Source organism: Protopterus annectens, chromosome 3.part0 (genome assembly GCF_019279795.1).
Source record: "Protopterus annectens isolate FY-2018-M chromosome 3.part0, PAN1.0, whole genome shotgun sequence".
NCBI classification, from domain to species: domain Eukaryota; kingdom Metazoa; phylum Chordata; order Ceratodontiformes; family Protopteridae; genus Protopterus; species Protopterus annectens.
The window spans coordinates 647016919-647089007 of record NC_056731.1 but is presented as its reverse complement, the minus strand read 5'-3'; positions in this window follow the sequence as shown (position 1 = coordinate 647089007).

Here is a 72089-nt window from a genome sequence, read left to right as displayed (position 1 = left end):
GGGTATGGGCAATGGTGGTTCTGGCTTCAGGGGTGAGGAAGGATTTTATCCTATAAAGTGAGCCAAGTTTTCTGTTAACAGCTTTAATAGCAGTGTTAATATGTACGTCAAAGTTGAGATTTTGATCTATTGTTACGCCTAAGAGCTTGGTGGTGAGGTCAGGTGTAATTATAGTACCATTGCTAGATTTGACAGTTAGATCAATAGGGGGTGACTTCAGTGTGGGAGTAAATACCAGTAATGTAGTTTTTTTAGTGTTTAGTAGGAGGCAACATTGCAAAAATCATTTTTCAACTGAGTTAAATACTGTCTGGGTGATGGCTTGGAGCTCGGCAGATGAGGTGGCAGAATGCACTTGTGTGGAATCATCTGCATATTGTATGCAGGTAGATTGTGGAATATTTAGTTTTAGATCATTGATGAAAATAGAGAAGATGAGAGGTCCCAGGATGGTGCCTTGTGGGACCCCGAGAGTAAAAGGAAGAAGAGTGGAAAGGTTATTGTCCCAGAGGACAGCTTGCTGTCTGTTTTCTAAGTAGGACTTGATCCACTGTAATGCCTGTGTGTTGAGTGAGAATTGTTTTAGTATATCTAGTAGTAATTGATGGTTCACCACATCAAAGGCTTTTGATAGGTCTGTGAAGAGTGCAGTGGAGAGCCTGTTGTTGTTGCGATGCTTATTGATGCAGTCAGAGAAGGATAGTAGGGCAGTAGTTGTACTATGGAAAGGCCTAAAACCATGTTGACAGTCTGATAGAAGGTTATATTGGAGAAGGTGATCTAGTAGCTGGTGGTGGATACATTTTTCCATTATTTTGGCTAGAGGGGAGAGCAGGGCTATTGATATAGTTACATATTTCAGTTGAGTTACCACCCTTATGAAGAGGAATTATATGTGAGATTTTCCAGAGAGATGGGATAGAACCTTCGGTAATAATTCTATTGATTAGTATGGAAATAGGATAGGAAAGAACTTTAGCTGCAGTTTGTAGGTATTTAGCTGGTAAGAAATCAGCGGACAGGGTACATGGTTTAAGTTTAGTAAATATAGTAAATATAGTAAAGATGAAAGATGTAGGGACTGGATTTGGTTGAAAGGTAGGGGGGTTGCTAGTCATGGAGAATGGGAGGGTTGGGGTGACAGGAGGTAGGGAATTTGTGAGAGATTGTACAGTTTCTGTAAAGGAGGTATTGAAGGTGTCAGCAATCTCCTTAGGTGTGCTTAAGGAAAGTCCTGAAGGAGTTGGAGTCTTGTAGTGTCCTGGGTGTAAAAGCCTTTTAATAGCTGTCCAAAGTATTTGTGGGATTTGTTGATGCCTGTCTTGGAGTTTAAAGTAGTAGTTTTTTTTTTATCAAGGAGTATAGATTTCTTTGTGATGTTTCTATGGTGTTTGTAGTTCTGGTGATTGGTTGGGCTTTTAGTACATCTCCATTTAGACCAGCTCTTATTTCTTACTAGGATTTTTTGTCTTATCTCTTTAGAGAGCCAAGGTGCTGCTTTGCTTCTGGTTCTAATGGATCGACTAGGGGCATGGTATTCCAGTATTTGTAAGAATTTGGAGTTAAAATAGGATACTTCAAACTGAAAACATATGTATGTATTTAACTTTAATAAAGCTCAATGTCTAATTAATCATGTCATTTTTCAATTAATTATTTAAGTGTGTTTGTGAGGGAGTTTTTGACTGTTAACAATTGTTATTCTAGTGATACAGTGACGTTGCTCTGTGCGTTATTGGAAATTGTTCTTGAGAACAATATTTTCACTTTTGAAAATGAAATTTACCTTCAGAAGATTGGCGTAGCTATGGGCTCAGCTTTTGCCAACAGCTACGCCAATCTAGTTTTGGCATGATGGGAACACACATCTATATTAACAACAACCAATGAATATTATGATAAAATCCTCTGGTATGTTCGTTTTGTGGATGACATTTTTCTGTTATGGAAAGGAGATATACAAGAATTAGTTAATTTTGTTGCTTATATGCACAGTACTACTGATTTTTTGAAGTTTACACTTAGTTATTGTTATAATGAAATTGAATTTCTAGATGTACTTCTTAAAAAGTCTGCCTTGAATGCAGTTTCCAGTAGTAGTTTTAAGAAACCTATAAGAAAAAAACACCCTCCTACACAAAAGAAGTATGCATCCCAGACATATTCCAAGAAATGTGCTCAAGGGACAAATCTTCAGAGTACTTAATTTGTACAACAATGATATGGATGCTAAAAGAGCCCTTGCAGAAGCTAAACTAGAATTTATAGAACGGGGGTATTCAGAATTAGATATAGATAAGGCAATCAATGAAGCATGGTCATTGAGATCAAGTAGATGTAAACCTTTTTTTGACACCACAACAGGTGGATTACATTCTGTCACACCTTCATCTAACACCATGAACACCTTTAGAGTTGTTCTTCAATATTAAAGTGATATTGATAGTTATTGTGAAATTATCAAGAAATATTGGAATATTCTACATAATATTCCAGGCTTCATGATAAAATTGGTTCTACCCACTCTTTTTCATTTAGAAATAACAAGTACTTGAAGCAACATTTCTAATCTAATTCTACTGTCAAAAGAATTTCTATGAGGACAGGAACTTTTCCATGTAGGAAATGCTCAGCATGCAGCCATATATACAGGAATGCTATTTATAGACATCCCTTTTTGCAATTTTAATATTTCGTTACATCATTATGCAGACTGTAGAACTGCAGATATTGTTTACTTCTGATTTTGTGAGAAATGTCATGTGTATTATGTGGGAAAAACAAACAGGTGTTTTAAGGATAGAATCCTAGAACACATTAGAGACATTAAAAATAAAAAAGAAACAAATACTCTAGCTACCATGTAGCACAGACAGATTCTACACATATATTTAAAATTGTAATATTACAGATCATTGATGATAATATTAGAGGAGGTGACCTGGAGAATCGGACAGAGGCTGCAGAACAGAGATGGATTCTCTTGCTTAATGCAGAGAAACCTCCAGGACTGAATAGTATGTTTTCATTAAAACCCTTCTTAAAAGCACGTCCCTTAAAACATAAATAACTATTTTTTATAATAATTTTTATGATAATATTGACACATTTTTTAGTGTTTTACTACATCTTATGGATGTTTTAAGATGTTTTAGATATATACATATGTATTTTTATATGTTATAGCATTTTATCAGTTCATAATAGTTTGGGGAATGTATTTCTTTAAATAGATAATTGCATCAGCTGACATCATAATGTTGTTATATAAGATGTTTTTAGTTTGTATTAAATTGTCTGATGAAGTGACCTGTGAGTCGTGAAAGTGCTAACCTTACTACTTTTTTCTGTGATTATTAAAGTTTCTGACCGTATACGTTGTTGTGCAGTTTATTTTCATTTAACTAGTCCAACTTTATTCACTAAAACCACCACAATTAGTGCTTTCATCTGTAATAAACAGACGTCATCACATGAAATACACCTGAATACTCTACCATATTTAAAACACATCCCATCAACATGTGACTTCCAAAGTATCACATGTAAAGAGCCCACAGACTGTTGTAAGCATTATATAATGCATCACATAATACTAACAGAACCGCTTAAAAACATGCTTAGAAAAGATGAAAAAGGTTGGACTAGTTGCCGTTTCTGGGTCCTGCCAGTTTTTATTGTGGATTTTACAGTTTGTAGTTGGTGTTTGTGAATTTCACAAATTAACAAACAAAAATGAATTTCACAAATTAACAAACAAAACTCTGCAAATTCTCCTCTCACAAAAGCTAAGTACAAAAAATTTTCTGAACTTTATAAATTTCACAAATAACAATAACACTAGCCTCATAATCAACTTAAAGTACTTGTATGTGCTTTAGAGACATTTCTCTAGTTTTTCTGGGATAACAAAGTAGTGAAATTCAGCAACTTTATCAGCTGAAATGTCCAGCATGGTTCAACTCTTCTCAAACACTGCAGTACACCAAAAATAAAGCCAACAGAAAGCAACACACACCTATTCCAAATTTGGAGTGACAGCTAGTCCATAGAAAATAAACTCTTCTAACACAGCAGATTCCTCTGTTCTCTCAAGAGCAAAGTGTAAAATTATTGTAAATGTAAAAAAAAATACCATGGCAATCAACACTGGTCTCAGAATCAATTTAAAGTGCTCTAAAATGGTTTGAAAGGCAATTCCATTTCATTGGATGGATCATATGGTAATCACGTCCAGGAAATATGTCAGCTTGGATGTGCAGCATCATTTCTCTCTGTTCAAACAAGCCCAAAGCTGTACAGTGGAGCATAAAACAAAATTAAGAAAAAATAACAAACAGCCATTTATAACTTGAAGCCCAAAGCAAATAAAACTCCTTCTTTTCCCGGTTAGGGGTTGCCACAGCAGATCACCTGTCCGCTCATGATTGGCAGTAGAGTTTTATGGTGTCAAGTTGCCAGCCCAGCGCCCAACCTTCCACAGAAGGCACACACACGCACGCACACCTAGGGTCAATTTAGCGTATCCAATCCACCTACAGCATGTCTTTGGGAGGAAACTGGAGCACCTGGAGGAAACCCACACGACCACAGGGAGGACATGCAGACTGCACGCAGAAGGGACCCCAGCCAAGGATCAAACTGGAGAACCTCTTGCTGTGAGGCGGCAATGCTAACCATTGCACTACTGCGGCTGCTCCAGCAAATAAACACTCCAAACACTGCATATTCCCCATTTCTCATGAAAGCAAGTACAAAGGCTGCTAAATGTCACAGCAAGCGACAGAAATCTCAAAGTGAGAGAAAGGCACTCTCAAATGCTTTAAAAAGGCAGGCATCCAAAGGATCACAGAGTAGTAAAACCTAGCAAATTTGTCAGCTGAGATGTGCAGCTTGGTACAGCTCTGCTTAAACAAGTACAAAGTTGTGCAACATGGCAAAAATAACACCAACAGAAGGCAACTGCTCTGGCTATTCACTTTACTCAAACTGTGTTGCTAAGCAACGGAACTCAGTCTTACCCCCCCCCCCCACCAAACAAGACATTACCACACATTTCAAACACAACCTAAAACAACATCTAACTTCCTTGTGGCTAAGCTCTTTCTTTATCAGTCACCCAGACTCTTTTACCTTTCTTGTTCCTGTCTTTCTTTCATTCCCATTACTTCTCCTCTAACTAACCTATATCCGTGATCCTCTCTCACTAGTACCGCCTCCTTACCAACTTCATCATCTTATCTATCTACTGTTATCTCAGCCTTTTCACTACCAGAACGTTTTGTATTTCTGCTTATATCCTTCCTCCTTTGTTCTGCTCTAGTGACATCCTTCCTCATTAATGTCAATATACATACACTGAACCTATGTGCATTATCATTGCTCATGTATTTCCAGCTGTTACATGTTAACAAGTGTTTGACTTATGTATAATAATATAACTTTTAAAGTATATGATCAATGTTTTTACTGTTTGTCTCAATACTACTGGCAAAGTAATGCTTAACATGTTTGAGTTTTATTTTATTTATTTATTATTTTATTTTATTTACATTTGTTAACCGGGTAGTGTCCGACTGGGCTATTAGCCCGTTTTCAGTGTAGACCCGGGAAAAAAGCTCCAGTACAGTGAATAATAGAATAACAGTTACTAGTTATGTACATAAATAAAAAATGCCTTTATACAAAGTCACATGAACAGTACAAGTAATGGAATGAAAGAAAAAGAGTACACTTAAACAAATTAAATAATAACAATATGTATAGTTAGTGTGCAAAAACATACAAAGACCGTTCAGGCACTGTCAATATGTGATCTGGATTGTTTGTCAGAGTGAGGTGATAAACCCCTTGTATATAAAAAGCTATTTAAAGGTTATACTAAAAAGGTGTTAGTGAAGTAGAAAAAAGAGGAAGAATTAGCCAGGAGTTATACAGTTGCAGAGCCAGTGACTATTGAGATGCTCCCTTAAGGCTTTTTTAAAAGAGGACAGGTTTGGTTTAGTTTGGATGTGTTGAGGAAGAGAGTTCCAATCCTTAGCTATTTTGTAGGAGTAGAGGGAATCACCATAATAGTTGTGAGACTTGGTAAATTTTAACATAAGTTTGTTGGATAATCTAAGGGAGCTACAGGTAGAGTTGGTTTGTATCAGGTTTGAGAGAGCTGGGCAGTTACTGGAGTTGTGAATGACTTTGTGAGTAAATTGTTGCTCATTGTAAATATCTATTTTATGTCAATCTTTTCTCCCTGGGCCTTCTCTGAGAATGGGACTTGTACCCAGTCAAACTTTCCCGGTAGAACAGAAATGAATCTGCACTACTGTAACTGTTTAGATGCATATATTTTAACAATGGAAACTGGAACACCAGAGGTTAACTTCAGAAAAATAGCTGAAATTATACTTTATAGCCACTTAATAAAAGGATGTTATATTTCAGTTTCAGTGCAGTAACAGACACATTGTCTAGAACTAGAGGTTCACTGTATTGTCTTGGAAGTGTTTTCATTATTTTATGACTTCCAGAATCTGCCTTAGATCTAAGAAAAGCCCTGTCTATTTATTTTCTCAGGTAGATGCTAAATGCTACCAGCTGCATCAATGGGGGTTTTACCTGGGATAGAGTCAGATGACAAAAAGCGATGTCATCCTGCAAGCTATCCCAGCAGTAATATTTGAGATATTAATTTAAGAACTCTCTGAGAGAGACTGAGTATTCTGTATTTTTCTTTGACCTGACAACATCAGCTGGAAGATCTACTCACTGCATTTATGTAGTCAGGAATATAGCAAAGCTTAATTTAGATGTTTTTCTTTATTTATTTGAGACTGTCTTGCAATGTTGTTTTAAATATTTCTTGTGATTTTGAACTCTGATGTTACTGTGATTATATACCGAGTATTTTCTTATTCTTTTATTATTTATTATTAAATATATTTAAACCTTTCATTGTGGCTGATATTTGTGAGACATATTTAAGTTCTGAGAGTACTTGCATATTTATTTGGTGAAACTGTGGGTCACTCCTAATAGTCTTGCTCTTGGTCAAACTGCCATTTGTATGGATATTAACATTACACAGTAAGTAAGATTGAACACTCTTTATTAAGGGCCTTAACATAGCTGAAAAAGAGTTGGCTGACAGTAGTAATAACTACCTTACAGTCTGGGCAGAAGAGGCATAGTTAGTAATCCTGTGCCAGCCTTTGCCAGGTGAGTGTGTGTGTATAAATCAAACCTCAAAGTGTATATGCGTGTCAGCTACTTGGGCAGTGACACAATGCACTGTTTGGACAGACAGGGTGCTGGAGGTCTTGGCTTGGCCACACAACTGAGATCTTAACCCTATAACTGTGCCAGTGAGGCGTCTAATTGTGGATCTGGAGAAAGAGGGAGAAACCAGACCTAGAATGACTGTGGTCTCTGTCCTCTTAAGGGAAATTGCACTTGATGCAGGGAGCTGCATCTGGAAATACTGTGTGTTTAACCTGTCATCCTCCCAATGTACGTCCCCCACTGGTGCTAGTGGTGAGGATTGTGGCTCCTTGATTACTGGGACAGTGGTGGGGCATCACAGTCCTTACTATTTGTCTCATTAAAACCTGCAAAGCAATGCTTAAAATGGTTGATTTTATTGTTGTTTATTGTAAATACGTATTTTATGTGGATCTTTTATCCCCGGGCCTTCAGTGAGAATGCGACTTGTGCTCAGTCAAACTTCCCTGTACACAAAAGACAATAAATAAATAAATAGATAGCTAGCAAAACATAATACCAACAAAAGACAATCAAAGGCACCACAGGACCAAGAATCAGCCGGAATTTTTTTAAAATCCAACTTTAATTTAAGCACAAAAGCACATCAACACACATATTAAAACCAGCATTTTCGTTTGAATCACTTTATCAAATGTGGGTCAGAGAACAATTAATGCCTTTTATAATCCTCTAGGAGGTTAATTATCCAATAAAAAAACATCCAATTTAAAACATCATTAATCCTCATGAATATGCATGTTAAAACCTTGCATGCAGAAAAAACACTACTAACCATAAAACTTTGTATAAAATGTTCATAAATATTAAAAAACATGATATACATTTTACAAACTTAAAAAATACATCACATGAATTTATAAAACCGTAAAATGCTTAAATATCTTGGATAACTTAAATAAATAAAACCATTTGTATTAAAATAAAAGTAAAATGTTTTTTATCACACTCTAGTGGTTAAAGTTAAAATTGCATTAAAATGCAAAAGAAAAGGAAAAGCACCAAATACACATGAGCAGCTAGTACCTTGTTACATAATCCTATAATTTAGCTGCCATTAGTTTCAACAGGGGTACAAGAGAGATATTCTCATTTAAACCTTGAAGTGTTATTTGCCACCTGAGCTCTTTATATTCTATTTTCTCTTCCCATTGTCCCCCTCTAACATCTTTTTTGACCCCTTCCAACACAAAGAAGGAATAATTAACAATGACACATGTTAAAGAATGTTTAAAAAGGGCATTTGCTTCCTTCCTGTTTTGCATATCATATAGATGTTCATATATCCTTCTTTTTAGCTTATGTTCAGTTTTGCCCACGTAAAAAGAATGACATACCTCACAAAGAGCTAAATAAATAAGGCCATTTGAGTCACAGTTAAAATATCCTTTACTGCTTAAAACCACATTTCTACTGTTTAAAATGACTTCTTCCTTATTCATTATAAACTTGCATTGTGAACATCGCCCACATTTGTAGGTACCAACTTTCTTCCTTCCATTTGCCTCTTTTTTGTCATTTTCTAAGGCATTTTTCACACTTTGTGAGTTTTTATATACAAATTTCAGCTCTGTTTTGGTTATTTGTTCCAAATCAGTGAGATTTTTGAATTTCTCCCACTCATCACTGAAAATTCTCCTTACTAATCCACTGCTAGCATTGCATTCTAGCACCATTGCTTTACTAAATTGGTTCTGTTGTGAGGAGTCAGTACTATGGTTCTCAACTAAGGGCTGACCAAGGATAGGTTTTTATTTGTCATTTCTACCTTCCTGTACTTGTTTTATAATTTCTTCAAGGAACTCTTTGGATAGCCCCTTGCTGAAAACAATCCCTTGAGAAACTTGCACTCATTCACAAAATCCGTGGTGTCAGAGGTCATACGACTTGCCCTTACATACTGCCCTTTTACTATATTTCTCTTATAATGAGAAGGATGAGCACTGTTATAGTGCAAATATGAGTTAGTAAAGGTGTTTTTTTCTATGCACCTTTGAATTGAACCTGTTACTTTCTTCATATATTTCTGTATCTAACTATTGTAGTTTTTCGTCAGAAACGTTGAAGGTGAATTTGAGAAATGGGGTGGTGGTATGTATAAAATCAACAAATTCCTGAATTCTATTCTTATTGTCCACCCAAAAAATGCAGATGTCATCCAGGAACCTTTTGTAGAGGCTCCAACAATCTTTATACATGGAGTCCAGAACATATTTTTCTTCCCATTTAGCTAAAATTAAATTAGCGTAGGTGGGTGCGCATGCAGCTCCCATCGCCACCCCTCTAACCTGTTGGTACAATTCTCCTTTGAAATAAATGAAATTGTATTTTAAAACTAATTCCATCAGGTTAAGGCACACCTACCTATCTGTCTGTGACATTTCTGTTTCCTCAAATACAATTTCCTCTAACATCTGCATTCCTTCAGAGTGGGGAATGCATGTGATGAGGTCAATGACGTCAATTGTAATGAATGTTAAATCTTTGTTGAACAAACTGTTATGTATATTCTGAAGTAGATCCCAGGAATCTTTTAAAATATTTTTCTTTTTTAACCAAATATTTTTGAATCTACCAATTTGGCTAAAGGTAGCGTTTTGGACCCCTCAGCTGAGACAATCGGTCTCAGTGGAGGGTCAGTTTCATTTGTATGAGTTTTGGGTATCCCAAAGATTGTGGGGATCTTAGGTTTCTCAACTTTAAGATAGTTGTAGGTACTGACGTCTATTAACCCTTCCATTAAAAGGTCAGAAAGAACTCCATCTATTCTACTGTAAGAAATATTTACTTGATTTCTTGATACACTTTCATACTTGTCTGTGTTCATAAGTATTTTGTTCATCTTTCCTTCATATATTACAGTGTCCATTAGTCCATTAATTGTTCTCTGACCCACATCTGATGAAGTGATTCAAACAAAAACGCTGGTTTTAATGTGTGCATTTATGTGCTTTTGTGCTTAAATTAAAGTTGGATTTTAAAAGAATTCCGGCTGATTCTTGGTCCTGTGGTGCCTTGGATTGTCTTACTAGTTTCTTTTGATACCTGGTGGCTGTTTTACCACCAACAAAAGGCAACAAGCAAAAATAAAAAAGCATGAAATATAGTTTAAAAATGTCTTTTACTCTGGGATTCTTTAAACCCCATGCAGGAATAGTGCTATTCCTGCATGGAGCGAATTGTGCCAGTGTAGCACAGCAGCGTGCCTTGCATATTCATGAAGGAACGCTGCTGTATAACCTAAGACCCCACATCCTCCACATCCTCTAGGTAAGTCATGCTAAGTAAGTCATGCTAATGCAAAGCCTATTAGACATCAACTTCCCAAGTTTGTAAGAGCAATATTTAAAATCTGTCCTCTTTGCCCACCCATCATGTTAGGCTTCGTCCACATTGTATGCTGTCAGAGGTAGAGAGGAATGACTGCTAGCTATGTGCACATCCCTAAACTAATAAAAATTAAACAAATAAATTTTTTTTACACCCCAACTAAACTTTAAGCGTAGTTCAGCAGGTGTGCACTTCACGCAGCTGTGTATAGCATAGGTTAAACATCCAAAGGAACTAAATAGAAATATACAGCCAAAATAGTTAAAGTGAAATAATGTAGTGGTTAGAGCTTTTGCTTAGCATGTACTCATTCACAGTTCAAGCCCCAATGCAGTCCATTCATTTTTATATGTGAAAACAGCACTACACTTATCTTTTTTTCATAAATAGGTAGTGAATAATGCGTCTATATCATAAAACTGAACGTCCACAACTGTGAACACCTAATGAGGGACACATAAACGCTGAACTATGAAAAAAGCGAAGGACGTAACTATCGAAAACCGGAATGCCAAACGCAGTTTAAACAGCAACAGGTAAGTAAAACCTACAGAAACTTCATTAATCACACCCTTGCACCCCCCACCCCCCCTACTTATATATATCAACTCCGAGATCACACTACAGTGGAGAAAAGGATATATTTCCTCTTCCCCACAATGAGCCTGCTGGCCACGGAAATATGTTCAGCATTCCAGTTTTCGATATTTACGTCCTTTGCATTTTTTGTACTTTGGCGTTTATGTGTCGCTCATTAGGTGTTTGTAGTTGTAGACAGTCAGTCATCTAATATAGACCCATGAATAATTATATTTGTTAACCAGGGTAGTGTAGCAGGTCCAAATGTGAAGTGTCAGTGTAGTACAGATGTGAAACCCCCATACAGGATAGCCACAAAAGAATATAATGTAATGAAAGCACATAGGGGGATGTTATGGAAGGAAAACATACATAACATAAGATGTCATTAAAAAGGAATCAACCCCACAATCCTGATACTCCATAAAATGAAAGCTGAATAACGCTAAATTATGCTCAGCTATGCTTAGCTGGAGTAAGACTTGCTTAAATTTGTATGCTTAGCAGTAATTAAGGTAGCTAAGCGGATTTGCATACTGGTAAGCAGTGCTTAGCATCTATGCCTTTAAGCAATGCTTATCTCTGCTAAGTGGGTTTGTTAATCACCTGGCTTAGCTCAGCATATTCAAAATTGGCCAATCACAGCAAAGGGTGGGAATCCAGCCCTATTTAAACCCTGCAGGCGGGAATACAACCATAACTATTTGTAGCTGATCACTGCAGACACTATGGCTGGTGTTGGTGAAGGTGTGCACTTTCAGGTGCAGCATTGGGGCATTCAGGAGTCCTGGGTCATGGTTGGACTCCTTGTAAAACACAAGGGAGACTGCTGTAAGACCAGTACCAGGGCTCCCAATACAAAGTGGAGGCCTGGGACCATCTTGCACGTGACCTCACCAGTGCTACTGGTATCCCTTGGACTGTTGAGCAGGTCCGGCAACATTATGCTGACCTGAAGCATAGAAAGAGGGACCTCTTGGACCAGTGGATCCAAGATGATCAGGCACAGAATGTCCCAGCAGTGTTTAAGTATCAGTATCAATTATTGTGTAACAAAGTCAAGCCTAAGTATGAGATGGATAGGTATGCGTAAATGTTTCTCTATCTCCTGTACAGCTGTAGATGAGAGGGCTGCGAATGTGGATGCCCATGCCAGCAGGCTGCTAAGGCTGCATTGCAAGGCTGGTGAGTACAAATGTAGCTTGCAGTAGTCAGGGAAAATAAATAGAAAGGCTGCAAGTAGTTAGAAATGTGTATTGTCTGTACTGAATAAATGAGACATTAGCAGAGTAGTACTGACATACAGGATATATATCAATAAAATGTCAGTACCTGTCAATAAAACTCAAAACCCCAGACTGCTGTGTTTACTTTGCTATGTGGTAGTATGAATCTGAATGTGTACCGGTTCTGCACAGAAACTATGGCTCTGACAGCATTAATTAATTGAGGATCATCTGACAAAGATTGTGGAGTTGTGAAGATCTGATCCCTGAATAGTAATGTTGTGTTAACCATTGTTTTCCATACTGTAATATGTGAAGGTATGAATACACAGTATAAGAACTATCTGCTATGCACAAATGTCAGAATTACAAAGCAGACTGTCCAAACAAGTGAGTATTATGCAAAAAACAGTCATGAAAAAAACAACAGTTCATCAGTAGCTCATTGTGATGAAACACAGACTTGTTGTAACTTTTTGTACAAACAGGCATGGTTTGAATCCCGGGACTGGTAGTAAACTGTATGCATAACCTCACCTAAGAATATGTGAATATGTGTAGAAACAGTCAGGTATTGTTAACAGAAATTTCTTCCACAGGTCTGCCAGCCGTAATTATACACTGTGTACAACACCCACTGTCCAACCCCAAGGCTGCAAATGACAGCAAGATAAATACATACACCAAGTAGTCTCCTCCAAGAAATGTCCCTCAAGTGTCACACTGTCACAGCTAGTGGTTACTGCTGCCAACACACAGGATGACCGATAGAAATCAAGGTGGAGTATGGCAGTAGCACACACACAGTAGGAGTGCACATATGTAACCTTGACTATATGAATATGGGTGGAAGCAGGTAGCTTTAACAGTAATTTCCTCCATGGCTCTGCCAGGTAAGAAAAGGTATAAATGAGCTGTAAGAAGGCTGTAATTATATACTGTGTACAAACATACCACTGCCCAACCCAAGGCCATTGGTTGATGTAAAGTGAGGTAATACCTGGAGAGTAATGATTAGAGCAAATGATCATTAAAGTTGTGAGCAATTGAAGCCTATACAGTTGTTAATTGACATCTCTCTCTCCCACCCTATCTGTACCAATAATCTAAACACATAAATCAACGGGCAAGTTTTTCACAAAACCTACTGTTGGGACGTGTCCTATTGTTCTACAAATATTTAAACATTTGATTATTAATGTTCCCTGTTCAAATACTATCATTGGAGGCTGTTCCTATCAATGTAACCTGCATGCCATTATAATGTCCACTGTGGTTCCATATATTCATGTGTTCTGTTTGCTATGCAACTGTTTCAAATCTGTTGTTTTGGGTTAAAGGGAACACCCATGCATACTGTTATAACTAATCCTGGAATGTGTTGTTCATGACTAACCAACATATGTTGTAAAACCTCAACACCATAAGATGTCTGGGAAGGCTGATCCCAGTGGCTCCACCTGTCCCTCCTCAACTGGCAATGGCACCGGGTCCCAGCATGTCTGGGATCCAACCCGAGACCTCCTTGTCCACTTGTCCTGCACCACCTTTGGGTGGAACCACCTCAGGGGATGGGGCCCATCCCCCCCGGGAGCAGGCACGGACAGGATACCATCACCCATCATCAGGTCCAGGGATTGGTGCTTAGCGAGCTTCGAGAGGAGTTTGGAGATCAGCTACGCCAGCTTGAGGGCTGGATGGTGCATCTTGAGGGTCAGCCTGCCCCTCCTGCTCAGCCCCCAGCATAGCCACCTTTGGGGCTGTGAAGGTGCAGTGGTAACTGCCCATGGGTGGGGACCTCAGTCCCACTATATCCATTTGGGGGCTCATGGTCATCCGATTCCCAACCACCCTCCCCGTCCAAAGTGTTTACCCCCCCATGTGTCATATACCGCCCCTGTCTGCTGTCTTGTCTGTCTTCCTACCCAACCTACCTCCCCAAATATACCTACTATCCTTCTCCAACATCCCACTCTCACCCTATAAAAAAAAAGGCAGTCTGTTCCCACAAAAAAAGTCACCCCATACATAGCTGTCCACTGAACACATGTAATCTGGTCTAACTGGCTTAACAACACATTACTGTTGTCCTCACCCCTCTCTCAGGGGTTTGAGTGTCCAAATTCACCTCCGAATTCTATACAAATGCACAGCTATTGCTGTATGAGAAATGGACAGCTATGGACCTTCTCTACACCTGTCCTGCACATCCCTAGCTATCTTTCATATTGTTTTTCCCTCTGCATGCGCCCATTTTCACTACTTTTCTATCACCCCTATTTTCTTTTCTTTTAAAGAAATTAGCATGGGGGTAAGTGGGAGTAAGCTGCAATAAGCAGCAGTAAGTGGCAATAAGCGAGTTTACGCAATGCTAAGCGATGCCTACACAGATTAACAAGTTTCCTATTTAACCGTGTGTTGGCATCGCTTACCATCGCCCAAACCCACACAAACCCGCTTACAACTGCTTAAAAAACGTTAATCACCATGTCTCCATCAGTCACTGTCCTGCCCAGCAACAAAATAGTCAACCCTGCCAAGTCTTGAACCCAGGACCCTGTATACCATAGTCAGAGCATTTTACCACTACACCATCTAAGCTGTAATAATGAATGCTGTTTTTTTCAAATATATCATTCAGTGCCGGTATAGAATAGTAGGGAACAAACTCTGTGGAATTAGTCATGTTTAGTATATATAAATATACACATATAGATGTGCATGATGATAGATAAAGATTAAAATGTATATACATCAGATATCTGGAGGTATACATATAAAACAAATATGTATAGAATATATATATATATATATATATATATATCAGTATAGATATATTTAAAATAAATATATATATATATATATATATATATATATATATATCTATGAGATACATACTAATGCTTGAACAGCATTTTTACCGAAAGTGAAACCACCGATCATAAATTTACGAAAGTGCTTTTCACTGAAAAAGCACTTTTGTGAAACTATAAGATATAGGGAAAATCAGGGGGAAATGGCTGTTGCTGAGATTGTAGTACAGTGAGGATGAGGGAATATTCCCTTTTCCCCACTGTAGTGTGATCTCAGAGTGAGAATATAAAAGTAGGGGTGTGTGGGGCACAGCCCCCCTCATGGGGGGTGCAGGGGGGCTTGCCCCCCTGTGTAAACATTAGATGTTATGTGATCCTATCTCGCCTACATTCTGTACTGATGGGCTCGGAGCCGATCCCTCGGCTCCGACTTGGCACGCTTATGCTATAGAGCGAGGCCTCTTATTGGCTGAGCTATCTTTATCCCAGGATGCACCACCACTAATCCCCCAGATCTCGTTTGCCGCTTACAAGCTTAGACATGGTCTCAACTTGGCTGGGCTAAGTACTATTTATTTAGGCTTTTTCCTGTCAGAAATTTGCTTGCTTTAAACCCAAAAGCTGTTTTAACAGCTATTGTTGTCATACGAGTGTGTATTGATCAGTTTTGTTGAGAAATTCGTGTTTTTTTCGTCAGGGAAGGTTTCCCGTTTTAGTTAGAGGGGCCTTCCCCTGTTGCTTTCCTATTACTGTTTCTTTTGTGGGTCAAGTGCCCGTTTAAGTTAGAGGGTCTTGACTCTCTCTCTTTCTGTGTGGTTTGGTCACTGTATTGTGTAAAAAAAAAAAAAAAAAACAAACAAACTTTTATATTGTTGTTCTTTAACTATTTAGTTTGTTGTATTTCTCTTTATACAGGTACTTTTTTTCGAAAGTAGTATGTCCAAAGCGCATAGACCCTCCGGGTTTAAAAAGTGCACGAGGTGTGGTTATAAAATGTCCATAACAGACGACCACTCCTCGTGCGTCTATTGCTTAGGCGCCAAGCACCTACAAGAATCTTGTAGCGTGTGTCACGCCTTTTCATCAAGAGTCCTCCAGGAGAGGAAAAACAAATGAATCCTCAAGGGGTTAATTAAGCCATCCTTCGAGGAAGCTTTATCTTCCTCTCCTTCGCCTTCTAAAAAGAAGAAAGCGTTGGCTCCGACCAGTCAGTCGGAACCGACTGCTAAAAAATCTAAGCAGACTTCTCCATCGGCTCCACGGACTTCGGAGCCGAGGCGAACGTCTGCCTTGATGCCTCCAGCCTCGACCCCTCTGGTTTGGAGCCGAGGACTGGGGCATCGAGGCGGGTCACCTTCATCGGCTCCACTGATATTGGAGCCGATAAGGGTTGCCGGCTCAGACTCTTCCCCCTCGGAGCCGAAGTCCTTATCGACACCAAGGGAAATTGCCTTGAGATCTCCCTCGGAGCCGATAGTGGTAGAGTCCATTCGGAGCCCGTCCCCGAGTCCTTTGGAGCCGATGGAGAAATCGGTTCGGGCCCAATCGGTATCCTCCAGATCATCCAAGATGTCTGATTCGGACATCAACAGGGTGCTCCTAAGACTCTTCCAGTCTCCGGTGTTCCAAAAGCTAGTTTCGGCTCCAGCCCATTCGGCTTCGGAGCCGATGGTCCACTTCCCTACTATGGTTCCTCCTCCAACAGCCTTGGCACCGTTGGAGCCAGTGCTGGTGGAACCGGTGGAGGTTTTAGGGTTGGGCCCGAACCTTGCTCCAACTCCGGCTCTTGGGTCGGAGTTCAGTACACGGACTTCTTCCGTCGGCCATGGGGGGAGGCTTCGGGATTGATGTTTTCGGTCCCAAGTCTCCCTCTTGGTGCATCGGCGGCGGGAGTGCCGTCCACTGTCGTGGCCACGGAGGTGGGACCCTCCCAGTACTCTGGTGGTCCTGCCTTCAGGGCTATGAGGAGTGCGTTAGCCAAATCTTCCTTGGCTACCTCCACGGTCTCCCCAGCTCCTTCCCTGCATACCGAGTCTGGGTCTTTGGCAGTCCCCCTGTCCTTAGACAGCAGAGCCCCGGGGCCTGAGGTTACCCCCACTGGGGTTTCTCCCCCTCCTGGAGGTCCTTCTGAAGCCTCTTCGGAAGAACCCCCCAGGAAGAGATCGTGCAAGAGGAAGCACGTTGACTCCCCTGATGAGTCTCTTACATCAGACACTGATCTTGATGATGCAGAGGGGTCCGCTAAGTCGTCCTCGGATGATGTCTCCTTTGCAGACATCCTGGAAGCCCTAAAACAACGAGGTGGCTGGCAGTCCAAACCTCCTTCTGCTGATGAGTCGGTGTTCCTGAAGGCCTTCGGGGCTCAGCCCTCCGCCTCCTGGGTGTCTCCGCCCTTCGATGAGCTCTTGGATTTGATCTGTCGAAGGGCGTGGGAACACCCAGACTCTGTGGAACCAGTGCCTTCTCGTCCTAATAAGTTCCTCTCGGCACCCCCTGAAAAAGAGTTTCTAACTAAAGGTGTGGCTGTAGATGCTTTGGTGGTGGCATCTGCTACCCAGCAAGCTGTAGCAGAGGCTTCGACGTCCGTCCATCCTCCTAATAAGGAGTCTAGGAGCATGGATCGGTATGGAAAGCGCACCCTGAGTTCAGCGGCCTTTACATTAAGGTCCTTGAACTACCTTACGCACTTTACTAGATTTCAGAGGGATCTGATTAAAGAACTATCCGATACCCTCTTGGGTAACCTGCCTGAGGAGCTGGCCCAGACGGTTGGCTCTCAGCTGGCTACAATGCCGTCCATCTCAAACTCGTCCATGAGGCTCATTTCTTATGTGGCCGAAGGGGCGAGTAGAGCGGCGGGTACAGGCATTGCTCTACGGAGACAAGCCTGGCTCCGCCTGTGTCATTTCGCGGAGGCCTTTAAGTCTTCCTTTGCCGACACCCCCTTTGATGGGTCCTCCCTGTTTGGACCTAAGGTAAAGGACACACTGACCCGCTGCGAACAGGAGGGTAAGACTCTGACTGCCGTAGGGGCACGATTTTCCACTCCCTTTCGGCCTTATCCCAAGGCTAAAAGAGGAGGGAAAATGTGGTTCTGTAGATCTCAGAAGCCTTACCCCTCTCAGCAGGATGATCCCCCTTCCAGAGGCAGAGGAGGGGGAAATTCTTCAGGAAGATGCCGTCCCAGAGGCGGCAGAGGCCCTCGCAACACTGGAGACCGCGAGTCCTTTCGTGGCTCCTCAGCTTTTCACAGTTCCTGAGGGATTGCCCTACTGTGCAGCTCCGGAGCCAGTCGGGGGTCATTTTTCGAAGCACCTGAAAGCCTGGGAAGGTATCACTCAGGACCGATGGGTGCTTCGAATTATCGCCGGAGGTTACACCATCCCTTTCTCTCACTCCCCACCTCAGTCCATAAAAATCCCGGACCCGCCACCCAGTCAACGGGATACTGCAGCCTCAGAAGTTTCAAAGCTGCTGCAAAAAGGAGTCATCCAACCGGTCCCCGCAGACCAGATCGGATTAGGGACTTACTCAAGATTCTTTTTGGTGCCAAAAAAGACCGGGGACTTGAGGCCCATTTTGGACCTCAGCATCCTAAACCGTTCAGTCAGAAAGTCCAAGTTCCGAATGGTCACCCTACAAACCATTCTCCCATTGCTGGAGAAGGGTGTTTGGATGTGCTCCATAGATCTCAAGGACGCTTATTACCATATCATGGTACATCAAGCATCCAGGAGACATCTGCACTTCAGCCTAGGAGGCAGTCATTTTCAGTTCCGTGCGCTGCCCTTTGGTCTCACCACAGCCCCCAGGGTGTTCACCAAGTGTTTGGCAGTTGTGACTGCTCACCTGAGAAGTCTAGGATTTCAGGTGTTTCCGTATCTAGACGACTGGCTCCTAACTGCCACTTCCAGGCATCTACTACTGCAGAGCCTTCAAGCCACTATATCACTGGGCAGTTCCCTTGGAATCACCTTCAATTGGCCAAAGTCTGTGTTGCTGCCATCTCAACGAATAAGATTCATAGGGGTAGAGATAGACTCAAACCGAATGCGGGTCTATCTACCTACAGACAGAATACAAACCATACAGACTTAAGTTCGAGCCTTACTTCCCAGGTCAAAGCTCCAGCCAGGATGGTCCTGCAGCTATTGGGATCCATGTCCGCCACGGTTCTTCTAGTCCCCTTGGCAAGGTTGCACATGAGAATTCTCCAGTGGCTTCTTTCAGCTCAGTGGTCCTTTCAGGAACTCCCTCTCAGTCACCTCATATGGATCATGGAATCTTGCAAACGGGACCTTCGCTGGTGGCTAGTGCCCTCCAATTTGGATCAGGGACGACCCTTTGTTCTACCTCCTCCCGCGGCCACTTTGACCACGGACGCCTCCCAGATGGGGTGGGGGAGCATTCCCTGGGCAGGTCAGTCCAAGGCAAATGGCACCCGGAAGAGACCCTACTTCATATCAACATCTTAGAAATGAGGGCAGTACTTCTGTCCCTTCAAGCCCTTCATGATTATCTCCCTCAGGGCGTAATTGCCGTTCACTCAGACAACATGTCAGTTGTCTGGTACCTGAACAAACAGGGAGGGACCAGATCCTATCCTCTTTGCAGAGAAGCCATGAGAGTTTGGGAATGGGCAGTCTCGACCAAACGCTTTCTAGTGGCTACTCACATACCGGGCAAGTCCAATGTGATAGCCGACAGATTGAGCAGAACCATCCTCTCTCCTCACGAATGGTCTCTGAATATGACAGTTGCAAGTCAGATTTTCAGCAAATGGGGAGTTCCATGTTGCGACCTCTTCGCGACTCCTCTGAATGCGAAGTGCAAAGAATTCTTCTCTCTAACCCCGGCTCCGGGGAAGAGCCCCATGGAAGCACTAGTCCGTCCTTGGCCCACAGGCTTGCTTTATGCCTTCCCTCCAGTTCCTCTCCTTCCCAGGGTGATTCAAAAGGCATCTCTCTTGGGGAGCAAAATGATCTTAATTGCTCCTTACTGGCCTCGTCAAGTATGGTTTCCCTACCTTCGGAAATATGCTCTGGAAGGTCCATGGTTCCTGGATCAGATCCCAGATCTTTTGTTTCATCAGTCGGGACTATTCCACCATTCCCTGCACACCTTAAAATTGACTGCTTGGCTCCTCCTCTTCCGACTATAGTCAGGAGTCATACATTGGATCCAGAGGTTGTACACATATTATCTTCGGCCCATACGTCTGCTACAAAGAAACTGTATTCTAGCAAATGGAAAAGATTTGCTATTTGGGCTCAACTCCGGGGCCTGGACCCCATCTCTATTCCCGTGGCAGAAGTACTAAAATTTTTAACTTCTCTTTTCAATCAAGGCTCTTCAGTCTCTACCATCAAGGTCCAATTGGCAGCGATTTCCAATTTTCACGAATCCATAAACGCACCTTTAATGAGCAACAGATTGTGTAAGACCTTCTTGAAAGGTGCTGCTCTATTAAGACCTCCGATTTCTCATCCTGCACCTCCATGGGATCTCGATATAGTGTTACGCGCCCTGACTTCCTTCCCCTTTGAACCGGTGGCTACATGTGATCTAAAGTTTCTATCATGGAAGACAGCTTTTCTGGTGGCAATTACTTCTGCCAGAAGAGTTTCAGAGCTTCAAGCTTTGTCAGTAAAACCCCGTACTTGGTTTTCCACAAAGACAGAGTATCTCTCAGGCCAAATCCTTCCTTTGTCCCTAAAGTTTGTTCCAGTTTCTGCTTACAACAATCGTTAGAACTTCCAGTCTTTTTTCCAAAATATTCTAACAAAGCGGAATTCATATTCCACACACTAGATGTTCACAGGCAGTTGCGTTTTTATTTAGACAGGACCAAACAAACAAAGAAAACAGATCAGTTGTTTGTATCCTTTGCAGACAATAAATTGGGCAAACCTGTCACAAAGGTCACTATTGCCAAATGGATCAGGGACTGTATTACTCAAGCTTATTCCTTTTCCAACAAAGAGCTTACCACCTCTGTCAAAGCTCATTCTACAAGGGCTATGGCTACTTCGATAGCATTTCATTCCAAGCTTGCCATTAGTGACATTTGTGCTGCAGCTACATGGTCTTCCCGCACACTTTCATTTCCCACTACAAATTGGATGTGGCATCTAGAGGACGAGCTTCATTTGGTTCCACAGTGCTCAGGAGTGTTTTCCAATGAGCCACCCAGGATTTAGGTGCTAGGTCGCTGTCCCATCAGTACAGAATGTAGGCGAGATAGGATCACATAACATCTTTTAGTTATGTACTTACCATAACTTTAGATGTTTGGGATCCATCTCGCCTACATTCCTAATAACCCACCCTCCTTCCCCCTTCCTTGGAGATCAGAGGATATCAGAAGGTCCGAATCCTGTTGTTTCATCTTGAAACATCTAACAATGTTATATAAACAAGTTGTGCATGTGTGCATGAATGCGGACAAACAAGATCTGGGGGATTAGTGGTGGTGCATCCTGGGATAAAGATAGCTCAGCCAATAAGAGGCCTCGCTCTATAGCATAAGCGTGCCGAGTCGGAGCCGAGGGATCGGCTCCGAGCCCATCAGTACAGAATGTAGGCGAGATGGATCCCAAACATCTAAAGTTATGGTAAGTACATAACTAAAAGTTATGTGTTGTTTGCTTATTTTTTTATTTATTTTTTTTTGGGTGTTAATTTTGGGGACTTTAGCGAAAGCGCTTTTTCGGTTAAAAGCGCTTTTGCTAAAGTGTGTTCGGTGAATTTGGATTCGGAGTATTGAACTTTCATTCAATAGTCCTAGATCCATATATATTGGTGAATTTGGATTCGGAGTATTGAACTTTCATTCAATAGATCTAAATCCATATATATATATATATATATATATATATATATATATATATATATATATATATATATATATAATATGGTTTCACTTCATAATCACGAATTGCTGAAATATCGAATTTCAGCAATTCGTGTCCATGAAGCCGAAACTTCAAAATAACGAAAGTGCATAAGCGCGAATAGGACTATGTCAAATTTGCGCTTATGCATTGATGCTATCTTACGGAAGTGTTTGGCTGGGATGGTGTCTGCAGCTTAAGGTGAGTCAGTGTGCGTGAGTGTTTTTGTAACTTGTACGAGTGGGTTAGGATAGGAGGTGGAGGTATGAGTGTGTGTGTTGGCTGTGTGATTTTTTTTTTTTACTCTTTGTGGGATCTTGGAGTTAGTATATATAAGTAGGGGGTGTGGCGGGTGCAGGGAGGCTTGCCTCCCTGCATTTGTTTAGTGTAAGTGTGTGTCTGTGTGGTGTTTTGTTGTATTTAATTGTTTTGTGGTGTGGGTGTTATGGTTTGTGTGTTGTGTGCTGTATGCTGTGTGTTCGATGTTGTGGTTTCGTGATTGTGAAGTGTCGGTGTTCTGATGGTTTCGGCTTTATACTGTTGAAATGCTGAAATTCGATATTTCAGCATTTTGGCAATATGAAGTGAAGCCATAGATATATATTTATATTTATATATATATATATATATATATATATATATATATATATATATATATATATATATATATATATATATATATATATATATATATATATATATATATATATATATATATATATATACACACACACACACACACACACACACATATATATATATATATATATATATATATATATATATATGCCCATAACATGTAGTGGAGTCATACCCAGCACCATACCTCTACACCTCTTAGTGCAATAATTCTGGACAAAGGGTGTCAAAATGGGGGACAATGGTCCAAGAACAAGGGCATAATGTATGTACTGCAGTTATAAATGGAGAATGTTGCTACAGTAACAGGGTTCATGTCAGCATACATGCTCAGAAGGATGTGCGTGCTGAAACTGAAATGTATGTCATCATTTACAGACAGAAATCCTCACATCATCACAGTGATTTTCCACAGAAATGAAAATAATGATTCTGTTGAACAGAACATACACATGAGCAATAATCCTTGACAGTCGAGAGGTATGCTCAGCACCCCTTAGTGCAACAAATCTGGACCAAGCCTGACCAAGGGGAGGTGTAAAACCATGAAACTGGGAACATATCCCAAATACTGGAGTAGATAAGGTGACACAGTTGATGCAGTAACACACTCCTTTCTGTTATACCATATATTGACTGGAATAGCCAAAGTCCAAAACCAAATTACTCCCCACTACTCACTGACATAAATCTTCACATCATCCCACTGATGTGTCAGACATGCACAACATGTATGGGGACCAGGCAACAGTACATCTGAAAAATATCAGAGTACCTCCTTACTGACAACCTCCTTTCCAAGACTCAGCATGGTTTCTGACCAAACCATAGCACCACCACTGCCTTACTCTCCTTTACTAACACTATCCTTCAGCATAAAAACAATGGCAATCCCTCCTCTGCTACTTTCTTAGACCTGTCTAAAGCATTTGACATGGTCCCACACAAACAACTCATGTCTGTCCTCAATAACCTATCCTTCTCTCAATCAGTCACCAACTGGTTTCAGAGTTACTTGTCTGACCGCCAACAATTCGTTGTATGTCAGAATGACATATCTCCCCAACTACCTGTCTCTATAGGGGTTCCCCAAGGATCCATCCTTGGACCCCTACTCATCTCTGTTTTCACCAATAATCTAGCCTCTGCCACCAAACATGGCACACTCATACAATGCGCAGATGACTCAACCATTATCTGCTCAGCCCAGTCCCTACCCAAACTGCAAAATGTCACACAGGAAGCCTTTTCCTCTGTTGAAACTTGGGTATCCGATGCCCAATTAATACTCAACCCAAACAAAACTAAATTACTCATCTTCCAACTCACCAAACATACCCAAAACAACTCTCACTTTAACATCACAGCAAAAGGCAACACCACTATACATCCAACAGAACACACCAAATTGCTAGGAGTGGAAATAGACAATAAACTATAATTTGACATTCACATATCCATGACCATAAAAAAGTCCACAAAAAACTAGGAGCATTATACAGAAATAAACAACTTCTCACCAAAGCAGCAAAGATTTCAGTAGCAAATTCGCACCTTATCTCCACCCTACTTTATGCCTCTCCAATATATACCAACCTAAGGCAATGCAATCTAAACAAGTTAGAGACCTGCTACAACAAAATCACCAAATTTGCCACAGGGGCATCCTACCGTAATCACCACTGTCCCTCACTTGCTGAATTGGGCTGGCTTGAACTCCCTCACCTCCTTCAATGGCATCAACTCTCACTCACTCACAAACTAGTAAACCATCCACTAAATGTCCCATCCCTCCAGAATCTACTCCAACCCTATCGCACCACCAGACCACTAAGATCCAGCAACGAAAATCACTTGAAGATCACTAAAGCCAATAGCTCTGCTGGTGAAGCACTATTCTCTTGCGCCATAGCCAAATTATGGAACTCCCTCCCACCCACAATTACCCCCGTACTGTCATGCAACCACTTCAAAACTTTACTAAAAGCACACCTAAAAACATGCTGGCTATGCCCTTGCAACTCCCACTCGAATATCACCCACCCCATCCAACCACTACCTTTCTTTTCACCCCACTAACTACCTTGACTATAGCAAGCTCGGATGCTCATAAGCCTACTACTTATTATATATTATACAGCAGGAACTTCATATTGTAACAATTGTTAATGTCTGTTATGTACTTCGCAGATAAAGATTCTAGTTGTCTACTGATGTACTATGTTCTTCATCTGTAACTATGTTTGTAAGTAATTGCTATTTTAATCAAATTGTTAATCTCTATGTAAATCCAATGTAACTACTGTCTGTGTATTTTAACTGTGGTGCTTTTCTCCCCGGGCCTCTGTTGAAAATGGACCTACGTCCAGTCAGACACTCCCAGTCAACAAATGTAAATAAATAAATAAATAAATAAATAAATAAATATCGGGACATAACATCATAGTAGGGAAACTACATTGAGCTGGTAGGCATGTCATCAAGTGCTGTCTAAACTACAGGCAGACTGACACAACACAAACCCAATTTTGCTATGGGGAAATACACATGTAATTGCAAATATATCAGGGACTACAGGGATGTAACAGCACTGACCAACAGACACCTTTGTGAAAGTGCATACCCAGAACCAATCTCATCACATTCAAAGTGACATACTGTTAAGCCACAAGAACAGTAGAGTATATGGACTGTGTGAACAAAATCATCAGCATAACTAAAAGTTAACAGTGTCACTGGTTACCCGCGACGCACTTGTAAGCTATTTTGTTAAATAATGCTTCTGTATAAATCAAACAAGTGGTGAGTCGAGTGAGGAATATCTTCATAAAACAAGTAAACAGCTTCAATAGATCCCAAAACACACGAGATAACACGAACCAGACGAGATAATAAACGGACAGTTTATTATGGAAAAAATGAGGATAAGCGCTTTCACTAGGTGTAGCTTCTTCAGATCCAAGACAGTTTTACAGAAATCCACATGCTTTAAATACTTAAAAGCTAAACAACTGATTGAAAACAATTAATCAATAATTAAATAATTATTCAGTTAGCTATTCTAAAGCTATAGTAGGACTGAGCAGCAAATGCAAAAAATCACAATGCAAACTCTATAGTGTTAATGTCGGATTCGTTTTTTCCATAATAAACTGTCCGTTTATTATCTCGTCTGGTTCGTGTTATCTCGTGTGTTTTGGGATCTATTGAAGCTGTTTACTTGTTTTATGAAGATATTCCTCACTTGACTCACCACTTGTTTGATTTATACAAAATCATCAGCATGTTTGCCACTCACACACTACCCCTATATATACTGGCTCAAATCGCAGTGTAGTCTGACGCCTGACTGTAGTATGGGACATGTCTCAGTCTGCCCTACAAACATCTGCTGATAGAGCACCAGAAACTGGAACAGCATGCAAAGTCAGATAGAAAAGGACCCTCAACACTTACATCTACCCCCCTCCCTACACAGGCCAAATAACACATTCACAATGCACTGCTACACAATCCTGACAGTCTGTCAGCAATTGCCAGAAATACACAGTCCTCTCAACTGTATAGAGTCTCACAGAGTATCCAGGCTTCGTTCTCATATATAAGGCCTTCTACATGTAACATGTCTGGCAGTCTGATACATCACTGGGATGATATCTTGAATGAAGTCACTATATAATGATATACTACACCTATACACCTCTTACAGCATGACATCTGGACAAAGCCTGACATACTTGGGGGCAGAGGCCCAAACACAGGGCCATTCTTGACATATTGCTCTCATAAACTGGGAAAGTTGATGGTGTAACAGGGTTGTTGTAACATATCTGTTCTGAGGGATATGAAGTCAGAAGCACACATGGATGTTACCATTTACTGACTGCAATCCTCAGAGTATACTACTGAATTTCCAAGGCCCAAAAATGTGTGAGTAACACACCAAATATGAGTCCAAACTCTGGCCAGTCTGCGGATAGCCCTACAGTTGAGAGTTATGTCAACCACATAACACTATCAGACTTAAATTCATGCAGAGCAGCAATATCAACACAAACCCTGTCAAACTAGCATTACTTCAACTGTGTAACAACAATACTTACATTCTGTCCCTATGTCTGGAACATTCTCCCTCAGTTTGTTGGGCTGTCTTCACAGTGTTTCTTGTAAGAGGTATTCCCAACTACACTCTGTGATGCTGTTCGTCACACACCTCCATGAAGTACTCCTCCCAGAAAAGGAAAAGGGGCAACACCCACATGAAGTACTCAGTTATTGGAGTGTGTTTCCATGCTGTTGGGTATGGGAATGATACCACAGCTGTTCCACATGCAATTAGCAAGTGGAGGACTCCAACTGGTGCACAGGCCAACAGCTGCTCATGAGTATTACCTACTAAAGGCAAGATGCTGCCTATACAAAACAGATGTATATCCTTTGTCTGTCTGTGAGAGAGAGAGAGAGAGAGAGAGAGAGAGACACACACACACACACACACACACACACACACACACACACACACACACACACACACACACACACACACACACACACACACACCTGATGGAGTATGCCAACTGAACTGAAAACAAAAAAAACAGCTATGTCAAACAATTAAGCGTGTAATGGAATGTAATAGGGGACATGTAAATGTGGAAAATAGGAAGTTCAAACAATATTATGTCTCAACAACACATGTTGTACTGATATATTGCTGAGCAGAACGTATGGCCATAGAAACTGTGTCTGTCTGCAGTGACACAGAACACAGCTCAGGGCCTTGAGTCACCCCAGGAAAGGATGGCTGACATATGACCAGTACTGGAGTGTGTGTTGCACAATACTGACAGTGACACTGCTAGGCCACACCCAGTGCAAATTCAGTAACTCGTGCCTCTTTTTTCAGTGCCAATGTCTCCAACCCATATAATATAGCTGGTCTCACTACCCTCTTGTAGACCTTCCCTATCACTCTTAATGGTACTTGTCTGTCACAAATTACACAACTCTCTTCTTCACCACCCACATCCTGCCCATACTAATGTCTTCACCTCTCCCCTACATTCCCCATTACTCTGAACTGAACTGTTGTTCCCAAGTATTTAAACTCTTCCACCTTTGAAAACTGTACTCCCTGCATCTTCACCATTCCGCCATCCTCCCTCCCATTCACACACATATATTCCATCTTAGTCCTGCTGACCATCATTCCTCCCCCTCAAGACCATACCTCCACCTCTCCAGGGTCTCCTCAACCTGTTCCCTAATCTCACTACAGACCACAATGTCATCTGCAAACAGCACAGTCTAGGGGGACTCCTGTCTGATCATGTCTATCAACCTGTCCATCGCCACTGCAAATAAGAAAGGGCTAATAGCTGATCCCTAATGTACTCCCACCTCCAACTTAAACACACCTGTCACTCCCAATGCAGAACTCACTGCTGTCACACTAGCCTTGTATATATCCTGTAGCATTCTTACGGATTCCTCTGCCACTCCTCATGACCTCATACCATAGCACAACTCCTCTCTAGGCATCCTGTCATATGCTGTCTGTAAGTCCACAAAGACACAGCGCAGCTACATCCGACCTTCTCTTTATGTCTCCATCAACACTCTCAGAGCAAACATTGTATCTGTACTGCTCTTTCCTGGCATGAGACCATGCTGCTGATCAGTAATCCAGACCTCCCTTCTTAGCCTAGCTTCCACCACCATTTACCATTACCTCATGCTGTGACTGATCAATGTTATCCCTCTGTAGTTACTACAGCTCTGCACTCCACCCTTATTCTCATAATCAGTACCCAAACACATTTCATCCACTCATCATGCATCCTCTCACTTTCCTAGATTACAGTAAACAATCTGGTTAAAAAGACCACTGCCATTTGTCCTAAACACACCCACGCTTCCACAGGTATTTCATCTGGACCAATAGCCTTTCCATTCTTAAACTTCTTCATAGCTATCCTTACTTCCCCCTTGATAATCTGTTGCACATCCTGATTTACCATACCCACATCATCCAGCCTTCTCAGTCTCTCATTCTCTTCATTCAACAGCCCATCAAAGTACTGTTTCCACCTGCTCGACACACTCTCCTCACTAGTGAGTTCACTTCCACCGTTATCCTTTCTCAGCCTTATCTGCTGCACATCCTTCGTAGCTACATGCCTCTGTCAAGGCAATTGGTACAAGTCCTATTCTCCATCCTTGGTGCCCAACCTTACATACAACCCTTCAGTTGCCCCATCCTCAGCCTTTGCCACCACTCTCTTTGCCATGTACCCTATCTCCCTATACACCTGTCTACTTTCTTCATCTGTATGACAATCCCACTTCTCCTTGGTGAACCTATTTCTCTGTATACACTCCTGTACTTCCTCGTGCCACCACCAGGTCTCCTTGTCCTCCTTCCTCTGGGCAGATGTCACACCAAGCCCCATTCTACTCATCTCCCTTACTAACTCTGATGTAGTTACCCAGATATTTGCTAACTCTTCACTGCCACCCACTGCCTGTCTTAACTCTTCCCTGAACTCAACCTCACAATCACTCTTTCTCAGTATTCATCATTTGATCTGTGGTGCTGCCCTCACACTCCTCCCCCTCTTCTTGATCACCAACGTCATCCCACAGACCAACCTTCCATGCTGCCTAACTACACTTTCCCCTGTCACCACTTTGCAGTTACCAATCCCCTTCAAACAGGCCCACCTGCATAGGAGATAATCCACCTGTGTACATCTTCCACCACTCTTATATGTCACCCTTTGCCCCTTGGTATTGTAAGACTATGTATTGATCACACCCATGTCCAACCTCTATTGCAAACTCCACCACCATCTCACCTTCTGCATTCCTTTGCTTAACACCATACTTACACATAATTTCTGCATCCCCTCAGACCCCTTCACCAACATGCCCATTGAAATCTTCTCCAATCATCACCCTTGGGTACATACATCACCACTTCATCCAACCACACCAAAGTACGTCTGTCTCATCCATCACACATGCAATTAGTGGAGCATACGCACTAACAACTGTCAACATTATACCATCAATTCCCAGTTTCCTGAACATCACTCTTCCCAACACTCGTATCATCTCCACAAACACTCTTGGCATAATGTTCCTTCAGGTTAACCCCTACACCATTTCCCCTCATATACACACCATGATAGAACTATTTGTACCCGACTCTGATACACACAGCTGTACACCCCTTTCATCTTGTCTCTGGCACACACAGTATATCCTCCTTTCCTCTGTCCAACATATCAGCTAGCTCTGTCCCCATACCAGTCATACTCACAACATTAACAGTCCCTACCCTCACTACCACACACCCAGCTTTTTACCTCTCTGCCTGGCATATGGGCATCAGACATCCTTCAGGGTATGTCTGTGAATACAAAGGCTGCTGCACTATCAAATAACATATGTTTGTTACAGCAATATGAAGAAAGTGTCACTAATTGTGGCCCATATCCCACCATGTATGTGCTTTGTCCTGCAGATATCCTGCCCTAACAGGTTGACATGACTGACTGAGCAGCAAGACTGTCATTACAGTGTGCCATAGGTTCATAGGTTCATAGGTAGGTACTAGGCTATTGGCCCTAGGGCCTATATAAGCCTAGCCAAAGGTACCCTGGCTTTCGCCACCCAAGAAAATTATCTTCCTGTGCCACTGTCGAGCAGAGCCACAGAAGTGATCACCGGGGTGAATTTCCTATCTCCCATCCAATCATCAAGATTTTTCTTGAACAGTGCTAATGAGGAGCTTTGTTTGATATAGATAGGTAGTTTGTTCCAGAGTATGGGACGTCTCTGGGACAGAAATCTATCCCTCCAGCATGTTCTGTTTATTGTGGTGATGAGGTTTAGGTCCCTAGAGCATGTAGCTCGTAGGGATTGGGATTTCTTTAAGTGGAGCATGTCTAAAAACTCTGGGTTTGACATAGCTTTATGTGTTAGGCAGAGATCGCCTCTGAGTAGGCGATATGCAATGGAGTAAAGCTGCAGTTTTTTGAGGCGGTCTGCATAGGGCATCTCAATGAGGCCGGTAATCCTCTTTGTGAGATATTTCTGTGGCCTTTCCAGTTGTTGTAGATGTCTTGTGAGGTACATACCAAAAGGGGCATTGTACTCTATAATGGGTCTAATGAGTGACGAGTAGAGGGGAACAATGACCTCTTTTTTCCTGGATGAGAAACCTTTTGTGATGAGGTGTGCCACATAGAAGGATTTCCTGACTACTGTGGCAATGTGATTATCAAAGGAGAGACTACTGTCCACCTGTGTCCCAAGGTCTCTTATCACACTTTCGGTGTTAAGTAGGTGGTAGTTCATGGGTACAGAGTTTTTACCAAAAGGAATGACAATGCACTTTTTGGCATTGAGCTTGAGGCCATGGCTTTGACACCAGGCATCTGTCTCAGCAAGGCCCTTTTGTAGGATGTCCACATCTTTTGGAGTTTTGATTATGGCTCCTAGTTTGAAGTCATCTGCGAACTTCATTAGCCAAAGACCTTCTGTGTTGGCCTATATGTCAGAGAAGTAGATACCAAACAGGAGAGGACCCAGGACTGAACCCTGTGGTACTCCACTTGTCACTGGTCTGAAGCTGGATTTGGAGTCTGCTACTTTCACAGTGTGGGTTCTGTCAGTGAGCCAGTTGGCAACCCATCTTGTGACATAGGGATTTATACCTAGTTTAGTGAGTTTATCTATAATTCCAGAGTGGGGGATGGTGTCAAAAGCCTTGGCAAGATCTAGATAGGCTGTGTGAACCACCTTACCCTCATCTACGGCTTTGGTGACTGCTTCAAAGAAGTCTATCAGGTTTAGGAGACATGATCTGCCTTTTACAAACCCAAATTGGGTGGGGTCCTGAGTTTGGAGATTACCAATGTCATTGTTTATAAGTTCCATGATGATACGCTCCATAGCCTTGCAGACCAGGCTCGTTTGGCTAATTGGGCAGTAGTTTCCGGTGTCTGTGGTGGCTCCCCCTTTGTGGGGTGGGATAACTGTCGCTGTGCGCCATTCAGTGGGCACATAGCCTGAGGTGAGGCTATGATTGAACATGGTACTTAGGTGGGGTGCCAGTTTGTTCTGTAGTTCATGTAGAACACAGCCTAGGATGTCGTCAGGTCCCATGGATGCTGTGTTCTTGGCTTTGGATAGTGTGTTTTTTACCTGTGCAGCCGTGATTACAGGAACTTTGCATTCTTCTGGTATAGAGATGGGCCCTTTAGGGGATGACAGAGGGGTAAAGTTAGCACTGAACCTATCTGCCAGGATGTTGGCAATATCTGTTGGTTCTGTATATTTAGTGCCATTGTGCTGTAACTCAGAGCAGATATGAGCGTTGCCATTGAGATTCTTGACATAGCTATAGCATGCTTTGTGGTTGTCTTTAGAGTCAGTGGCAATTTTGTTTTCATAACTAGCTTTGGAGGATTTTATGAGGGATCTCAGCTTCTTACTGAAGCTGACCAGGGAGTTCCTCCAATCATGGGATTTTACTCTTTTTTGCAATAGTTTCTTTCTTCTGTTGTAGAGTTTGTTTATGGCAGGGGACCACCAGATTGGCTTCCTTTTTTTGTAGGATAGCATTTAGGTTCTGTTAGGGATTGCACGATCCATGCAGTCATGTAAGTGCTTATAAAGTGCATTTGTGTAGGATTCAGCAGTCATACCTCTATTGTCTGTCAGCACGGGTGTCGTGAAGTTTGCCACTTCTGTCTTAAGAAGCGTGAAGTTGGCTTTGGAGAAATTTTTTACTGTGGTTTCCCTAATGGGGGGTGGGGGAGGGATGTGGATGTCTAGGGTGATTAGCTTATGGTCGGATCTGACCAACGAGGAACTGACCTCTTGTGTGGAGCACCGGTTGCCCATGTTGGTAATAACCAGGTCTAGGATATTGCTGCCCCTGGTGGGGGTGTGGATAAGTTGATCCATGGCATTGGAATTTATGAATTCCAGAAAACGTTGAGCACAAGGGTTGGTACACGAGTAATTTTCCCAGTTAATGGTAGGGTAGTTGAAATCGCCCATTATTAGGGTGTTAGGTTGTACCCTAATATTTTCCAGTGTATTAAGAAATGAGGAGTGAGAATCCTGGGGCATGGTGGGGGATCTGTAGCAAGCTACAATTTGGATTGTGGTCTTGCCCAGAGTTAGTTGCACTTGGATAATCTTGGATGCATTATGCTGAGCAACTAGCCTGGAGGTGTGGATATCCTTAATGAATATGGACACGCCTCTGCCTTTAGTGTTTTGGTCCAGGTTAGGTGGCCGAAAGGTATGGTATGAATTATAGCCTGGTAATGCAGGGGTACTCTCTGGAGCCTTGAACCAGGTTTCTGTCACTGCACAGATGTCGATGTTCTCCATTTTAAGGAGTGCCTCGAGAGAGTGCATTTTGAGGTTTAGACTTCTGACATAGAACAGAAATGTATAGCAGGTATTACCTGTGCATGTGTATGTATGGGTAGGTGTACCTGGCTGCCTCATAACAACTGATATGGGATGCAAAACATCAGGTGAATAAGCTGTACATGTTGTACACATGTGTAGCCTTAGTTTCTGTGCATCCAACAGAGTTACACCTCTACAGCTACTGGCTGTGTCATTGCCCTGACACAGACATGGGTAGTATAATAAGCATGAGTATTATGTTGAAATTGTAGAGGTGGCCAACTGTGTTCTGACCCTGTGTCCATGCCTACTACAAACAGATATATGACCACCCATATAGCTATATGGCCTCAGCAGTACCTTACTTGTAAAACCTGTCTCCACCAAAGTAATGAAAACCCCTTTGCTGGACAGCAGCAATGCACAAAGCACATAATGTGATGCTATATTGGTTGTACAGGGCAAAGTAGGAGCAGGCACCAACTGGGCGGCATGTCACCCTTTGTCTGAATGAGCATATTAGGTCACAGGTGGATTACTGTAAGGTTAACTATGGGTACAAATTGGACACATCCACTAAGGGCAATCACAAGGCCATCTTCACATATGTCTGCAGTCTCAGAGGCACTATCCAACCCACCCTGTAATGGTGGTCAATCACAGAACATACACATACATCATAGTTACAGCCAATCTGCTGCAGACAGATTTAGGGCAAACATCACCACCCTGGATCAACATCAATATAGGTGGATATGCAGAACACACGCACCCCTCTCCTCATCATCATGGATCAGGTGTAAACTGCCTAATCAAAGTTAACAAAAGCAAGTCCCCTTGGGGTCTGATAACATTCCTGTCTGCATCCTACATAAACCCAGGCATATGCTTCCTGCTCCATTACACATTGTATGCAAGCAAAGCCTGAGCACCATTGACATCCATTCTGCAAGGAACACGACCACTGTCATCCGTCTACACAAACATGAATGATGAATGGTGGTCTATGCAATGTACTGGCCCTCATTGGGGGGAACATGACACATCAGGACCTGGAGTACAATGCATGTTCATACAGTGCTGCCAGGTGCAGGGTATGATGTGTTTTTAAGTGGTGGCTAATGATAGTCCATATGCATGTACTGGCTCTGTTAAGAACTCTGGGCAATGTCTGAGGTCTTGTGATGTGTTTTCCTGTGTATGTCTTCCAGGTGCCATGCAGTGGCAACTGCCTTACACCGATGCAGAGACAGCAGCCATCACAGAAGCTGTAATCTTAAACTATGCCACCCTTTCTGGCCGTAGCCGGCAAAATCTGCAGAAGCAGACTGCCCTGTCATATGAGATAATCCACAGAGTGAACATGTTGGGCCACTATGGATGCACATACGATCAGGTCAGCATAGAGCAACTGATGTGATATGGTGTGCCCAGCAAAGGGCTGCTGCTGTAGTGAGGGACTGTACTGCTACAGGTGGGGGACCAGCTGCACAGGCCCCACTACTGTGACAGAGGAGCTCCTTTCCAACCTTGGGGTAGCCCCCACACAAACTCAAACATGGGAAACAGCAGTTGTGTAGGTGGGTGGCACCCAGGCAACAGGCGAGGAGCATCCAGGTAAGGCCAAAGTGGACACCAATGTAATGAGGTAGCATTTAAACTGTCTTCTACAGAGTCTCTAGATGCATATGTCAGTGCAAAATGGATTAGTGGGTGGGGTGTAGTAATGGACACAAGTGCACATCTATGGTGAAGGACAGCAAATTGTTTAATATCATAGTGTGTACTGTACCTGTGCATTCATCTTGCACCAATGCCTAATGTGAATCTGCTGACAATACCTCTCCCTCACACCTACATAGGTCCCTCTGGTCTGCACATGGGACAGCAGCCTGAACCCAGTAAGTATGGGGTTTCCCTATTGTGGCTCACCAGTACCTCAGGCATGCTAAAGTTAATGCATGTGACCATGCACACAATTGTTACACTCAGCCATTTGGCAATATCTGCATGTTCACCTGTGGTGGTGTTTACTGCATTGCATCCCGGTGGTCATGACAGCGGCCTATTTGCAGGACATGTCACAAATCTGTAGCACACCTCACAACCTGTCATTGCAGGACACCTGGACAAAGATCGACAGAATGGAGGGACAAACGCCCAAACCTAGGGTCATATTGTAGCAATTAGTGGCATACAGTACATATAAATGATGTACACACCTGTTAGAATGCCAAGTATGTGTGATATATAAAAATGAGAGCACACTAGACAAGTTCAAAATACTGCCAACCTTTCATGTGACCTATAACCTGTACAATTCAATTGTAAAGCCACCTCCTCTTTCCTTACTACCCCAACAGGAGTTCCCCAAGGTTCCATATTAGGTCCTCTCCTCTTCAATATATTCATAAATGACTTCCGTAACTCTATCCCTTTCTCAAATATCATTCAATATGCAGACGATTCTACTATTATCTGCTCTGCAACATCCCTTCCTATGCTACAAAAGCTAACACAAGATGCATTCTCTATCACAGAACAATGGATGAATCAAAATCACCTTGCACTAAATGCCTCCAAAACCAAATTAATGATATTCACTCCCTCCAAAAACACCTCTATCAATTCTAACACTTTTTCTATCACTAGTCACAACAACACATCTTTGGAATTGGTATCTGAGACCAAATTACTTGGGGTACAAATTGATAATAAGCTTAAATTCAACTCCCACCTACAACTAAATATCAAAAAAAAACATCAAAAATTAGGCATGCTCTACAGACATAATCGCTATCTCACACCATCCACTAAAATCACTCTCGCTACCTCATTTCTTATCCCCCCCCCCTTCTCTATGGAGCTCCACTCTTAACTAACCTTCAATCTTCCCTTAAAACTCAACTCTCCACATGCTACAACAAAATAGCTAAATTCCCTACTAGCCACAAGTCCTCTAGTCACCACTGTTCTTCCCTCCACAAACTAAAATGGCTAGAACTATCCAACCATCTCACCTACACTCAACTAACTCTTGCACATAAACTCATTTTCAACCCCTCACTTTGTCCATCCCTATCCTCTACTTTTAAAATGCATCTACCTAACCGAACACTAAGATCTAACAACCAAAATCTAATAGAATTATACAAACCAAGTCGTCCCTCTGGGAAAAAAACTCCTATCATACAGTCTAGCTCGTCTATGGAACTCTCTCCCACCACTCATTCGTACCATCTCCAATCACTCTACATTCAAAAAATCTCTTCACTCTTACCTTTTATCCCAGTGGGAATGCTCCTGTTCTCTCCCAACATAATCTCCACAACTAAACATTGTCCACCTCTCTGGTCACATCCATCCTACCTCTCCTACCACAATCTCTCTCGGCTTGTACTAACTATACATCCTCTCTAAACTGTACCTTTATGTGTCATGTTTTAAAGTTTCATAAAAACTAATAATCCTCTGAATACTATATTAAACAGTTGAAATAATTGTATTTAAACTAAAACCTATTTGTAATCTGATACTAGAACTGTTCTCATACACTAAATTGTATCACTTGTAAATTTTGTATCTTAACCAAAAACCTATTCAGCCTGGTTTCTGGAACTACATTACTTGTTATGTCACTTGTAAATATTGTAATTATAATGTATAACCTATTGTAACTTGTTACTGGAGCTTTTCTTCCCAGGACTCCATTGAAAACGGGTTCATCTTGGCCCAATGGACTATCCTGGTAAACCAACTGCAAATAAATAAAATAAAATAAAATAAATAAAGCAAACAAATCTGTTAGGGGAACAATAATGACACATAACAATAGTACAACAACCTAGATGCATATGTGTGCACAGGATGAAGCTAGTACTGTGTTGAGGCAGCTTTTGATATAACTACAGCAGTACATCTTATTGGGTACACAACATCCATCAATTACAGAGACTCTTTGATTAACAGCAAGATGAAGCTGCTAAGGGACATGTTTGAGATGTATCAGCCTGGAGAAGGGTACCAAAACATTTCCACAGCATTGTACATACCATGGAACACAGTGCAGACAGTCATCAATAGGTGGTGAAAATATGGGGCTACAGTGACATTGCAAAGGAGTAGACATCCCACCAAAGTCTATGGGAATACAAGACCAAAACTGGCCAGGGAGGCTGCCAGGAGCCCTACAGCAACAGTGAAGGAGTAGCAGGAATCTCCAGCAAGTATTGGGTGTGTACTACATGTCACAACCTTTCTTGGTCTCCATATGTCCTGCCTATAGGGTAGGGTTGGAAGATGGCAGAAGTTCCTCACACCAAACAATATCCAGCCCTGGTGAAAGTCTGAAAACAATACAGCAGGTCTCCAAAAAGCAAGTGGGAAAATGTGTTATGGTAATATGGGACCACAGTTGTATTCTTTGCCCACAATTCTGATAGGTGGGCTTGGCACAATATCACCACTGCACATCACCACAACAACAACACCCCACAGTGCAGCATGGTGATGGCAGTGTCCTGCTTTGGGGCTGCTGTTCATAAGCTGGAACTGGGGCTGTAGCCAAGTTAGAAGGGATTATGAACAGTTCCAAACACTGGTCCCTTGTGGCTCCAAAATGTTCTGGTGTCTGCCATATAGCTGTGGATGATGAGGAATTCCACCTTTCCACACAACAATGGCCCAAACCATACATCCATATCAACAAAAAGATGGCTTCACCAGAAAACATGGAACGTTATGCACTGGCCAAGTCAGAGCCCACACCTACATCCAATAGGATATATGCAGGGTGACCTGAAGAGGGCAGTGCTCAGGGGATGTCCTTGCAATCTGACATAGTTGCAGGTGTTTTGCAAGGGAGAGTGTGCAAACATTGGCAAGTCAAGATGTGCCATGCTGATAGACACCTTCCCAAGAGGACTGCATGGTGTGATTAAATCAAAAGCTGCTTTAAGAGAGTATTACTTTAAGGGTGTGCACAGTTATGCAAGCAGCCTATTGTACCTATTTCAATTACCGGATGTTACCTGTAACTGATGTGTATGTTCTTCAGTTGGATTGCACAGGTTTTTATGTGATATGAAATGATGGCAATGTTATGACCTGATTTCTGAGGTCTCATGTGATATATCACGAAAACCTGGCATGCTAACAGGTGTGTGTACATTTACTATATACACTGTAAGCTTGGGAAGTTGTTTGAGTAACTGCTTTGTTTTAAAATACATGTACTGCAGGTTATGCAATCTGAGCCTCCAATTAGGACATTACTTAGTGGCACCAATCCACAGACCAACTGAGTAATGTATCTGACAAATACAGGAGTTATGAGGAACAGACCAAACATATGAGCCACACATTTAGACATTCAACAAAACCCTGTACAGTTGGAGGGTATGTTTTGTAGGAGTTGACACAGTGATATACAGGTGAAAAGCAATAATTTACATGGGTGCAGTGTGTGCTAGGTGAAGAGCCATCACCTACTAACACCAATCACTTATCCCAGAGGTGTATATTAGTAGTAACGGTAATTGGAAAGGGTTGCACTGCATGATGCTGAAGGTTTGTCCAGACTGTGTGTGTTATTGTCTGACTGTGTGTCATGAATGGCCCCAGTCAGCTAATGTGAGGTCTGTATAATGCCTTTGAGGCACCTCACCTGTGTGTGTGTGTGTGTGTGTGTGTGTGTGTGTGTGTGTGTGTGTGTGTGTGTGTGTGCGTGTGTGTGTGTGTGTTTGTGTGTATACCAGCAAACCTTATAGTGTTAGTGGTAATTTACATATGTTGTTTTTCCCTTACAGGTGGACATGGTGGCTGTGGTCCCTCCCGCTCTTTATCTGATGTCAGTGTCTCTGCAGAATCTGACCATGATGATACTCATATTGAGGCACAGGTGGGATTGTCAGTGGCTGATACTGTGCCATCAGTTCGCATCCCACTGTTGTCAACCCCATCCCCGCACATGGTCACAATGCCCACACCTACCCCATCACCAGTAGCCACAGATAATGTACACTTGGCAGGTGGTGGCATAGAACAGGCTACTGTGGTGACTATGGCAAGTGACGGTGCAGGCACTAGTCAAATCCAGAGTGCTGGCGAGATTCCACACAGGCAGATGGACAGGGTGCTCGGAGGAGGATTGCAGCCCATCATGCCCCTGTTGCAAGTGCCACTGCAGCAGTTACCAGACGCATGTTTCAGGCTGTCTTGGGGGCACAGGCATGTAATGAATGTAATACCAGACATATACGCAGGGTTGTGGATGAGCATGTCCCTGGTGTCCGTGGCAATATGAATTCTCTGCAGCCATCTGTGAGTGTACTGGGGTCATGGATGGATGGAGGGGGAGACCTTGGCACTCCTCTACCATGGAATATCTGTGCTTGAGTGTTTGGTGGACACTAGCCAGTAGGCATGTGGCTGTAGGGCAGCACCATGACCAGTTGAGGATCTATGTGGCCATGCAACATCACATTCCCATGGTGGCAGTACCACCAGCATTACTGAAGGGGGTGTGCTGTCCATGCCACGATGCAGCAGGCCATGGGCATGTGATCCTGGCTGGTCCCAACAGGTGCATGGATCCAGCAGGCAGCAGTCACCAGCAGGGAGTAGTACTGCATATGGACTCGGCCCCGCTGGTGCCGGTGATACCCGCAGCAAGCCCAGTTCCTGTGTCTGTGGCCAAAGATGGTGAAATGTACACCCTGCCATGTACGGCCCACAGCTGTCCAAAATACCCCTGTGTATGGTGCCCACATGGGATGACTGTGTGCATACAAACACTCACACATCACCATCAGAAAAGTCACCTCTACACACACACACACACACACACACACACACGCACGCATGCACACACACACACACACACACACACACACACACACACACACACCACCCCTGAACTGCCCATTTAATGAACACCCCCCAAACACACACACAAATGATGTCAACCATGTGGCCCAGCCTAGGCTTCTGGCAACCCCACACAACACCCTGTGCATATGATCATACCAGTGCCGCATCCATGCCATCCATATCATTGATGCAGGGACATGCTTATATGGGTCTGATGCACAGGGTGACTTGAGTAGAGTGTAGCTATTTAATGCTGTGTAAGGTGCTGTCATCTGGCATTTGTAATGGGTACACATCCGAGTGTGTGTTTGTACCTTTTCAGTCATGATGCATTATTGGTGTTAGTAATACTTAGCGAATGTGTTCTCACATGCTGTATTCTGTTTGTGTTCCAGGTGTGTGTGTTTCAGCAGGATGTGGCCCTGCAGACATCACCAACAAGGGGTATGGCAGTGTAGTAACACATCAGCCATGTCATTGTTGGGGGTATAGCTGTATCTGCACACATTTCCCAGGTCTGTGTAACAGTTATTGCATGTGCCTCACTGCTTATAGGGCTGAAGGGTTGTATATCAGTCTATGGTGGTTGACATCAGAACACACCTCAGATTGCTAATGCCCTCAACCCCAGAGGATATTGTGCTGACCAAATACACAGAGTATACTGTTCACACACACACATGCATGCATGCATGCACAGGATCACAGTTGCCAATGTTGTGTTTGGAGCCCCTACCCATCAAGTTGTGGTACCACACTATTATGTGGTTATTGCAGTTGGCACAGGACTACTAGTGTGATGAGTGTTTCAAGGTACCTGTACGGTGAATAACATCACATGGCCTTGTGTGGTATGGCAATGGTGGCTGTACTGGGTGTGAGCTCTTGGAGTATGTGGCCCAGCTGGGTATGACCCTAGCCCTGAGCAGCATCCTACCATCACCCAGAATGATAACACAGTACAGGCAAAAAATGATTGAGTTCAACAATTGGCAAAGTTTCTGGTGTCATTCTAAGGGGATCCAGTATCTGTCTGCCTGGAATGACATGATTGACATACCTCGATGCTTTGCCAGAGATGGCCTGCATCTGTCACCTCCGGATACTGGCCAAAGCTCTTGCCACCCCTATAGTGCCTTTTTAGGCAGTGTTCCAAAGACCAAATTACCACCATAACAGCCACAAACAAATGCAATCTGAGCGTCATGCTGTTCAACACTAGAAGTCTAAATCTCAAAATGCACTCGCTCAAAGCAGTTCTTAAAATGGAGAACATTGACATTTGTGCTGTAAAAGAGACCTGGTTCAAGGCAGCAGAAAGCACCCCTGCACTACCAGGCTATAACTCATTCCACACCTTTCGGCCCCAGAACTTGGACTGAAGCTCCAAATGTGGTGGTGTTTCCATATTCATAAAGGATGCACAGACCTCCAGACTGGTAGCCCAACATAACACATCAGAGATACTTCAGGTGCAGCTAATACTGGGTAAGGCAGTGATTCAGGTCATAGCCTGCTATAGGTCCCCAACCATGTCCCAAGACTCGCATTCCACGTTCCTAAGCACCCTGGAGAATATTAAGGTCCAACCTAACACTGTCTTACTAGGTGACTTCAACTACCCCTCCATTAACTAGGTAAACTGCTCATGTACCAATACACTTGCCCAATGTTTCCTGGAGTTCATTAATTCTAATGCCCTGGACCAGCTCGTTCTTACCCCACTAGAGGTGGCAACATCCTTGACCTGGTCATTACTAACATGGGAAACTGTTGCTCTACATCAATAGTCAACTCCTCCCTGGTTAGATTCAACCACAAACTAATCAACTTGGAAATCCACGCTCTCCTCCAAAAAAGGAAGTCAGTCTGGTGGTTCCCTGCTATAAACAAACAATACAACAGAAGGAGGAAACTGATGCAGAATAAGGTGAATTCCCAAGACTGGAAAAACTCCCTTATCGACCTCAACACAAAGTTGAGATACCTCATCATGTCCTCTAAAACTAGCTATGAAAACAGAATTGCAGCAGATAGTAAAGACAACCACAAGGCCTTCTGTAGTTATGTAAAAACTCTCCACAGCAATACCCAGATTTCCTCTGAGCTACTGCACAATGGTACCTCCTATAGTGAGCCAACAGATATTGCCAGTATACTGGCTGACAGATTCACTGCCAACTTTACCCCTACCTCCCCAAAGGACCTATCGCAATATCAGTAGATTGCCAGGCACCCAGTATTGCTGCTGCACAGGTTAAAACAGCAGTGTCCAAGGCCAAGAATACAGCTTCTATGGGACCTGACAATATCCCTGGTTGTGTTCTACATGAACTACAGAGTGAACTGGCACCTCATCTGTGTGCCCTGTTCAGTCACAGCCTCACCTCAAGCTTTGTCCCTACTGAATGGTGCACTGCTACAATCATCCCTTTCCACAAAGGAGGAGAAACTACAGACCCTGGGAACTATCGCCCCATTAGCCTGACAAGTCTGATATACAAAGCTATGGAACTCATCATCATGGACCTAATAAACAAGGATATAGAGAATCTCCAAACTCTGGATCTCACACAGTTTGGTTTTGTGAAGGGTAGATCATGCCTGCACAACTTGGTTGACTTCTTTGAGTCAGTCACCAGAGCTGTGGATGAAGGCAAGATGGTTCATACAGCCTACCTTGATCTGGCCAAAGGTTTTGATACCATTCCTCACTCAGGAATCAAAGCAAAACTCACTAAGCTTGGCATCAACCCCTATATCACTAGATGGGTTGCAAACTGGCTCACAGATAGAACCCACAGTGTGAAAGTAGCTGACTCCAAGTCAGACTACCAACTAGTCATGAGTGGAGTCCCACATGGTTCGGGCCTGGGTCCTCTCCTGTTTGGTATCTACTTCTCTGAAGTCCAGGCCAAAAGGAAGGGACTCTGGCTGACAATGTTCACAGACGATTGCAAGTTGGTAGCTATTATTAATTCCCCAAGTGATGTTGACATCCTACAGAATGGCCTCACTGAGACCAACAACTGGTGTCAGAACCATGGCTTTAAGCTCAATGCAAAAAATGTGTCGTCATCCCCTTTGGAAAAATCCCAGTTCCCATGAATTACCACATTGATAGTAGTCAACTGAACAGAGATAGCATTATAAGAGATCTGGGACATAGGTTGACAGCAGCCTCTCTTTTGATCACCACATTGCCACTCTGGTCAGAAAGTCCTTCTATGTGGCACATCTCATTACTAAGGGTTTTGCATTCAGGAAGAAAGAGGTCATTGTCTCCCTCTACTCTTCCCTCATTAGGCCAATCATTGAGTACAATGCCCCATTTGGCATGTACCTCACTAGCCACCTGCAACAACTGGAGAGGCCGCAAAAGTACCTCACAAAGAGGATCCTAGGCTTTAAACACTTGTCCTATATGGACAGACCCAAAAAACTCCAACTATTTTCTGTCTTATATCGCCTACTTATAGGTGATCTCTGCTTGACTTACAAAGCCATGTCTGACCCAGCTCTGTTAGAAATGCTACATCTAAAGAAATCCCAATCCCTCCGCACCACATGCTCCACAGACCTCAACCTCATTACCACAATTAACAGAACATGGTGGAGGGACAGGTTCATAACCCAGAGACTGCCCATGCTATGGAACAGACTTCCCATACATGTCAAGCAGAGCACCTCGCTGACCCTTTTCAAGAGAAATCTTGATGAGTAGATGGGAAATGGAAAATTCACCCCGGGGATAACTCCAGTGGCTCTACTCGTCAGAGGCACTGGGAACTAAGATTGGGTAGCACTATGCCAGGGTAATCCTATGGCTAGGCTTGTAAAGGCCCCAGGGCCATTAGCCTAGTACACACCTATGAACCTATAAATCTATAATAGTGTCGCATACAAGTCTACACACTCACAACCACTGCTATACACACCATTGTGCGCGCGCACACACACACACACACACACACACACACACACACATACACACACACACACACACACACACACACACACACACACACACACACACACTTGCTAGTACTGACATTAGCAGAACAACTGTTATTCGTATCATACTATTCCATACTGTTGCACAGGGCTTATAGAGCTGAAGAGTGTCTACAGATACCACTAAGGTTGATGTGAACAGTGGCTCTACTTGACAGAGGCACTGGGAACTAAGGTTGGGTGGCATAATGCCAGGGTAATCCTATGGCTAGGTTTGTAAAGGCCCCAGGGCCATTAGCCTAGTACACACCTATGAACCTATGAACCTATAATAGTGTCGCATACAAGTCTACACACTCACAACCAATGCTGTACACACCATTGCACACACGCACACACACACACACACACACACACACACACATACACACACACACACACACACACACACACACACACACACACACACACACACACACACACACACACACACTTGGCAGTACTGACATTAGCAGACCAACTGTTATTCATACCATATTATTCCATACTGTTGCACAGGGCTTATAGGGCTGAAGAGTGTCTACAGATACCACTACGGTTGATGTGACCAGCGGACCTCATACAGTAGACTTAAGAATGTGTACTGTATGTACCATGGCATAAAATATGAATCTATGCCCATCCAATGGATGTCATTTGCACACAAATGCACAAGAGACTGTTCTCTCACACATTTGCCAGGACTGAGATTAAAATACCTACCTATCTTTTTATTGTTACTACGTTGTTATGCATTTATCGCACATGCTACAGAGGTTATGGGGTGACACTTCTCCAAAGGTACTTCTAAGGCGAGGGACATCACCAGGCCTTGCAAATTATGACAATGGGTAATGTACTGAGTGAGAGAGGCCACACAATACTGTAACCTACACATATACACACTTACACACAATAATACACACACACACACACACACACACACACACACACACACACACACACACACACACACACACACACACACACACACACACACACACACAGACTTGCCAGGACTCATATTAGTACCCCTAACTATGTTGTTATTGGTATTATAGTGCTATGCGGTTACCACACACACCATAGAGCATATAGATTGTGGAGTGTCCCAAGGTACCTATATAGTGAGTAACATCTACAGCACTTGTAAGGTATGGCAATGGTAGTTGTACTGGGTGAGACGGGCCACCAACTACTTTCACCCACATGTTTACACACTCACAAACACTTTCAGACACACTAATGCACGCACACACATTTGATAGTACTGAGATCCAGAGGTTCAAAGAGTCATAGGTGTGTACATGGCAAATGGCCATGGAGGATTTATAAAGCTAGCCCATGGGAATACACTGGCATCATGCCACCTGACGATACTCCCCAGTGTGTCTACTGTGTATAGTCACTGGAGTGATTCCCAGGGTGGGTATTCTATTCACCATCCACTCCTCCCGATTTCTCTTGAAGACGGCCAGTGATGTGCTTGGCTTGACATGTATGTGGCGTCTATTCCATAGCATGGCCATTCTCTGGGTTGTGAACCTGTCCCACCAGCATATCCTGTTGATTAAGAGGATGGGGTTGAGGTATCTGGGGCATGTTGTGTAGACAGATTGGTTTTCTCGGATGTAGCATTCCTAACAGGGTTGGGTCATACATGGCTGTGTATGATAGGCAGAAATCGCACCTAAGTAGCCAATATGAGATAGACATTCATTGCAGTTTTTGGAGTCTGTCCATATGGGGCAAGTGTGTAGTACCTAAGATCATCTTTGTGAGGTACTTTTGCAGCCTTTCTTGTTGTTGCTGGTGGCCAGTGGGGTACATGGCAAATGGGCTACAGTACACATTGATTGGCCTACTGAGGGGAGTGTACAGGGAAACACTGCCCTTTTACTTCCTGGATTCAACACTCTGAGTCAGGAGAAGTGACACATGGAAGGACATTCGGAAGACAGTGGTGGTCACCATAGAGCTCGCTGTCAACCTGTGCTCCCAGTTCCGTTATACCAGCATCAGTGTTCAGTGGACTAGCATCAATGTATTACTTTATGGGAACCATGTTGTACCCAATGGGGATGGCAGCACATCATTTGGCTTTGAACTTATGTCCAGGGTTCTGACAACAGTCATAGGTCTCAGATAGGCCTTTGTGAAGGATATCAACCTCATGTGTGTGGGGGGGTAATAGTAGCACCCACCTTGTAGTCATCTGCAAACATTGTAAGCCGTGCGCATTTGTAGTGGGCTGGTCCTCAGAGGTGTGGATCCCAAACCTGAGGAAATCCAGGTCCACATCCTGTGGGACTCCACTTGTGACTGTTCAGCAGTCTGACTTGGAGCCAGCTGCTTTCATAATGTGGGTTCTATCTGTGAGCTGGTTTACAGGCCACCTATTGATGTAGGGGTGGCTGCCTACCTGAGTGTGTTTGTGTATGATTCCTGAGTGGGGAGTAATATTCAAGGATTAGCTGGGCAGCATATCTTGTTATCTATTCCATACTGTCACATAGTTATTGCACATAGCACAATGCTTATAGAGCTGCAGAGTGTTTACATGTCCCTCTACAGTGGATGACAACTGTGGGCTTTATAATGTGGACACTGGGACAGGTACTGGGTGGACAACAGCAAAAAGTAGCAAAACCCATCACCCAATGGATATGGTTCTCACACAAACACAATACCCCCACAGACAGGATACTGTTCACACACAAACACACACTTGCCTGGACTGAGATTAGACCCCATACCTATCCATTTATTGCTACTACAGTGTTATGCATTTATTGCATGCACCACAGAGCTTATAAGGCTGAGGTCTGATGAAAGGGACTTTTAAGGTGACTGATATCTGCAGGACTGCTAAAGTAGGGAAAGGGGAAGTGTACTGGGTTTGAATGGACCCAAAAGCTTTAACTTCTAAACACACACACACACACACACACACACACACACACACACACACACACACACACACACACACACACACACACACACACACACACACACACACACTTTTACATTTGCCAGGACTGAGATTAGAACTTGTTCCTAACTAGTTATTTGTACTATAGTGTTACACACTTATCGCACATGCCACAGAGATTATAGGGCTGAGGTCTGACAAAAGGGACTTCTGTGGTGACAGACATCTTCAGGACTGCTAAGGGAGGGCAATGGGAAGTGCACTGGGTGGGGAAGGCCTGTTCATTCCTGGATCCTACTGACATTTCTCTAAGTGTATGAGCATGCCCAGTGTGACCTTCTATAGTACATGTGGTACTCCATTCCAGGGATTGTTGTACTCCAGTCCCATTTGTTTTGTGCTACAGACATACCTCTCAACCTGTTGGTGCAGGATATCTGGAAATAGCCTATCAAAATGGGGAGACAATGGGCCATACGGTGATTGTGACTATTTCTCTCAGTAATGTATGGGTTGCTAGGGTTACAGGGCTTATTTTAGCAGACATCTGACTTATATGCCATTTGACATTGTCATGTATTGTTTCAGCACCTCGTGACATACCTCCTCAGATCATCACAGTGATTTCCCAGAGGAATACAAGATGGATGATGCACACACCATAATTATGGGCCAAATGCTAGGCATTCTTGCACAATCCAGCCTGTTGAGAGGTGTGCCTACAAGCAACTGACTGCTGGAGCTGTGGAAATGGTCCAGCAACTTGGTGATATATTACAATGGTGGAATCTCTGTGCATTTCTGTTCTGGCCTGGTCTGATTTCCAGTCCATGGTTGGGTAATATAAGTCAGACAGGATAAGGGTGACAGGCAGACTCCAGATAGATTTGTAGGGGATAAGATATGTGGTGGGGGGGGGGGTCCTAGGTCAGATATGTTTGCCTATAGCTACCAGTACTTTGCATATGGGTCTTCTCAAAGACTGACTGCACTTGGAGGGTCTTGTTTGTGTCAGACTGTTTGACCAGCCTGGAGGTGTGTATGTGTCTGTGTCTCACATATATGTATGGCCCACCTCATTTTGCTTGGATGGCCACATTTTGGGGTCAGGATGTTGCATAAGATGAGTGATCAGAGAAAGGTGTGTTACTCCCCATGCCCGTGGGCCAGGGTTCTGTGGGTGCAGATATGTCACCATCTTTCAGGGTTAGGACTGCCTGCAATGACTGCATTCCCATGTTTAGACTCCTAGACCTGCCTGTCGACTGTACAGAGTATCACAGAATGTTCACATTCATGACTCATATATCTTGTTGGTTACCCAGATGAGTGTGGTTTTCAAGGAAAAGTGTTTTGCAAGTCACTCAGGGTTGAAGTCAGATATTACTGACAGTTGACATTACAGTTTCAGACTTCATAGCCATCAGACATTCCATGCTACTACAATCATTCCATCAACTTTATAACATTATTAGAGCAGTGTTTCAATGGTGTCCTTCTCTTTGGACCTTTTTCACCCCATTATTCATGGCTTTGTCCAGATTTCTAGCTCTCTGACACTGGCAGGTTTTCTCCTAGCAGTTAGCAGCATGGCCTTTCTTTGCATTTTGTAGACTGTGTTATGTTGGTGTTATGGACCCCATAATACTCTCTAACAGTGTGCTGTGAGTGAGGCATGGGCATTTGCCAGAGGCCTGTAGGCCAGGTGTGACAGATGCAGGCCATCTGTAGCAAGGCAGTGTATTCTGATGATCATATGTTCCCAGGCTGCCAACAGTGGACAACCCTGGGATGGCACCAGTAAGTTGACTGTGGGTGTTACTGACAATTGCTTTCTGTTTGTGCTGACCCATCACTCTAGTTGACGGCTGGATGCTGCTTAAGGCTAGGGACATGTTACTGCATTTCTATGGGACTATGGAGGGGGGTGACACATATGTACACAATACACATTTGCAGAGACTGTGCTGATATTTGCTTTACATTTTGGTCCCATTTAGCATAGTGGTGTGTCCTATCTTTGAGACTATAGGCATGGCAGTATCGACCACAGGTCAGATTGTTCTGGCATAAACATTTGTAGTTTCAGACTTTTTACCTTTCAAAGCCATACTGCCACTGCCAGACCTGCTGTGATATCAGTGTTTAAAAGTCTGTAGGTGGGGATTTCATGAATGTCACCATGTGGGGGCCTTTGCCAGACATTTCTGTATGGTTTTCTACAGCTGATCTGCTGGGTGAGGCTGTGGGTGGGTATGGGACCCCCACTTTGACATTCATGCATGTGACCTATGACCTCCCAGTTATTTGGCTCACCACATATTCTGTAGTGGTATTTGTCAACTAGGGTGGTACTGCATAGTGTGGGTAGGCCAGTACTAGGAATACACTTCCTGCTGTCCCACAGAGCTGTCAGTTGTCTGCTGCTATCCCAGTAAGCCACCCCATTCCCTTGCATGCTTGAATCAATACCATAAATATGCTGTCAGAACATTCCACTCCATTCATTTATTTTGTTAAGAAGACTGACTTACCTTATGCCTGAGGCTGTTGTGAGAACATTGCTTGAGGGCTGACTATGTCGGATGTATGCAGTACACTGCCTATACATGGTAAGGTATAGGTGGTGTGATGTTTGGCATCCATTTTACTGTGTGCATGAGTCAGAGAGAGAGAGAGAGAGAGAGAGAGAGATTAGTCCCTCAGGCCCTACAGTGTCAGTGTATGTGCTATGCATTGCCTCTTTGCCAAGGACAGGGCATACTGGGCACAGCTCCGTCTGCCTACAGGAGCAGGCTCAGGATGTTGCTCCGAGTCCCTCTGTGCCTGTGGAGACCTTGGCAATGGTGGGGGGCTGTGTGGCGCTTCTCCATTTTGTCCATGCTGCAGCTGTTTCCACAGGATCATATTGTGTAGCATGGCACATACTATGAACGTGTGCAAATGTGGCTGGAGAGTACTGCAAGGCTCCACCAGATATGTTAAGGCAGCGGAACTGTGACTTGAGCATTCGAAACACACACTCTGTAATTATCCTGGTTTGTGCTTGTGCCTCATTATGGCATTCTTGTGTGAGTGTGTGTGCATTTCTGATAGGTGTCATCAGCCACGGCTCCAGTGCATAGCCAGCATCCCCCACCAGATGGCCATATGAGATGTCCCCACTGGCAAACACCTGGTACAGCTGTGATGAATGCCAGATGTGGGAGTTATGATAACTTCCAGGGCTGCCACCACACACATTCATGATAATGCCTGGGCATCGCACATGACCCGGCAGTTGATGGATTGGAACCACTTGCAGTTTAGGTAGACCTTACCCTGGTCACCAGGTGATGCTTTGATGTGGATGTGCATGCAGTCTATGGCACCCATTACCTCCAGGTATTCTGCTACATGGTGGAAGAGGCACATATTGCTGGTCCTTTCCTCATGGGTGCTGGGGAAGTAAATGTGTTCAGCGGTATGTGGTCGCATAGCATCCAGGAACTGGTGGAGTATCCTGGATGCAAATGCTTGTGAGACCCCATGATATCCCCAGTTGGTCTTTGGAAAGTGCCTGTAGCTAATATTCTTAAGGCAACACATACCTTGGTATCCACTGGGATGGGTTCCCCTCTGTTGGTTCTGGGTCTGAGGTGAGGCCAGCACAGCTCAACAAGTTGCTGAAGTATGTCCCTGTCCACCCTGTAGTGCTCTACTATCTCCAGATCATGTAGCCCCTTGTAGGTTACCCTGGGTATGAACACCCTTCTCCTCCTCCTCGGTCTGAGTTGGTTGTCAGCATTATCCTCCTCACCACCCTCAGTCTCTAGCACATACTAATAGATCAAAGCAACAGCAGCCCCTAACATGCTTTTTTGTCATTTTAAAATTCCACAAATGTGTACACCAGTGGTGTAGAGTTTGTGGGAAAAACAGACTGAAAGGTGTTTGCGTAGTTTATAGTAGTGTGCTGAGCTGCTACCTGTGTAATTGGCTGATTCTGATGCATTTCACCTGCCAGCTATGGTAGTTCTCTTTGATTACCTCCCTTCTGCTGTTTCTTCTTACCATTTCCTCCCCGTTTAAGCCCCGATGTGCGTTGTGCATACCCGTTGCTTAATTGTAAGCAGTTCTGCTATTTCCTGTTTTTTTTGTTTTTGTTTTTGTTTTAAACCCAGTGCATGCTTCGCACACCTGTTTAGCTCAAGTAAGCACTTTTAAGCAGAACTATCCCTCCCCTGGACGCGAACACACTCTGCATTTCATGGAATAAGACAATACAGCCTCAGACACATCCCCTTCCTTAGCTGTGCTTAGCTAAGGGCAAACATGGGCCACTGAGTTCCAATGTGCTTAGAGCAAGCATGACACACCCCCATTTCATGTTAGCTGCTCCTCCTGTCTACATGGTGGTGTTGGAGCACCTACACAGTTAGGTGCAGTCTGACACTTAGAAGAAATTTGTGATTCAGTATAAATCCCCTCACTTCCATACACCACTGCCTTACTCTATAGTTACCACACTTACACTGGGCCTTTCCCCTTAGCAACCAGTATTCCCTGGTATTGTTTTCATTCTCAATGCCATTGACTATAATGGCAAGATGCAGATTTCTGTAAAAATTGACACCCCCCCTTTTTTTAATTTCCTGCATGATCCCGTTTGTACGCTGCTGCCCTATGCTTAAACAGCCGAGATCAGCCAAAAAAAAAAGTTTTATTTTAAAAACTTAAAACTATCTATCATGACAATGGCCATATATTTGGCCATTGGCATGCCTAATAAATATAATACATGCTTTATTTCGAGCTATCATGCCCCCGGTTTCTAATTTGCAGAAATGTATTCAGCTAGTAACTGAACACATTCCTGCTTCAAACACTATTCCTGCATGGACACCGGCCTGCTTGCTGAATCGTTACTTCATCTCATTTGCATGGTTTTCACCAGCGAATGAGGTAATTAGCATTAGGCAGTGGTGTCTGTGTAGGAATAGTGTAGGAGCACTCACGCATGTCCCAGGAGCTCTTTACTGAATCGCCCCGCGGCCATATTCCATGCACTATTGTCGCTGCTGCACTATTCCTACACTCAGTGTAGGGTTTACTGAATCCTAGGGTTAGTCTTTTCTCTTAGATTAAACAAGGAAAAGTCACTATCACTAATAAGTCTCATTTTGGGGGGTTCTTAGGTGGTAAATATGATGTATATTAGGCAGATGTAACTGGGATCCATTACTTAGCAGAGCTGAAAAAACAACAGCTATGGTAGTTAATTATTTCCCATAATGAATGAATGCATGCTTAGCCAAATCAGTTCCAGTAAGACACAACTAGCCCTGGAAAGCTATCAACAACTCCTTTAGCAGAACTATAAAATCAACAAACTTTACAACAGAGAAAAAAACAAGACACTAAATAGTCTACAAGAAATCACCATTGACAAATACTATAATTAGATTAAGCAAAAGCAACAGAGGTCTAAACAGAGTTGTTAAGGTGCCAGAAATAAATATCCCGACTGGTAACACCCTGCCCCATGAGATTAAAGCACAGCACAGCAACTACTTTTATTCTCTTGATAGGACATACAGTGCTGACTTTTCATAAAGTGACTCTTTACCTATATTGATATATTGTATCAGGCTTTTAAATTTTAACCCAACTAGCTCAATTAGCAACATCAGTGCAATAGTTAATTAACTAGGAGCACATAATTTCTACCTGCTGAATGCATAAGGATTACATCTGCTGATGTTTCTCTTGTGTTTGAAATGTATTTGACCTTTTGATTAGTACTTTTGTTGTAAACAGTATTTTGTGCTTATTGATTTTTTTTAAAGTTTGTCTATATGTATATGCTTCCACAGCTGTTTTCTCTTGCTATTTTGTTGTTTTTAATAATTGCCTTTTTTCTGTGTCACTTTTCTCCCTGCACCTAGAATGAAAGTGGGGTATGCCTAGTTAGAACCTCTGAGTTAAAATTTTAAGTGGTTACCAGAGACAAAAACAATGATAAAGTTTCCTTCAACTGCATCAGAAAAATTAAGGACTGTTATTGGTTATATAGCTAAAGATTTTCACATTGTCACTTGAAGATTTTTTTCTTCTTTTTCAAGAGCCTAAAGATAACTTTGAATAAGATTTATACTATGTATCTTGCAGAATATATATGTAAAATACTTTTCATTTTACTTCTGTGCTGTACAAACATCTTGCAAAATGCTATTATATTTGTTAAATATAATGTTGACATATATACTATGTTATGTAGATATATACCGTTTTTCTGTCTATATTTATTTATCTAGAATTTATATGGGCTAAATATGAAAGACTTTTTTTTATATTACCAAGTCAGTTTTAAATTTTTGTATTCCTGAAAACAGGCATTTATCCATCACCCTTTTTCCCATATTTTGCACATGGGGTCAGGGTGTCATTTCAACAGTGACAATCATCTAGAGCCAAGGTTTACACCACCAGGTGGCTAGCCCTGCCATGGTTGTTCTTTCATACTACTTAGTCACACACACCTATGGACAACTTAGAGTATCCAGTCCATCTACTACATGTCTTTGGAATGTGGGAGGAAACCAGAGCACCTAGAAAGAACCCAGAGAGGACATGCAAGTTCTGTACTGAAGGCACCCCAACCAAGAATCAAACCAAAAACTCTCTTGCTGTAAGGTGATAGCATTATCCTCTGTGCCACTGTGCTGCAGGATGCTCATTAGCAAGACATAAATTAATAAAAGCAGAACTATAATATGTTATAAAAGAAATGGAGTTGTTTCTGACCTTGCATTTCAATATGGTATATATTTCAAAAAATAAATAAAATCAGGGACATGATGTAGTATTAAAAGAAAACATACCCTATATTTATATATTTTGTACTTTAACATAACAAAAAAGGATAGTGTTAAAAGAAAACATAATCCTTTCCGACCCTAAATTGTATCTTTCATATTCTGAAAAATTAGTAACAAATTTAAAATAATAAAAAAATGAAAGAAATGGAGTTAGTACTTAGGGATGTATTTATTTATTATTTATTTATTTTACATTTGTTGACCGGGATTGTCCGACTGAGCTGAAGAGCCCTTTTTCAGAGGAGGCCCGGGGAGAAAAGCTCCAACATATTATACAATTTTCATCATAAATTAACATTAAACAGCAATGTTACAGGATTATTACAAGGCATTAAGTACCAATACAACGTTATACAGTGTCAATAATCAGGAGTATAGCACAACCATTTCAAGATGTATAAAAATAAATATGTCATTAAGATGAATATAGTTTTGAGGGTAAGTGGTTACAAAAAAACAGTTTTATGATAATGTAGTTGCATGAAGGCAAGAGTATTTCAATAGAATGTTTCTCTGAGGCGATTTGCTTAATAGATTTTAGAAGACAGTAGAAAGAGTAGTCAAGGAAGATTAGAGAGAGCTAGTGAGAAGAGTGAGTGAAGGGCAGAAAGTAGATTAAGGTATGAGAAGTAGGGGATGTTAAGGAGGGAGAGTGCAGTAGCAGGACCAGTGACTTTTAAAGTGCTTTTTGGTGGCTGTCTTAAATTGTTTAGGATGTGTAAGGGTCCTGATTTCTAGTGGGAGCCTATTCCAGGCAATAGTGGGGTGATAGCTGTACATGTTGCGTCCAAATTTAGACTTAGGTTTGTAGATTTGTAGTAGGTCTAGGTTAAAGCTTCGGAGAGGTCTGGAGGGAGAATAATGGGAGATGAAAGGGGATAGTGGTGGACAGTAAGAAGGCTGGTATAGGATAGAATGGATGATCTAGAGCTGAGAAAGAAGAAGCTGGTGGGGTAATTCAAGCCAGTTTAGTTGTTTTAGAGAGAGACAGTGATGGGGTTTGTAGGTTTGTTGGGAAAATCTAGCTACCTTGTTGTAGATAGAGTCAAGTTTGGTCAGGAGTGCTGAGTTAAGATTTGTGAGAATTTGAGCATTATACATTAGACCGGGTAGAAGGTAGGTAAGAGAGAGAGTAATCTTGGCTTCAGAGGTAAGGAATTTCTTGTTACAGTAAAGGACCCCTAGTTTTGAATGAATATTTTTGATACAATTATTAACATAGAAGTCAAATTTAAGCTGACCGTGGATGGTTACACCTAAGAGCTTAGTGCTGGATTCTACCTGAATGGGAGTGTTATTAAGGGACTGTATGGAGAAGGAGGGTTTAATATTGTTGAACTTTGTAGGTAGGAAGAGTAACAGCTTTGTTTTTTTAGGGTTCAGGATGAGCTAGTTGTTGGAGAGTCATGTTTCAACTAAGTTAAAAGATGCCCGAGTAGCTGAGAAGAGCTTAGGGGGAGAGTTGGCTGTGCTGATGACTGTAGAATCATCTGCATATTGCACTAAAGATGACTGAGGACAGGTGGTATAGAGCTGATTAGTAACGATATTAAAAAGTAAAGGCCCTAGGATAGACCCTTGACGTACACCCATTTTTACAGGGAGGGGAGGGGAGAGTGCAGAGTGCCATCTCACTGTTTGAGATCTATCAGTGAGGTAGCTAGAGAACCATGCAACAGTACCAGAGGAGAAGTTGAGATTATGCAGTTTGTGCAGCAGAAGAGAGTGTGAGACAGTGTCAAAAGCTTTTGAGACGTCCAAGAATATGCAAGAAATAAGTTTATGGTCATCCATGGCTATAGAGACAGTGTTGATGAAGGATAATAGAGCTGAAGTAGTGCTATATTTGGGTCTAAAGCTGTGTTGAGTGGGTGTAAGCAGATTTTCCTGTATTAGATACTGCATAATTTGTTTATGAATACATTTTTCTAGTACTTTAGAGAGAGGATAGCGATAAGTCTAAAGATGGAGATATCAGAGGAGTTACCTCCTTTGTGTATAGGTAGAGTGTAGAATTGTTTCTAGATGGAAGGGACGTTAGATTCAGACATAGTGATTAATTAGGATAGATGCAGGGAGAGCAAAAGAGTCAGCTGCTAGTAGAAGAAAAGTGTAAGGAATATTGTCAGCTGATGTTGAGCATGGTTTTAATTTAGAGAGAAGAGTTTTAATGTAGCTAGTATGTACAGGAACAGTCACCACAAGAAACAATCAGCAGGCCAGGAGGGAAACAATAAGGAGCACACAGTGAGAGTCAGCAGGTAAGTAGAAGAGGTGGGAAGGTGTAGACAGAGAAGGAAGAGATGTTATAGTGAGGTATACACAGGTATTTGCAGTAAGATAAAAACAGTTAAAAGGAAACCACAAACAGAAAAACAAAAAGAGTATAGCTAACTAAGAGAGAGTTGACACTAGGGTAGTGATTAACTTATAGATGGCAAAGAGAGACAGAGGCAAGGTTTCTAAACAGGTGAGTATGGGGGGGGGGGGTTTCAGTGGTATGCAGGTATCCTGTACAGTAGACAGAGTAAGACTAATTTGTGGTATGAGCTTAGTACATACTTTTAGTGTAAACTGGCTATACATTAGAGCACAGGGCGTAATTCCAGGAGTTGGAGCAGTATCGGTAAAGGTAGACACAGTCTCGAGGGAAGACACTTTGCTTTTAAAGCCTAGGGAATACAGGAAGGGAGAGAGTGTGTTGAATATAAAAGCTAGAGAAAATACAAAAATAACAGAGGTACTATACAAGCAACTATTGATAACAGCTAGAGAGGAGTTAGTTGAGATAAAATATGAAAAATACAGAAATAAATAAAATAAAGTACATATGATATTAACTTTACAGATTAGAGCAGTAACAATGTGAGACAAAATTAATCATTTACGAAAAAGTTGAAGAAACAGCTTTGAAGTTAAATAACTAAAACTAGCTCTGTGGTATAAAGCAATATTCCAGAAACGTTCCTATACAAATTCCAAAATAACATTGTCAGTACCTGTGATGTTGCTGAACTGAGAACATCTACCAACCCAAAAAGCTGGAGGGCCAGATAGGGGGAGGGATAGGCTTGAGTAGCCAATGACAAGGCCATCTAACTTGGGGAGGAGGTAGGAGTGTTGGCACTGTACTGGTGTGTAGTGGAGGCTGAAGAACATATCAAGTGCATGTGCATGTTGAGCAGACGGCAGACATTAACACATTATGGGTAGGAACACCCATGTACACTTGCTTGTTCCACAACAAGTCCCTCCCCTCAAGAGAATGGTTTGATCATTTAAAAAAATCTCTGAATTCAGGAGAAGATAATGCTGGGTAAGGACATCTCAGTGTGTTTTCTCCCTCCCCCAAAATAGATAATTGCTCTGCCATCTGTGAGCCTATTTGGGGGGGGGGGGTTAGCTAGTAGATGTAGATGGATGTTGGATGGATATGGAGGCACTAATGAAAGCAGATGGTCATTGTCACAAAGAAGTCAAATAAAATAAATAAATAAATAAGTAAAAAAAAATAAAATAAAAACTCAAATAAAAGAAGACAAGTAAAGTTAACAAAACAAATATAATTGTCAGACCTCTTAAATTCCTTTTTGAACAGATTATTGAAAAGGGGGTACATATTGGAAGTCAGGTTGTATGCAGTGGTGGCTCTTATTTACAAAATGGTGTTATTTGAACTCTAGATAACTATTAAGACATTATATTTCGTAAAATATTAATTAGGGTAATGGTGATCACGGATCTGTTATGGAAAGAAACCAGAAACTTTTCCTCCTAGATCAAGATCAGTGTAGGTTCATGAAGGAAAGATCCTGCTTTGTAAAAAGCTTTTCATTCTCTGAAAAAGTACTGACTGCCTTAGTGGAAAGTCTAAAATTCATACAGAGTCTCTGGATCAAGCAAACTGTTTGCTACAATCTCACATGTAGGTATACTGGATAAGTTAAAACAGTTAAAAAAAATAACCGATCTGTAATTAACTGGATCAAAAACGTTACTTAATTCAGCTGATAGAGTGAGAGCTGGAAGAATGCTTTTAGACACCATGCATATGCCCAGGAAGGAAACACAAAGCTTAGTATTAGATCATTTATGAAAAGAATTGCAAGTGAATGTGGTTAACCACCTCTGGGTGACAAAACATGCAGTGTCATCAAGGTGGAAAGAGCCTTTACCTCTGCCCTAGACACAATTGTGCTACAGGGTGAGCTAGAAACTGTACTCTTCATAAACAGATATAATTTTTGTACACATCAAAAAGAAATGTAGTATCTTGTCTATCATTTATTTGATTTTATTTATTTTATTTTACATTTATTGACCGGGATAATCCGACTGGATACATGTCCATTTTCAGCGGAGGCCCAGGGAGAAAAGCTCCGAACATTAAAACATTACATTGATATTAAGCATGAGCATTAAAAACAATTCTTGTCAGACATAGCTGAATCTTATATGGTTACAGACAATAAGATAGAAGTAGCTAGGTATTACTTACAATACTGTTTTGTATACTATAGTATGGGAGGAGTTAGTCTGGATTCTTGTATGGGGCAAAGCCAGTGTGTAATGAAATACTTTTTGAGGTTTTTCTTGAACTGGTTTAGTGATGGTTTTGGTGTTAGATCAGCTGGAAGTGAATTCCAAGTTTTGCCTACTGAGTTAGAAAACAGGGAGTCACCAGCTGAGTTGTTAGTTTTGAGTGTTTTTATTAGTAGTTTGTTAGAAGATCGCATAATAAGGTGAATTACAATTACAAAATGTTATCCTTTTGTCTCTTTTAAAAGATGTTCTATGTACTTTTAACTGTACTACTCAACCTCCTATGTCACCTTACAGATTACCATTTAAATGTCACACCTAGAATGAGCTTACCAACCAACAACCATACCACTAACCAAGGCTGCCATTTCCAAAACTCTTCAAGGGCATTGACAATTGCTACTACCAATATAGAATTATTGAATACAATTAGACCCATCCAAACCTAAAAGCAAAAATAAAAATTGCTTTAAAAAGAATACCCTTATCTTACCTGTACTCTTGTAAAATATCTCACTGTAGCAGCATTCACCCAAATCCAAGTCCTATCAATCACCATAACACAACTAGCAAATCACATCCCACCCCAATACTACAATACCTCATTTTCTCACCAAAAAAAAAAAAAAACTCCACATAGTTTCATTAAACATTGATAGACTACACCAAAAATCACAGAAATGCATGCATGGATAGCCCAATATATACCAGATATTTTGGCAATTACCAAAATATGGCTAAAGCCCAACATAAAAGATGCTGAAATACTTCCCCTGGATATAACGTCATATGAGCAGACTGAACCCTAAGTAAAGCTGGAGGTATATCCATCCTATACTCTAACTGAAATAGACTAAACCCTTTCAACTATAGTATTCCAGAATTCCACATTGCCAAAGTACTCATTTCATAGTTCAAATTAAGTAATAAAAAACGACTTTGTATCATTGCTGTCAGTGCCCCCCAGAAACAATATAAATATTATGGAAGATGACCTACATGGGATATCCCATAACATTCCTAACAAGAAAATCATATTGAGACATGTAACTATTGACTGAAAAAACACTGCCTCCAACGTTCCCAATTACACTATTAACCAATATGACCTTGCACAGATTATTACTTCACCCACTAGATATATTTCATCTTATGGCAAGAGTTCCCCCTGGACTGATTAATGGTTTCTTCATCTACTATGCTTAATTCTTTTACTCCACTGTTAACTCTGTGACTTTTTTAATATTTATTTTTGTCTGTATTGATGAATAGTTGTGTAACTAATGGGGCCAATCCAGAAAGGTTACCATAAGGTATACAATATCACAGTCAAAGGAGGCAGTGGAACACAGCAGTAAAATTCAAGAATTTAATCCCAAAACAAATAGTAGAACAAACAGTAAGCGCTTTCGCAGCAGCAGCTGCTTCATCAGACAAACAAAAATCCAAAACTGTAGTACTTTTAAACAGCAAAGCAGCCAATTAGCATGCAAAACAATTAAGAATTAACAAGAGCCCTTAAAGCCACACCAAAAAATGCAGCTCAAAGCTCATTGTATAAACACAAAAAACATTTAATTCATAAAAACATATAAAGCATTTCATTCAACAGCCAAAAAATGCAGCTCAGAACTCATTATATAAACATGAAAACATTTCATACGTAAAAGCATATAGAACATTTCATTCATAAAAACATTATAAAAATACTGAACATAATTAATATCTATCTGGCTAAGGGCCTATTCATTAAAACTGGTTTAATAGAAAATTTATCATGGAGGTCTTTCCCCAAATTAGCTTTCATTCTAATAATCCAGTTCAATTCTTTGCTTCTACCTTAGTTCTATGTGGGCCCCCCCCCTTATACCCACATTGACTGTTTCAACAGCCATAAACTTAAAATTGTGCTGAGCACCTAGTAACATGATGTGCTTAGATAAAGCATTAGTCTCATCTCTCCTGAAGATATCATATTGATGCTCCCTCATCCTGTCTCATAGCCTGCATGTTGTCATCCCAATCTAGAAACAGTAACAAACCATGCAGTAGGCTAAATAAACTAGATTCACTGTGTTACAGTTAGCTCTGGCTCTGAAAAACATATTTTTATGCATATCTGGAAATGCTTTATATGTTTTTATGAATGAAATGTTTTTGTGCTTATACAATGAGCTTTGAGCTGGATTTTTTGGTGTGGCTTTAAGGGCTCTTGTTAATTCCTAATTGTTTTTGCATGCTAATTGGCTGCTTTGCTGTTTAAAAGTCCTACAGTTTGGATTTTTATTTGTCTGATGAAGCAGCTGCTGCTGCAAAAGCACTTACTGTTTGTTCTACTGTTTGTTTTGGGATTAAATTCTTGAATTTTACAGCTGTGATGCACTGCCTCCTTTGATTGTGATATTGTATGATTTATTTTTTGGAGGACCGGTTTACCTACACCATAGTCTTTATTCTTTGTTGCCTTATACCATAAGGTATATATTTCATGGTAACCATTTACGATTCAGAGACAGCCCTACCACAGTGCTGCAACACAAAAACATGCAGCATGGTGACAGGGTGTCTCTGCAGCAATGCTAAATGCTATTGAGGCAATCTGGGGGGAGAGAGGCATATGCTAATTAGCCATGTGCTTTCTACCAGAACTGCTTGTGTAAGGCATTTATGCAGCAGAGCGAGTCACTGAATTGCTTGCCTGCATAAACTGATGTGGCCATTCCTGGATTCTCAAGTCAATGAACATGGCCAGTCCATTGCAGAAGAGGTTAAGTGCTGGGGAGTTTAGCATTTAGGTAGTGTGAGGGGGGGGGGGGTGTTGTGAGTGTATGTGAGGGCTGCATGTGTAAGTATGCGTCTCTTTGGAAGGCTGCAGTGGGGGTGGTAGTGAAGACTAGGTTTTGTGTGTGTGCGTGTTTCTGTGAGTATATGTAAAGAGGATATGTATGTATGTGTGCAAGTGGGTGGGTTGGAGTGGTTATCATACCTCCACACATCCTTAGAATAGCGAGCAAAGCCTGCAAAAATAAGGTTGGGGGAACATTAGACACTAGGGATAGTTCTATGTGGGTCGGTGGGAGCACTAGTCACCAGGGGTGTGTAATACACTTACATATAATGGGTTTGGGGAGAACACTAGACATCAGTGATACTTATAGTGGGCCGTAAGGACCATTAATTCAAAATGGAAAAAAAATGATGCAGAAAACCATTAGACACCAGGGATAGTATATGTAGCATGCCTTCAAGGTACTAAAATGGATTCCAATTCAGCACCCTCCCACTTCCCATATAAAATATTAGTCATCTGTACCACCACCTGACACCAGGCAGTCCATGCACAAAAAAATAAGAGTTTAAAAAATATATAAAAGGGGTGTAAAAGGCTTAAAACCCTGCACTCTTGCCACAGTAAATCTCAGCATTTAACCACTGCACTAACTGATGCATTCATTAGTGCAGCAATGTTTTTCTTTTTTAAACATATAATGAGGATCTTGGGCATTATTCAATACCTGAAGCAGTTCATGATGTACAAGAGAGAGGGACACGGAATATCAGGCATACTTCTCAATCTGAAAATAATCACAACAAAAGCCAAAATTAATGGTGGGACAAAATCAGGGACAGATGTTGGTTATTCCTTCTACAAGCTTGGATAGTCGCTAATATAAAAACTTTTGTACGACCATGGATTTGCTGAAGGATAAGAAGGGGGAAACTGTAATGTTGGCACACTGTAATCATCTGTGAGTTATGAGAGCAGGAGAAAGGAGACATCAGGGATTTTCTCACAACAGAGGAACCTGTATAAGATATGTAGTGTGTGTGTGTGTGTGTGTGTGTGTGTGTGTGTGTGTGTGTGGGTGGGAGAGTGGAGATGGTTGTGTTTAAATGTGCACATTGTGTGTGGGAGCATGACTGAGGGGGAGTACCTATGCTAACACAATGTGGTCATTGCCACTCTTAACTTCTTCAGGAATGTGCTGATCTGCACTCGCAGTTGTTGACAGCAGTTCAGAGACTTGTAAATTAGCCAATAACAAGGTGTTTCCTCATTGCAGCTTAAGTGTCTCTTTATTGCAAAATACAGCATCATGGAAATAAGAGTATTTTACTGCAGGCCTTAATACAATTTGTGGGGTTCTTTCTGAATTCCCAGGTATGTGTGGTACAATTTTTTTTCTGAGTGGATTCCCCTGAGCTGAGCCTGAACTTCAAAATGTATTAGGTTAACATATTTAACTAAATAAACAAATAAATACATTTCATATTGTTAAAAGCAAGTCAGATTAAATAAGGGCAAAATAAACTAAGACAAAGTAGCAACCTACATAAATGTTGTCAGATTAAATTTCAGTCATATTTCACAATAATTTTATTTATTCTAACAATAAGTGAAACATCAAAAATAAACATTTCTAACTGAATAAATAACAAATGAAGACCAGGAACAGGCTGCCTTCTTCACAAGTAAAACGATGTTTTATTGACTTAAAGTGCGTTTATTCCAGTACACTTTTCGTCGGGTACATATGCCCGACTTCCTCAGAAGTTAAAAACAATAGACAACAGGGATTCAACAGTAACATATACTAAGTGAGTTAATTGGTGGGTTAGTCCTTCACCTTGTTGGTAATTTCGTTACCATAGTGAAGTAAATTACTTCCCTGTTTACCACACCTTTAGTTTATTTTCCCTCAGGAGCGGATTACTACAAACCCACCAAATGGCATACAATGCACTTTAGTATAACAACTGAAAATCTAACCCATTAATTAGCAGCAAACAAAGTAGATTAAAATATATTAAGTTGTAAAATATAAACACCACACAGGTTATTTAATAAATTAAAGCTGATGTTACGGAGCTTGCCTCTTAACTTAGAGGAGGTCTACGTGGTAGAGTATATGTACATATCCTCTCAACACCAATGTAATATACCCATCATAAATTCAAAAATGCCTCCTCAAGTCATTTTCACAATCTAAGTCGCACGCACATCATAATATAACACGGTGCATCTAACACTCCCATTGGCAGTCTAGTGTTCCCAGTGATGCGTGAGAAAATTTGTATAAAATATAATGCAAAGTCGTTGTGCCCAGTACAACCACCTGCCTCAACCATTTAACTTGTAGTAAAGTCACCAGAAACAACCATCTTGTATCAAGCACCGAAATTTTCACTGAGTATTAATCTGAGAGGTAGTGATGGTCGGTACATAAGGGGAAGATCATAGTAGTGAACAAAAAAACTACATCGCCCCTGTAGACTTATTGAATATAGTTCACTCCACTCGTTCATGGAATTAAGTTGATTAGATTCAACCTAAAACAAAGTCCGTGCACCTTCCCAACATATACAACGTCTACTAGTCGTCAGTACTAGACCCCTAAGGTCCACCTAGCTATTATCCACTATTTTACCCAACCTATACCCACTTCTGTTAATGGGGTTGCTTGTCATATTACATTAAAGAATAGGGAATAATCAAACCCCTCCTTTGTAATATAAAGGTCATACCAATTGACTAAGTTTTTAATCGTCCAATGACATATTGTAAGTTATTATTCTCCACTTCCAGCTTTCATACAACCAAGCTGAAAGTCAAAAAGTCAAATGTGCAATAGTCAACTAGTCCTTTGGGGTTGGCTTCCAGTTCCTTCCCCATAAAAATTACCTTAGTGCCATAGTTAAAGTCCTGCTTCTACCTTCAAAGTCACCTTTCCAGGTTTCTCAACTTCAAAATACATGCAATGGAAGACATTTCATTAATGCCTGGTTTCTGGTTTGCATTGGTCCGTAACTGCCAAAGCAGTTCTTTCCTTTCTAGTTTAAGTGAGTCGTACCCTCCTCTTATGTCCCTCACTTGCTGGTCTATTACTCTAAATTTAAACTCATGACCAATGTTGTCAACATGATGCCTGGCTAATGCATTAGTCATCTTACTGTTCCTAATGCTATATAAGTGCTCATATATCCTTTCACTTAGCTTCCTATCGGTCTTCCCGATATAGAATGCCGGACATAGGGAACACTTTGCCAGGTATACCACTAATTTGCTGTTACAATTGAACTTAGAATTCACTCGGAACTTTTGATCACCTATTACAAAGTTCTGTCCTTCATCAATGAACTTACAATACTTGCACATTTGGCACTTGAACATTCCCAATTTGGTTGTATATGGTTGCCCAATGCCCTCTAGTAACTCCTTCAAATTTTTCCCACGTTTGTAAACTATTTTAGGTGTATATGGTAAAATAGACTGGAATTCGTTGTTGTTAATCAGAAACTCCCAGTTTTTCAAAAAAATATTTTTGATCCTATGCGAATCCAAGTTGAATGTACAACTAAAACCGCAAAGGAAGTGTGAGTTATTTACTTCCCTGGGCTCATATATAGTTGTTCCAGCCCTGTTTACATTAATATTACTTAACAATGGAACATATTCCTTTGAGTTTCTTTTACGCTTAACCTCGTCGGTAATTTCCAACAAAAACCTGGGGGGTACCCCCGTTTAAGGAAAAATTGAGTTAAGGTGCAGCATTCTTCCATAAAGTCGTCGTCGTCACTGATCATCCGTGCTGCTCTAACAAGTTGCCCCTTTACCACCGATTTCTTTTGGTGCATAGGATGGCAACTTGAATAGTGCAGCATAGAATTAGAGTAGGTTTCCTTTCGGTGTATTTTAGATAGCCATCTCTTGTTGTCATAGTCCTTTCTTAGATCTATATCTAGATAGTCAATTCTATCCTTACTATATTTGTAAGTAAATGAGAGGAAACTAGTAGACGCATTAAGGGTTGACATTAAATCTTTAATTTCTGATTCTGTTCCTTGATAAATCATGAAAATATCATCAAGGAACCTAGTATACAAAGCTAGTTTTAAATAAATGGCTTCTACTGTTAGGATGTTATTCCTCTCCCAATGCACCATAACTAAGTTTGCAATACTGCCGCCACTCGGGGATCCCATGGCTACCCCGATTTTTTTGATGGAATAACTCATTATTGGACATCAAAAAATTGTAAGAAAGAACTGTGTCAATCAGCTCACCAACCAGTTGAATTTCATCGTTGGGTGCATTCAAAGTCTTCAACATAGCCCCAACCCATTCTATCACTATATCGTGGGGAATAGACGAGTATAGTTCTTTCACGTCAATAGTGACCAATAAAGACTCAGGGTAAAACTCAACTACGTTGATTGCTTCTAAAAAGGACCATGAATCTTTAGTTATTTGTCTTTCCTTTTGAACGTACTTCTGCAAGATCCTATCAAGGACTTTGCTACAGGTATAAGTAATACTTTTTCTCCCATCTACTAATGGCCTCATGGGGGGGGGGTTGTTAATATCTTTGTGGATCTTGGGTATTCCAAACAACACCGGTGTTCTAGGTGTTTGCTGTTGCATATATATATATATATATATATATATATATATATATATATATATATATATATATATATATATATATAGGTTTCCCTGTCAATTCTAGATTCCACATAGAGTTCCTCAATAAAAGCTTTTACCCTTTGGTGAGCTCCATTCATTTCACTATTGGATACCTTAGCATAGGTTTCACTACTTAATATGAGGTTCATTCTACAGTTGTAGTCTTCGTTAGCCATTATAGTGATACCCCCTCCTTTATCTGGTTTCATTAGGTGCACAGGGGCCCTCCTAAGGAACGAAAAGTCCTCCCTTTCATTACTGGAGATGTTATGGCCCCCTCGCCCATATCTGGTTATTTGTTTATTCAAGTTCCTCAAGTCCATTTCAGTTACCTTTTCAAAAAGTAATAAGGCAGGATGTAATGGGGGATTAAAAACGCTAGACACATACAATTCAGACTACTGACAAAAATCATTGCCCAATAGTAATGACAGATTAAGTTTTCTAGTGAACAATTTTAAGTCAATAAGAGTATGCGCCAGATGAAAGTGGGAGGAAGGAACAAAGGTGTTACCCTTGGAGAGTAACTCAGTGGTGTCATTACTAATATTATAGTCGATATAGTTAAACACCTTAAAGTCACCACTTTTATTAAACAAGATCTTACAGTCCAAATCATTATTTAGGCGCTGATCTAAATGTTCCCCTTGGATTACCACCTCTTCCTCCTGGCTCCTTTCCTCTTGTTGTTCGGTAGCCGCTGGTTGGAGGCTCCAGGTTGAAAATTTTGTGGCTGGGGTACTCCTTTGTTGGCCCCACCTTTTTTACCCCTACCTTCATTGTTACCATTAAGTCTTTCATCCTGGTTCGCCAACCTCTCACTTCTTCTAACATCAGTACTGTTAGAAGACCCCTGGTATCCCATGTCATCCTCTAAGTCACCTCCATCATTGGTAATGCATTGTTCAATAGGTTGATTCACAGCAACTTGCCCATTCGTATTTACATCCCCACGTACTGCTGAAATAGTGCTTGAGTATTTCACTGGTTTAGGGTAGGCTGTCCCATTTGCATAATCCCTAACATCCCTAGCTATCTTTTTCTTTTTGGTAAAGTTGAGTTTCGCTAGGTGCTCATCAATACTTATGAAACACCTTTCGTAATCGAACTTATACCTCTGATAGTCAGTGTCATTCTTGATTATACTGTCCAGTTCCTCAATTTCAGCTAGTAAATTATTAATGGATGTCTGGTATTGGTCACATAATAGCCCCATCAGTTCCAGTCTGGGTTTGTCGAAAAGTTCAGTAAGCGCAGTATGGAAGCTGGACCCCTCCACTAAACCTGCCGGGTACTGCCAGTGCCTTAAGCCTTTAGGCACGACTTTGAGTCTAATGCATTCTCGAAAGTATGCAACTTCAAGTTGCAACTTTCTCACTTTAAACAATTTTTCATCAAAGACGTTTAATCTTGTTGACAAGTCAGGGCTTACCTCACGTGTGTTAGTTGAACCACCGCTAAGTGGTGCTTCACCAAAAGAGAATTCTCTGTGTACCCAAAAATTCAAAGAGGGTACCGTAGGAGTAAGCCCGTTTGTCCCCTGACATCTGGCTCCCAAAGAACCTGTTGCTGTCGCAGGTTCTCTCCCGGAAACTGTTCACTACTACGATCTTCCCCTTATGTACCGACCACCACTACCTCTCAGATTAATACTCAGTGAAAATTTCGGTGCTTGATACAAGATGATTGTTTCTGGTGACTTTACTACAAGTTAAATGGTTGAGGCAGGTGGTTGTACTGGGCACAACGAATTTGCATTATATTTTATACAAATTTTCTCACGCATCACTTTGAACACTAGACTGCCAATGGGAGTGTTAGATGCACCGTGTTATATTATGATGTGCGTGCGACTTAGATTGTGGAAATGACTTGAGGAGGCATTTTTGAATTTATGATAGGTATATTACATTGGTGTTGAGGGGATATGTACATATACTCTACCACGTAGACCTCCTCTAAGTTAAGAGGCAAGCTCTGTAACATCAGCTTTAATTTATTAAATAACCTGTGTGGTGTTTTTAACAATTTATATTTTACAACTTAATATATTTTAATCTACTTTGTTTGCTGCTAATTAATGGGTTAGATTTTCAGTTGTTATACTAAAGTGCATTGTATGCCATTTGGTGGGTTTGTAGTAATCCGCTCCTGAGGGAAAATAAACTAAAGGTGTGGTAAACAGGCAAGTAATTTACTTCACTATGGTAACGAAATTACCAACAAGGTGAAGGACTAACCCACCAATCAACTCACTTAGTATATGTTACTGTTGAATCCCTGTTGTCTATTGTTTTTAACTTCTGAGGAAGTCGGGCATATGTACCCGACGAAAAGTGTACTGGAATAAAAGCACTTTAAGTCAACAAAACATCGTTTTACTTGTGAAGAAGACAGCCTGTTCCTGGTCTTCATTTGCTATTTATTGGCTGTTTTTTACATGATATTTCCTGGCTTATTTCTAACTGAATGGTATGTAAACATTATATGCAGCAGATAATGACAAAATAGCTTAACTGCTTGATGGCTGGCAGCAGTGTGCAGTTCAGCAATCTGAACAAATAAAATCTATAACCTCCAGGTCATGTCTGATCAGAAGCTCTGAAAACACCCGATTAGAATTAAAAAACACTTTCCTGAGCAGTTGTTAAAACAGACTGACTTATGAGTAAATCTATTTTTCCCACAACAGATAACTTTATGAGAACATCTGTGTTGGTTGTATATGTACATTGTTTCCTTTCTGTTTGTGTTTTTTTTTTATTTTATTGCTGTATTATTTTATTTAATATATTTTATATTATTAAACTTGCTAGGTTAAAATAGGAAGCACATCTTGTAATTCTTTATTTTGAGCCTATAAGAGGTTATTTATTTGTGACTTGTTGAGGGGACTGCTAATTAGTCTATTTGTTTAAGCAACAAGGAAAACGAGTTTAAGATTTTTTTGAGACAACTGCCAGAATAGACTTTTGTGAGAGAAAATCTGAATTTTTGGTTTGTATCCTTATTTTATTTAAAGATTGTTTGGGGTGTTAAAAGTTCTATGTTGGGGTAAGAAACAGACTTTATGTCTCCTTTTTGAGAGGACAGGGTGGGATTAATTGCTTATGGATTGTGAGAGGAGCTGAAATTGCTAATTGCTAATAAGATCACTATATACATATATATACATATATATATATATATAGATATATATGTATATATATATCTATATATATATATATATATATATATATATATATATATCAGACATCTGTCAGAACAGACTTTTTTGGCTGCTCCCATTAGGGGTCGACACAGCAGATCATCTGTTTCCATTTCTTCCTGTCCTCTGCATCTTGCTCTGTCACACCAACCACCTGAATGTCCTCTCTCCATCCATAAACCTTATCTTAGGCCTTCCTCTTTTCCTGTTACCTGGCAGCTTCATCCTTAGCATATTTTTCCCAATATACTCTGCATCCCTCCTCAGCACATGTCCAAACCAATGTAATCTTGCTTCTCTGGCTTTGTCTCCAAACAGTCCAACCTGGACTGACCCTCTAATATACTGATTCCTAATCCTGTCCACCCTCATCAAACCCAGTGCAAATCTTAGCATCTTTAACTCTGCCACATCCAGCTCTGACCCCTGCCTTTTTATCAATGCCACTGTCTCCAACCCATATAACATAGCTGGTCTCACTACCCTCTTGTAGACCTTCCCTTTCACTCTTACTGGTACTCATCTGTCACAAATCACTCCTGACACTCTTCTCCACCCACTCCATCCTGCCTGTACTCTCTTCTTCACCTCTCTTCCACACTCAACCATCTGAACTGTTCATCCCAAGTATTTAAACTCATCCACCTTTGCCACCTCTACTCCCTGCATCCTCACCATTCCTCTATCCTCCCTCTCATTCACACACATATATTCTGTCTTTGTCCTGCTGACCTTCATTCCTCTTCTCTCTAGAGCATATCTCCGCCTCTCCAGGGTCTCCTCCCCCTGTTCCTTACTCTCACTACAGATCATAATGTCATCTGCAAACATCATAGTCCACGGGGACTCCTGTCTGATCTCGTCTGTCAACCTGTCCATCACCATTGCAAATAAGAAAGGGCTCAGAGCTGATCCTTGATGTAATCCCACTTCCACCTTAAATGCATACGTCACTCCCACCGCAGACCTGACCGCTGTCACACTACCCTTGTACATATCCTGTACCACTCTTACATACTTCTTTGACACTCCCGACTTCCTGATACAATACCACAACTCCTCTCTAGGCACCCTGTTATATGCTTTCTCTAAGTCCACAAAGACACAATGCAACTCCTTCTGACCTTCTCTGTACTTCTCCATCAACACTCTCAGTGCAAGCATTGCGTCTGTAGTGCTCTTTCCTGGCATGAAACCATACTGCTGATCACTGATCATCACCTCCCTTCTTAACCTAGCTTCCACTACTCTTTCCCATAACTTCATGCTGTGACTGATCAATTTAATCCCTCTGTAGTTACTACAGCTCTGCACATCACCCTTATTCTTAAAAATCAGTACCAAAACATTTTTTCTCGTTTCCTCAGGCATCCTCTCACTTTCCAAGATTTCATTAAACAGTCTAGTTATAAACTCCACTGCCATTTCACCTAAACACCTCCATGCTTCCACAGGTATGTCATCTGGGCCAACAGCCTTTCCATGCTTCATCCTCTTCATAGCTATCCTTACTTCCTCCTTGCTAATCCACTGCACTTCATTATTCACTATCTGCACATCATCCAGCCTTCTCTCACTCTCATTCTCTTCAGTCATCAGCCCCTCAAAGTACTCTTTCTATCTGCTCAACACACTCTCCTCGCGTGTGAGTATGTTTCCCTCATTATCCTTTATCACCCTTACCTGCTCCACATCTTCCAGATGTCACACCAAGCACCTTTCTAGCCATCTCCCTTACTAGCTCTGCTGTAGTTACCCAGCTATTCGGTAACTTTTCACTGCCACCCAGTGCCTGTCTTAACTCATCCCTGAACACCACCTCACAATTACCCATTTTCAATTTCCACCATTTGATCCTTGGTGCTGCCCTCACACTCCTCCTCCTCTTCTTGATCACCAATGTCATCCTACAAACCGCCATCCTATGCTGTCTAACTACACTTTCCCCTGCCACCACTTTACAGTCTCCAATATCCTTCAAACTGGCCCTTCTACATAAGATATAATCCACCTGTGTGCATCTTCCTCCACTCTTGTATGTCACCCTATGCTCCTCCCTCTTGTTAACATACGCATTCACCACAGCCATGTCCATCCTTTTTGCAAAATCCACTACCATCTGACCTTCTGCATTCCTTCCCTTAACACCATACCTACCCATCACTTCCTCATCCCCTCTGTTCCCTTCACCAACATGCCCATTGAAATCTGCTCCAATCACCAGTCTCTCACCCTTAGGTACAGTCATCACCACTTCATCCAACTCACTCCAAAAATTTTCTTTCTCATCCATCGCACATCCAACTTGTGGAGCATATGCACTAAGAACATTCATCATTACATCATCAATTTCCAGCTTCGCAAACATCACTCTATCTGACACTCTTTTCACCTCCAAAACACTCTTAGCATACTGTTCCTTCAGGATAACCCTTACGCCATTTCTCCTCCCATCCACACCATGATAAAACAATTTAAACCTGCCTCTGATACATCTAGCCTTGCTCCCCCTCCATCTGGTCTCTTGCACACACAATATACCAACCTTCCTTCTGTCCATCACATCAGCTAGCTCTCTCCCTATACCAGTCATACTGCCAACATTCAAAGTTCCAACTCTCACTGTCACAGTCCTAGCCTTTACCTGCCTTCGGGCATGCCTTCCCCCTCTTCTCCTCCTTCGGCCAACAGTAGCCCAATTTTCACCAGTACCCTGTTGGCCAACAGTACTGGTGGCAGTCATTGTTAACCCAGGCCTCGACCGATCCGGTATGTCTATCTGTACTGTTGTCCACATGTATGATTTGGCAAACGTTTTACACCGGATGTCCTTCCTGACGTAACCCTCCTCATTTAATGAATCTGTTAGAACAGACTGCTGTGTATGAAAATTGAATTTATGGTTTCTATATTTACATTGCTTTCTTCTTGATTTATTTTCTTATAGTGTTATGTTTATTTAAGCAGATTCTGAATTTTGAAAAGAAATTTATTTTGCACTTAAAATAGCAAAGAGAAAACAATTTG